Source organism: Ixodes scapularis, unplaced genomic scaffold (genome assembly GCF_016920785.2).
Source record: "Ixodes scapularis isolate PalLabHiFi unplaced genomic scaffold, ASM1692078v2 PGA_scaffold8__174_contigs__length_109621045, whole genome shotgun sequence".
NCBI lineage: Eukaryota > Metazoa > Arthropoda > Arachnida > Ixodida > Ixodidae > Ixodes > Ixodes scapularis.
In genome coordinates, this window is record NW_024609883.1 from 100,420,504 (window position 1) to 100,492,592 (window position 72,089).

The window sequence follows — 72,089 nt, forward strand, 5'->3', positions numbered from 1 at the left end:
GCTTGGCGAACGCGGCCGCTCCCACTCGTTTGGCAGTGCGGAAACATTTACGTACTATTTAACTATTGAATAATATTTTTTTTTTAATTTTGTGTTAAAAATCATATACGTATGACGTTATAATATAAGCACTACACGCGGCATTGTGTACTATCTACGAACACTTGCGGTATGGGAATTGAAACATTTCACGAAGGTAGTTGAAGCTGGTAGAAATAACTTGAAAAGGAACATCTTAAGAATCTCATGAAGGAAATCAATGGTTAGCTGACTTTCTTATCTCAACGTTGGCTGTAAATCTTAAAGAAACGATGCAACGATTTTAGTGCTTTGCGAATATTCACCGATGTTTGTTTGCAAACAAGCTCGCTGTCGCCAGCTATTGGGGGACCCTGTGCGCTTCCGGTTTTCCTCTTCTTTTTCTTTTGTCTCACATCCTTTTGTTATTCACAATAGGTTCTACAGAGCGCCCAAATTCTTACAAAGGTATTACAGGTAATTGTCATAAGAAAAATCTTCTTACCCGACACTGTGCGTTCCTGACGAACAAATAAATACACTAGCGGAAGTCTACCGGGGCACCAAATACTCTGGCGCCCCCGTGGTATTAACTCCGCTGAATGCAGTTAATACCGCTTAGAACGAATTCCTGATGTTAATTATCCATGACAGACACGTTTGCTTTTCACCACACGCTAAAAAGTCGCAGTAAAATATTAAAGAAAAACGAGCAGCGTTTCCTTAAAGCCCCCTCATGTTTTAAAAGTAACGCAAGGTGCGTCGATGCAAGAGGCACGGGCAACGTGGAGCCCTTGGGAAGGTCACGGTGACGCAGCGCAGCACTGAGCTAGATTTCAGACGACATGTTCTTCCCAGAATTGGCGCGCAGCACACATCTCGACACAACAATGAATGGCGCCACTTTACTCAAGATAGAGGGGCTTTGCGTTTACCCCCTTAATTCGCAGCCAGATCAAGCCACCACGTGATCCGGAACCGCTTATATGCGGCCAATGTTGACCATAGCAACGGGCTGAGGTTGGCAAAGCACAGGACACGCGCTGAGTTTCAGACATTGCTATGGGTCGGCTATTGTCGTCATTGCATCGACTGGACACTTGCAATGACACGGGTCACGACCCGAATGCTCGTCGTGTATTGATTATAACGAGGCCAAATCGAGTGCTCAAGCAATGCTCGGGACCAATCTATAAGCCGCATTCAAATATCGTAACTGGGGATACTGCGACCGCCTGGATACGCTATCAAGTTTTGCGAACCAGATAGAAAGAAAACGCTCACTTTTGACTTTGAAACTACACCTTAACAAAGGCGCTTCCTGGTTGGTGGCGTTGCTTGCCTCTATGCTCGGGTCCCACTAGTGCCAGTAAGCTCGTGTAAAGTGAAAAACCCCAGTGTGTCGAACCGAAAAAAATACGGATTCGGTTACGGTTCAGGTTCAGGAAATTTATTTTGTTCCGGTTCAGTTCCGGTTCGATTAATTCGATCCGCGAACCGGTTCGCGAACCGGTTCGGGGCGCTGAACCGGTTCGGAAATTATAAATGACAAATTGCAACATCAAAATAAATTACAAATACAACATCTGAAATCAGCACATACAAAACGGGATACATCGTAGTGTAAGGCTCAGGGATTTCTACCAGGAATGGTTTCTTTATGTGCACTCAAAGGTTACCTCTCCGACGTTTACGCATTCGGACTTCATCTAATTGGGTTTCGACGCAGTAGCTGTAAAATCCGCGACCGCCTTACAAACTCACTTACAAGTAGAACTCGCTAACTATCCCGCCACCTCGGCGTGTAAGCAATTGAAGGAACAGTGGGGAGAAAATACAGCTTTCTTTATTTGAACTAGCCTTCGATCGGTAACTCAAATTAGACCCTTAAAGAAGTTTTCATTAAACAAGATAGGGAATATGAGAAACACTTCACCGAACACAACGCCAGAAGGACGTAATAGGATAAATATTAAAATAGAAGAGTTCGCTGTCTCACAAATATGTTACCTTCTAAGTGCCTTTACGAAACCGGATCGCATTATTATCAAACTCCACAGCCTTTTCTTTTCTCATTCCGATGGAAGCAAGCTTCAAGAACTCGCGCGTTCTAGAAACGTGTTATGAAATGAACGCACAGCAGCATTTAGGATTTACGAGACTGTAGGAAAATGAAATCCTGTGACGCGATTTTTTTTTTCTTTTTTGCACAGCCTTCCAATTCTCTTTCTTCCGTGCAAGCCGCGACCAGCGCAATACTGGTTCCTAGTCAAGATTCATGGATGCAGCGTTTGTCAAGATTCATGAATGCAGCGTTTATATTCCTAAGACTGAGTGGAGAAGAAAAATATGTAAGCGAGGTGTGTGTGAGTTGACGGCACTTAAAAAACAAATGGCATTGATAGCACATTCATTGTCAACAGCGCGTGGCCGAACCGTTTTGACATGAGCCGGTAACCTTTATTTTTTTTTCCGGTTCAGTTCCGGCTCGGGTTCATCGCGATAACAATATAACGGTTCGGGTTCGGGTTCAGTTCCGGAAAAAATACCGGTTCGGCTCCGGTTTTCGGTTCGGTTCGGTTCGGTTCCGGTTCGACACCCTGAAAAAACCTTCCAAACAAATGCAGGTACACCGCCCATTTAAGATTGAGGGAGGTTTATTTCCAAGACTGTTCACAAAACGTGAGCATACAATCTATACTAGTGAGACAGAAAGAGAATGTTCATGAAAGGTTTATCTTGTTGGATGAACTATATAACAATGTTTTCACATGTCAGTACTTTTTAATCAAGGATAATAATCAGTCACATTTTTGTTTTCAGCAAAAAATAATTGGTCTATGTAATTAATGTTTTTCTACGGTACACAAATCTTAGCGGAATACATTTAGAGCATCAAGATATTTACACTAGTAGCCAAACTCCATATTTAATCTAATTAAACGTCGCTAGTGAAATAAGCTGGGAAAAATATTTCATTAACCTAAAAATTAATCAGATAGTTCATTCGTCGCCAACTATTTTCTCAGTCAAATATTTGGCAAAATGTGAAGCATGTCTTCCTACTAAAAGATGTTTATAAACTCAGCAAAAATTTATACCTTGTGAAATGTTTAAAACCGAAGCAACATTAAAGATGGGCAACTTCGAAATGCTGTTACTGCTTTGGAACGACGCCGTCTAAAGAACGACGAAAAAGTAACTCCTTCATTTCTAAAGTAGCGCGTTAATTTGCAATTTAGCGAAGTTCTTTAAACATCGTTAGCAAGTAAAGTACTCAGTAACGTTTTGATTAAGTAGTGAGTAACGTTTGTGGTTGCTTTTTTATAAGTAACATTTGCATACCACCATAATGCTCACAAGCAGAACGACTACACCTCTTAGTCGGCGGGTAATTTTTGGTGCCCTCTGAAGAATGACGCTTTAAACGTCAGCCTGCATTTACGTCTTTATGACTTAGAACTTTTTGTAAGGACATATTTTTAATATGAATTTTACAATTGTGAGCACCATTCCACACCCTGCAATGTCTGCACGACGTTTAGATCCCTCGCTCCGGAGAAGTTCAAGGAGTCTATCGGGACTTATAACACCAACTGTTTCCAATTACCTTTCGAGTTCAGCGATGAACAAGGTGTGTTTAAGGATTAAGACTTGAGATTCATTCCCTTTCTCTGACGAAAGTGTTAACCTCTATGGCGAGCAAATGAAATATTATGATGACGCGCATTTGAGGGCGAACATTGACTTCTTCCAGCCCCCTGCATCTACCGAACTTTTAAACTCATTGTTGCTCAATAAAGAAAATGGTGAGTTCAGCCCACAGACGCAAACCCAAAGCAGCGTCAGTGGTTTCGATATATTTTAACCTTCAAATTGAAAGGTCACTAACAACTCTGAAAGGTTATCGCCAAACGCAAGAGGGCAAAGAAAATAAATTTTGACGAAAGTATACGCTAGCGTTAAAAGTCTTCATACCGGGCAAAACGCAATTCTGTGTGCACACCGACATAAAAAATAATAATAAAAAAACGTAGAACATTTTGAGAACTTAGAACAGACTGTTCCACAACTAGAAAATGCAATTGGGGCCCAGGTACCAGAATCTAGAATCAAGTGTCTACTTTGCAGCATGGAATTTCTATTTGAAGAAAAAAAAATGTATGCTTCGTGGCTCGATCACGGGGATCCAGTGGTTTATTCGTTAGAATAAATGGCACCAAAAAAGAAATATGGGCAAAATCTGGGAAACGTTTTCAGAAGCTTGCATTCGATAAACTAGGGGTTGAAATTCAGTCACCGGAAATATAAAAGGCTCATCGTCTTGGTCGTTTCAAACCAGAAAAAAAATCGCCCCTTTATTATGAAGTTGTTTCTGATAGCAGAAAGCTGCTGTCTTATAGTCCGGCTATAAGCTTAAAAAAAACAACGCCATATTTCTCAACGATGATTTTTCTCTTGAAATAGAGTAAACATATACACAAAGAAAAGACCATACAAACCGCTGGACTAACGATTGAGTTGTCTTTTTCCTCCTCTTCCATTACGAACCCCACATGAGGGAAATATTCTCTCATCTTTTTCTTTTTCCAGTCTAATTCACCCAATATTTAACCCTTGAAAGAACATTTTTCTTTCCCGTTCAGCGAGAAAGGAAGTGGACTAACGCAGTCATAGCCGTTTTTCTCAATGGTATGGCCTCCAGGATTTCACGTGCCAGTTTTGCTCTGTCCCTTGCCACGATTTTTAAGTCGCAGAACCGAAGTGAACATTGACACGCATGGCAAAGGGTTGGAAAATGTCCCCCTGCTGACAAAGTTTCCACCGATGTAGTCTGCTCCCTCGTCCAACTGTCGATGCATCCCCCGGTTTGTCCAATCTAACTTAAGCCGCATGTCAGTGGAATGTGCTACTCCACGCCCTTTTCACAAAGGGCGTATTGAGACTTCTGAGCTGTGCCACATACCCTATCGTTGTTGCTTCGCTCCGGCTTAAACTTGCGACACATGGAAGGGTCTTTGTTCGAAGGCGAATACACCATCTGAACGCCTTTCCGTCCGGCAACGTTTTTTTAACCTGTTGGTCATACCGTGAACATAGGACGCTACCACGACAGCATGTCGAGTCTTTGTCTTTTCCTTTGTGGTTCCATCCGTGCTCCCAAATCCGCGTTTTATGATCCTGCAGAGCGGCTCGCTAATCGCTATGAGGAGCGATTTTGGATATCCAACTTAATTTTGTCTCGAGACCTGAGTTCTAGAACTTAGATCGACCTGAGTATGACAAGTCTTTTTTAGGGCGGGTAAAAGGGCTGTGGTGGCCAACCCTCGTTTTACATGCTAAAAGTGTCCCGAGTCAAAAAGTAGAAAGCCTTTGCATGACCTGGCTTAGTATCTCTAGCACACGTGGTTACCTTCGAATCCCAGTGCCAGGTCCAGGAATCTGATGGAAGTATCCAAGGGGAATTCATGGGTGAATGTGAGCCCTAAGTATCTCTGTTCAAAGCATCGCATAGACTGTTTCTCGGCACCCGTCCGTAGCGTCATTCACCTCTATGTTGCATAACATGACGAAATCATCGACTTACCTGAAAATGATTTCAATCCTTGGATCTTTCAATCTTTTTTGAATAGCACTTCGAAAAGCGGCGAGGAAAACATCGCTGAGGTACGGGGCCACACATCACTCAAAGCACATTCCACTCTTTTGTAGATATGAACAATTATCATGCGATACTACAGTTACCGTCAGGTAAACAAGCAGAAGCTCCAAAAAACTGTCCAGGTTCATGCCGGCTGTGTTTTGGAAGGCTACGACACCCTGCTATTTGATGGTCTTGAGAAGAATCGATAGCATTCTTGAATGAAATGCGGAGTAATATAACTCCTGAATATTGACGGAAAACCCGGAAACGATGTCAGACCCCATCTCCCGAAGAAAGGTGACCACACTTTTGGAGTTTAGAATCCTGAAAGGATCTTGCATCGTACACTGGGGCAATTACTTTTCCAGATAGGTCGACACCGGTTTTTGCCATGTGTTCTGTTATGAAACTATAGCCCGAAACGGAACACCGCCTTTTTGTGTTTTGGCTGGAAAAGAAACACAGCCAGATGAGTCTACTTTGTTCCTTTGAATTTCGACACGAGACTTCTTTGAATGTCGTCTTTAAATATCTTCGGGATGGCCCTTTTAACTGCAAAGCAGTGAAATAAATGTTCCTACTACTACTACTACACGTAAGCAGTCTAGAGTGTCATCTTGTAATTTTATTGTATTATCTGTACCCCTCTTCTAATATACAGCTTATCGGCGTTGTAGTATATATCACCAGATAAATCAATAAGTTCGGTCACACATACAACACAATTTATGCCATCTAGGCGGCCAAAAACCGAAAGCTACCAATATCACTGACCTCTTTTTCTCTTCTAGTCGTGGTCAATGATCGTGACATTCAAGTTTTTAAATTAGCAGAAAAAGAGACGTGTTGCTATATTTTATCAAGTTTATAAGAGAGCTAGATTGCGCGTATTTTTGGGTTTTTATTGGGCTTAAGGCGCAACGATGGAGTTATCGCTTTAGAAGACAACCTCATCAATATATGTAGTGTCACTCTATGAGGTATTTTTTGGAATAAATGTGACACTCATGAATACAGACAGCATAGCCGTCGCTATCATGTTGCCTGAAGCTTCGGATATTAAGAAGCGTATTTTAGCAAATATTGGCTTTAACAACCATACTGTGACCGCCATGATATTCACCGTAAGAACATCCTTCACGGTTGCACATTACGTACAAATGTCACGAAGAAAAAAGAATCTTATGATCAGAGCGAAACAACTTTTTTTTTTACATGCGAAAAGAAGATGTTTACATGTGATACAAAAAGTTCACGTATCTTTTTAATATCTGCTGCGCGGAAAGTTGGAGAAGATCCGGGTTCTTTCAGTACAGAGAGAAACAGAAAAAGAAGAGGAGATGAGAACGCGCGCTGACGTCACAGCGTCGAGCACCAATAGGAAGGATTAATGGGCAAATGCAAAGAATAGCTGTCTTTTCTCTTTACACACTACTCCTCTTTCCCCCTCCAATCAGTGCGATCAGGGGCGTCGTAAGCCCCTAGCACAAAGCCTGGCATTTGAGCAAAGGTTTACAAGCTATCCTTCCAATCAGAGCTTGCAACTCTGAAGTCACCGCACGCTCTAACCTCCTCAGCTCCCTCAGTTTTTCTTATTATAAAAGGAGGCCGCGATTGGTTTCAGGTTACAGTGTGACTGCAGATTAAGCAGCAAAAGCCCAGCCATGAAGACATTTTTCTGAGCGCTTCCTTTGACCGTCATCGTGGCCGCACTGCTGGCAGATGTCACCGCCGGATTCGAAGTAAGGATTTTAAGAAATGTCATCCCTGTTTTAGCCCCATGCACTTTTACGCATATTGCTGACTTTTGATACGCCTCCTGGCCTTGCTTAATTTATATAATTTTAATGCCTATCTCTCTCTATGCTCGAAATTTTCTTGGCTCGTCCGGTGCTGTTTTGGAAAGTTTTGAGTAAACTGCAGTTGAATTTTGAAGTTCTGTGAACCCTATAAAGCGACAAATAGTAAACATTTTCGAAGACAGCTTGACTATACGCATTGTTGGTGACTGCGTTGGTTCTTGATCGCTCCCCACTGGCTACAAATGTGCAGCCGTGGGAACAAGTGACCCTCCAGACTATTTCTCTAGGTACCAAACATTCTATATTATCTTGTTGACTGACGAAACGCCCGTGTTCATTACCCCAAGGCATTCAAACTTCGTTAACACGCACAAGTTCAGGACATGTCCTCGGTACCTAATGCACTCTAGTGTGTCTCATCACAATGAATCTGTTAAATGGAGATACACACTTACAACTATTACCAACGTGGTTGACACTAAGAAGTGTTGTTGTTGTTGTCGTCGGGGTCGTCGTCGTCGTTGTTTTTTTGTTTATCTTATAAACAGCAGCGACAACACAACGGCAACGTGCGTCGTTGTGGGGTCATTGTGTTGTGCCTGTTACAAAATAAGCGCCGATGTATCGGTACTCGTTAGTGCGACAAAAAAATACACATTAGATAAAGTTGTTACTTCCCCCTGAAATGTAGCAAAGTACCTTTACCGTTGTTTCTGAAAACTAAGGAACGTTGTTTTTACGTTACTTTAAATTTAAATATTTTGCAGCGAGAAGCCTCAGTCACGACCTCCGACAGCAATTAATCGTTTAAAGAGTGATTTCACGTATTTTTGTTCTTTGTCGATCAATTTTGTAGAATAGAGGGGAGTCCCAATTGTGCGTTGACCCTTGAAAGGCACCGAAAACGTGAATAATTTCTCTTAAACGTAAAGAGTAGAGGGTAACGTAATTTGATAGTAGTGCCGTAAACTTTCGGTACCGTAACGTAAATTTTGTTTTACGTTACTAATAAAAAAAGCGTAATATTTTCGCCTTGGCCTCTCTGCTGGCCGAAGTGATTTCATCTCAGGTAGGTGTAAGTTTTCTTCACCCAGTATGGTAGCTTGCCACTGAAATGGCACAGGTGACGCTCAGAAGCGATATGAGAAAATATTACTGGATTTAAAATTAATCATACGCCTAGAATGCATGCAGCAGTGTATTATTTTAGACAGTCACAGTAATCTTTAGAGGAAGCAGATATGATGACACGGCCAAAAAACTTGAAAAATTATGTTTGACTTGTAACAATAAGCATTTCGTTAGTATGCGTTTGCCCAGTGACGCAGCGAAAACTTGATAGAGTTTGGGGGAATTTCTTTCGGTCTTGTGTTTACTTAATTAAATGCTAGTGATCTATTTATTTATAAAATCTTTGTATTTATTTAAATATTTTCCGGTTCTATAGCTCATTAAACATGAGGAGAAGATACAAATTCACAATGAAAAAATCAACACAATCAAAATACACCTAATTTCAGTTTTGTTAACCACAAAATGGCATAATTCACGTATTCCGGAGATGTCCACGAGTGAATTTCAGATCATTGTGCGGTCATTTTCAGCTGTTCACAAGCTTTATTCCAGCGGAAGCCAAAAAAATCTAACGATGGGGCCGTACTTTAGATATTGTCGACCTTCACTTATTAGAGTTTGAAAATTTGGCGAAATCATCAACTACGTCGACTGACCTACTCTGGGATGGGTTTTAGGACTAAATACAAGAGGCAATAAAACGGTTTGTTCTCCTTCGTGTAAAGAAAAAGCATACAAACAATTTGTGGATAACGAGAGACGTGATACAGCTAGAAAGAAACTTAGAGAACAAAGACATTTTACCATGGCGCGAGTACTCCCGATGGGAAGGCTCAAGTGTCTGCGCTATCTCGAAAGATGAAAGATGCGGTTTGCTTGGTGAAGTCATTTTATACTACAATAAGGCTTCCAACTTTTATGAAATCAGCTACCGATAAGTTTTGGCGGTATTTATCGCCAAGAAAAAAAGACTTAACGTCAATTTTAACAGAACAATTGGAGGCTACCGATACGAACGATATTGCAAATTTGTTTAACGAATCCTTTTAATCGGTGTTTACTAGAGATAATGGTCAAATGCCAATTTTTTGTTCTAATTCGTCTTCCCCTTCAATTGACAAAAGTAAATTAAGTAACACAGGAGGGAGTATGTAACCAATTGCTGTGGTTGAACGTAAACAAATCGTGCCGACCAGACGACATCCCACCAAATTTTTGGAAAAGGTTCTCATTATCTAACGTTGATTTTTATTAAATCTCTGGAGGACTGCGCTCTTCCTGTCAACTGGAAATGTGGTCAGGTCATCCCGATTCATAAGCACGGCAATACAGCACTACTTACAAATTACCGTCCGATTTGAATAACAAGTACTTCTTGTAAACTATCAGAACATATAATTGCTAAATATTTATCAAATATTGTGGAGAGTGATCAAACGCTAAGTAAACATTAGCACGGGTTTAGTAAAGAACTTTCTACAAATACGCAGCTGATTGAGGTCTTTCACGTTTGAAGCCAGTGCATTCTTAGTACGGAACAGATAGACGTAACATTTTTGGATTTCGCCAATGCATTTCATTGGGTGTCCCATCAAAAGCTGTTATGTAAAATTGCAGGTATCATTAAACAGCTGACCGACAGCTGATCGGCTGGCTGGAAGCGTGTTTAATTAGAAGAACCGAATTTTTTTCATATCAAAAACGCGAAAGCTGAACCGTTGCCAGTGATTTCCGAAGGTCCACAAGGGTCCGCCTTAGGGTCACTGCTATTAATTATTTATATTAATGACATGTGCGTAGGACTCGAGCCGGCAGTAAAAATAAAACACTTTGCTGATGATACCATTTTTTTCACAAAGGACAACACTGAAAGCGATCAGATAAGACTAAATCAACACTTGAATAAATTTTCTATTGGTGGCAAGGTAGGCAAATGGAAATAAACAGATCGAGCACTGTAAGCACGATTATTACACGCAAGCGAAGTATTTTACTGTTTCGGTACTGTATTGACGACGTACAGCTTTGTAACATAAAGGAGTACAAATACCTATGTGTGTACATACAGTCAAACCTCTCATAGAACCTGCAAGTGGACAAAGTATGTAATAAGGCTATGTTTAGGCTGTGGACTTTAAGACGATCATTGAAGTACACAACACCGGAGTTTAAGTTAGCCGCTTTTAAAACCCTTGTTTTACATATCATATATTACGCAAGTATGCCGTGAGAACCTTTCACTCAGAGCAACATCAATAAGCTTGAACGACTCCGAAATGAGACAGTGAGGTTTATTCATTACCGTTATCATTCCACAGACTCGGCAACAATGCTCAAAGCAAGACACGCATGTATACACATCGTTTAAAATATCTTTTTTTTAATCAGTAAATGGATTGCATACTATCGATATGTCAAGATACGTGCACTCCGCCATCCCAGCTGACTCATGCAGACTTCTTACTCGTATAAAAAATAAAAAATATATTCAGGCATATCCGTATTTTACAGACACCTTTAAATTTTTTTTTCCACGATGTATAGATGATGAGAATGAGCTTGAGTCAGATTTTGTAAATGCCCCTACGATAACGAGTGTGATAAGCAGTATGGCACCACTGCAATTGTGATTGTAATCAGACATTTTGTTAGTTTTTTTTTTTTTACAAGGATATCTCCACTTTTTGTTCCGCCACCCCGCCTGGGCCCATTGTTTTGAGATGGCAGTATCTGTAAATAAATGAAAATAAAAAAAAAGTAATCAATTCTGTTAGCAAATAATTAGTCGGACGCGTTAGCAAAGGTGGTTAGTTAACGCCTTTGTAAATAGGTCCATATACCGATATCCCCAGCCAGTTTCGTTACGTCACCGCTGCCGACATGCATCGCGGGAACTGTAGCTCTGCTACACGCGCGACAACCCTGCTGCGGCACCTCGCATCTGTAAACACACTGAGTGCGATCCGGGCGATGCTCTTATCACGCGCAGAAAAGTAAAGAAAAAAGAAAGGTCTGGTGCCACGTAATGGCTACATAATGGTTTGATATATCAGCAGTCAGTGTAAATTGAAAGACACCCTCTTGAAACCTAAATCTCGCTCGTATCGGCGTTTCATCTCTTATTTTGCAGGGACAGCAGCCAGTCGTACCCCACTTCCCTTTCGGCAGTACTCGCCGTCCTACTCCTGGACGTAAGGGCCAGCCGTGTAGCCCCAACGCGCCTTGCGGGAGCGGATTGTGCTGTTTACAATCAAGTACTAGGAATGGTCCCTATGCCACCTGCCAGCCTGAAGGAAGATATGGAATGCCGTGTTCAGAAGACTCGATCAAGGGTGGCACCTATACTCTCCGCTGCCCCTGTCGAAGAGGTGATTTCTGTGTAGCTTTTCGTGCGTATTGCAGGCAAGATTTGGGAAAACGCCGCCGTGCTCAGCTGATAACGTCACTACTCGCACGCTTTTATTTGTAGTGTCACACAAGGACGCCTTGTATTTGGGTCGGTTTTCGGTTGTAAACGAGTGTTGTTTTCTGGTCGGGAAATGTAATATGAGCAGTGTTGGCGGTACCGCTGTACAAGTAATGGCCTTACGCGTGACGCGTTACTAGGGAGTTGTGGTAGAGTGTTTCCGGCAGCCCGCTAAGCACCCGGATAGCGCTCCGTAATCCGCCACAAGACCTTGAACTATGCAGACAAAGCTGGCGGCGCGCATGCGCAGCTGAGGCGTTTTCTTTGCGGATAGCGTAGCGGAGGAGAAGAACGATCTACTACAAATTCCTACTTTTCTCGGTAACGGGGTAACGTGCTCGTTACGTTTTCAAAGCTGTAATGGGTAACGTACTTACGTTACTCGTTACTACTTCTTCCCAAGATTTAGAACATTTTGTTTTGTTAAGGCATTTGGCAAAATTTACATTTCTTTTTTACGATTAACACTGAAAGGAAGGAATGTTTTTGACGAAACTTCGCTCACCAAAATTGTATGGGACTCCCTTCCCGGAGGTGCATGGGGGACAGCGGAGCTTTGGTTGCCGGCTGGACGCCGCGAAAGGGGGGAGGAGGGGGAGAAAATGGGGGTTAATAGTTTTGTAATTAGCGGCCGCATGCGGTCGCAGCGAAGCTGCGTGAAGGTGAGTTTTGCTTCCTTTTTTTGTGAAAGACTATGACTCTGACGACCTTGCTGCGGACGCTGCAAATGGCGTCATTTCTCGCAATAAGTTTTTTCTTTCGGAGATAGATAGCGAACATTGTTGTTTTAAAACAACAATGTTCCCTATCTATCTCCGAAAGAAAAAACTTATGTGTTTTACAAAATGTGTTTCATCACATTTTGTAATTGACGATTGTTACTTAATGTTGAACAGTGGAACAGAAATGGGGACAGATCTGTAACAAGAACTTATAAAGAAGCCTCCCGAAACTTTAGGGCGGCAGTGGGAGTTCTGCCACGTGACTTAGATCAGTTAGTTAGCGAGATTCCTTAGCAGAAGAATCAGAGAGCAGCTAACGTTCTGGTAAATGTCCTCTTAGCGTAATGTTCGCCGCTGCTGTGAGGCTTCGAAGAAAGTATTTAAGTGGAAAGGGAATTATTTTAATAGAATTAACATAAGAAAAAAATATATATATAATCCAAACACACAAAATTATGTCGGTTCAATTAATTCGGGTCATAATACACATTAGTCTATTAGAAAGACGTTACCTGCAACGGTCAAAAAAAAAAGTAAGCGCAAGCCGAATAAAAGTTTAGAATTTATTCACACCGAAAGCAGCAAATTAGCTCCAGACTAGGATGCACGGCCAAAAGTCTAAATATCTGGCTAGTATATAAACTCCGTGATAACCATTTTAATTTTTGTTTGGTTTTTATAAGACGCAGTAAATTTATATTCACACTTATGAGATCATGCTTTTCTTTTCCAGGTCTGCGATGTCGAGATTTTGGGCAAAACAGGCATATATGTGTGACAGAAAAGTGATTTCTTCCGTCTAATTCATATCCTGCTCACGCACGAAGCCTTGAGCGCATAATGAAACGCTCAGATGGTTAGCTTGAATAAAAACTTGATCAGAAAAATAAAGCTTTTTGACAGCAATCTTATTTCCTGGCTTATTCTCGTTACATTCCCACCAGTCGAGTTTGGTGTTTACAAAAAAAAAAAAAAAAAAGCCGTACCTTTCCTTTAAATATTTCTCTACAGTTTGAATTTCAATTAGCGAAGTAAAAGGAAAGCGATAAAAAATGAAGCCACTACAAAGCATATGACACAGATAAACAAATCAAAAACCAGAAACCAATTTGGAATGAATGTTATAAACTTACCTATTCCCAAATATTACTTTAATTTCTGCTGTTGCCTCTTTCTACTTAGAAGGTTCTTCGCTTTCTTTGAATTTGGTGTGAGGGGAAGTGAAACAATTTGAACCCTGCGAAAATCGGCAGCGTGTTGCTTTTATTCCGTTATTCTTAGGATATGTAAGAATAACACTTCGATTTTCCCTGAAATACCGCGATTCCGCCGAGTAGTTGCAACGCTAAGAACTGAACATCTCCCCAGTTGCTTATGGCGATCCTTGTTACCCCGACGTGGTGTCCACAAAGGTCGTACAGTGTATAATGAATTGGTAAGTGTCGCAATTATCTGTTTAGATTAAAGATAAGTTCCATACCATGTGCCGTCTAAGCATTCATAAATTCGTAAAAAGCTGTCAAAAATATTACAGTAACGAAAAACCGCGGTCCACTCTAAAACCGATATTAAATGCTACTACCAGCTTCTGAGCGGGCATTCAGCGGGTTGGCTGTATGTCAAGCAACATTGTGCCCCGACGTGATCTTCGTACCCAAGAAGGTTACTTGTTCACCTTCGTACTCAAAGAGGCTTGTTCGCAATGTCATAACTTTCGGCGTCTTTCTTTTCTTTTTTTTTTTTTTTGCAGCGTTTCTAGCATTTTGGGCGGACGATTACTTTTTGTTATGTTACGTTTTAATGACCTTAATTTATAAGTACTCCTCAGCAATCACGAACGAAGATAATTCAGACTCTGCTCCCTCAAGCGTCTCATGGTGCCGAAGTGCAAGAACCCCGAATGTGTGGCATATCGCTGTGCAATGCCGAACACGCTGTGCAGCCCGGACGTGCGTTTTCATTAAATCCCCAAAAACATGAATTTGAGGAAGGTGGGACGACGTCATTCGTCATGCAATTTTTAGAAGGCCGTACACTCCGAAACCCAGCTCGAAGATCTGCTCGGAACACTTCACGACGGACAGCTAGCTATACACGGGACATTCGACGGCTGGCGCTACAGCGCGTTTCTCTACGAATCATGCGAGGTTGCAAAAAGATGCTGTGCCGTCGCTGTTTGCGTACAATCCTCGCTCCGTTCTAGCAAGACAGACTTCCATCAAACGACGGCAAAACGATGCACGTATACTTACTACGTACGCATTCCTTTTGAAGAGAAGCCCTCGCTCGTATGGCGGTAACGCGCAGATCACTGCCAAACTTCCCAAAACCGGTGGTTTCTGAAAATAGTGAATTGATGTTGCTGTTGTTTGTTAGACTGTGAGCCAAGAGCTTGAAGCAGGAATGGGCGTGGCGGATTGTGTCTCTTCGGGAAATGTTTTTCTTTATTAAAACTGTGCAACCAATTGGCGCATAACAGAAGTAAGCAAGAACCAAAAGAAACCATAAAATACAACCGCACTCGCCCACATCACGCCACACACAAAAAGAACAAAAGGGAGGAAATTATGTTATTAAAACAATTACATGAACTAAAAAACCGATCATTTGAAAAGCAATTTTACTAGACTTTTTTTTTAAATGATTCTATTGTATCACAATTTTCAACAATATCAGGAAGCCTGTTCCGAGTTTTTGTTGTTTTAAAAAAAGAAAAGTACTTCTAGGCATTGTTATTAACTTGCGAAATTTGAAAAAACTTGTTCTGCAGATATCCTTAGACTTCTCGTAATACATACATGTAGGAAACGGGAAGGGTACAACTTGAGGGAGTTCCGTGAAAGCAAGAAGAGAAACTTAAGCTTGGGTAATTCGCCACCTATACACACACAGCGAAAAAGTACACCCCTGGACGTGTAAACCGTTCTCCCAGGGCGGACTCCCCAAATGGTGTTCGTTTTACACGCGAGGCTCAGTGTATTTCGTTTGCACCCGAGGTCTCGTGTAAAATGGACATCTTTGAACGTGTACTTCGTTCTGCGATCACGTCTAGGGGTGGTTTTTTACAATGGCGGCCGTTTGACGTAAGACGGGTTCTACGAGCAAGGCCCGGCGCTTCACACGGCTTTTAGCCGCAGCGAAAGCGTAGTTTGCACGTGTTCGTTCGTAATCGTCCATACGCGCTAAACTACCGCAGGCATTCACCCCCAAGCGCCGACGCCGTATCCATTACGGCGATTACGCGACAGTGGGAGCGGCCATCGACTGCATCCAGCAGCGTGTTTCTTCATCGAACAGGTCCCGTTCGCGTGGCGGCTCAGCCGATCGCCGAGACCTCATGCCGGTTGCATTGTCACCAACACCGGGTTATTTTCCACAGGAGGAATTTTTTCGCGACCACAGACATTAACTTTATTGAAAAAGCCCGTTTGCCGTGAGCGACGACGGATCGCTCTGACACCGATCAGACCCGACCGGCGTTTCCGACGTACCGGTACCGCTCACCTCTTTACCGCGAGCAAAGTTGTACGCGACGTTTCGACGCGGCTTTCCGGGTGCGAATCGGCTACTGAAGCAGCCAGCGAACGACGACGAACTGAACGCCGGCGCCATGCGCCATTTAAACACGCGGTTACTTTTGTACTAGACTCTAGCTATAGTGGTGTGGTTCCTTAGACACTAAATGGACTACGTACGAACAAAGCTAAAATAAAATTGGGCGGCTGCTTGCGCCACCTAGTGAGTATGCGGAAAACTACAAAAATGAAAGGGATTTCTGGAGTGCCACGCTCGTGCGGACGGCGGCATACAAACACATACAGCACAGACCACAACATCAATTTACAAGCATACACAGGCACGAACAACGAACAGGGGCGCTAACAACCCGACACTCCTACTGAATTCGAGCAGTGACCCGCTCGGTATATATAGCAGAGATTTTGTTTCAGACGAAGGTCCGGTGACCCCCACCGTATTTTACATGAACGTAACGACACTACAGAATTATTACTTATATAGTGCAGTGACATAAATATAATTTGGGAAGGTACACATTTCTCTTAGTCTAGATTATGGCTAAAAGACACCCTATATTAAAAACAAAATGTTTCGAGCTAGCCAAAATGTTGCAAAATCCAGTTTCGTTTTGGGAAGTTCGAGCGCTCAAGGCTGGAATGCGTAGCGAAGTGTGTGCTTGCTTCTGTCAAACTATAATCCATTGTATGACACTCTCAAAGCTGCTGGTTGCAACCCCCGTCTTGGGTTAGGGTTTGATTTACACGCGCTCCCATGGAAATGAAATTATGCGCGCTCGAGTCGATATTATTGACAGCGTGAAGTATAAACCCAATGTAAACGATTTTGCCAGCGACGAGAAAAGCGACGGCGACCCGCTTCGCTGACGCTCGGTCACTCGCGCAACGACGCAAGCCGCATGAAAGCGGAACGCTGTTTTCTAGAAATCCAAAAACCGAGTGACGCGACGAGAGATAGTAAGAAATCTTCGTAATACGTCGCTGACTCGTCGCTGTCGCCGTCGCTCGCTAAGTCGCTTTATGCAGTTCAGCCTTTATACTCACGCTAGTGCCGACCTGCATTACCCGATGAGCCCAAGCCAGCGATAAGGATATTCAAATATGTCACAAGAGTGGCGTGCATTCGCTAAGAAAACATATATCTCAAATTCCTGCAATTTGACGTCGGGATCCGTTACTTGTTCTGTTGTCACCTTGGCGACACGGTCACTAAAGAGAAATTAGTCAGTTACTTTTATCAGAAATTATAAAAACCTTATCTAGCCACTGTTATGCAAAAAAGCACTCTGGCATTTCATATAAATAGTTTAAAATAAGCTGAACACAATCGGTAACTTAATTTTCCAAGCATAAAAAAAGCTTAGAAAACAATGCATTTTTAAAGTTTGTTTCAAATAAAAAGCTGAAAAAGGAGCCTTCACTTGCACTATCACGTAAATACTTTGATAAAAAAAAATGTATTGAGAAGCAGGTTTTTGCGATCTCGAATTTGCTTCTTTCAGCTTTCCAGTTACTTTATGCTTACTTGCAGATTGTATCCTGACAAATTTAGACACAATTGTATAAAAAGTAACAGTCTATATAAAATTTATAGCTTAATTAAATTCACATTTATTTGATAATGTTCAATCCCAAATATCACAGTTTTAGATTTCACATTTATTATTACAAGTGATTGAATTACATGCTGCTTGATGCTTGCTGTGCCCCCCCCCCCCCTTTTAAATATATATATCCTGTATAGCTGCTGGTTAGTTGTAAAGCTTTTAATGTTGTGGTATTTGTTTGTCGCTGTATGTTTGAATGAATATGTTGTACCCCACTCCTGCTTGGGACTTCAATGGCCTGTAGCATCCTCTAAATAAAATTAAAAAAACAGGTGAGCAGTAAAAATCTGGAAGACAAAGGTAAACAAAGAGCCATGCAAAAAGGCATTCAGTATATGAAACAGATACAGACATGGGCCTGTGGCGGTTCATCGGTTCAGCCTCCACACCGCCTAAAGACGGCTTTGTTGCAATATTAGGATCCAGCGTACAGGTAAACAGTTACCCAAAATCCAAACACAAAAAATGCTCACATCAGCGCTGTGCGAGTGTATATTTTTGTGTATTTGGATTTTGAGTAACTGTATACTTGTGCGCTGGTTCGTAATTATACCGTACTAACTCGCCCAATCTGCCGTATTAATAGTGTTGCAAAGCACTTAGATCAACTATAATGCTAATGACTGCAGTGTATAAAAGCAAGCTACTCGTCGGAACGAGCTCGGCGGTACGAGAATACAAAAAATGTTTCCACAGTTAAACTTACAGTCCGTTGCACCATCTCTTCCGTCCTCAACATTGAAAGTGCTACAAATTGGTGACCTGGTCATGATGATCAACTCCGAGCGCCTGCTATCCAGGAGAATGTTCTTCGTGGCCAAGGGCACGGCAACGGCTCTGCCTTTTCGGACGGAAATGCAGTAGGCATATCTTCAACTTTCACAGTCTCCACATCTGCAGCGCCTCCGCCACCGCCTCTGCTCTGTCGCATCTTGCGCCGGCATCTCCCAGCAATGGGCTGCGACCACCTTGCTCGCCCCACCGGCTCGGCAAGTGAATATTCATCGACATTTCCACACTGTTCACAAGGCATGCTGCTAGCCGACTAGGGTCTCCTCATCGTTGCCACTTCAGGCATTCGCTCTCAGCTCGGTTCCTCATTTTAGGGGATGTTGCATCGGCCCCGCAGTCGGCCGGCATCCCCCTTTCAGTCCGAGGCTGTACACTTCGAACTGATCGAGCCGGACTGAAAGCACGACAGGGTCGATTTCCCCCGTCTGCTGCGTCATTTCCTGACCTCGGCGTCGATTACTATGCACCAGACTTGTGCCCCTTACTTGTACGTACGTTACTCGATTAGTTTTCAATGTACGTTACGTTACTCGATTAGTTTTCAATCACTTTAAGAAATAGATGCAAAAACGCGATTTTTCACGTATTATCCCTGTATGCGGTAATAAGGTAACGTATTAGCTATACGTAGACAAATATTACTAGAAGCAAATAATGTAAAAAGTCGTTTAAGTTTTGTGTTTAGTATTTATTGCACATCAAGAGCAGTTGGCGTTGGAAGTTGAGGTCGTTCATCTTTGCTCTCTTTCGGAAGGAAGTGGAAAAATGAACGGCCCTGAACAACCTGATTGGACTGCACGAGCGCGCGTGCTTGGAAGTGACACTGAAAGCCCGGAGCTTGCTTTTATAGCTTCTGCTACGCTCACACTTAAAGTGGAAACCGAGTATGGTACGTTTTAGAAGATCAAATATTTTACCAAATCGCACACCCATATCGCTCATGTCACAATGGTATGCGTGGAAGCAGCATTATGAGATGCCGATATGCGAAAATACAATTTGCGTAAACTCCATCAGCAACTCGCCGAGGCTCCCCTGAGCTCAAATAAATATCAATATATTTATTAACTGTTCGAAACCTACTTTAGGCCATACGTCAGCGGATACACTCGGGCTGAAAAAAATAACCAAAGGCAATGTTGCGAGTGTAAATTTGGGATGCAAACGCCACATTATGAACTACACAAAAATGTTATTTTCTAAATCACTAATTCCCACAAAAAAAAAACACAAAAAACTAAGAAGCGCTTACCTTTGCGTGTTTCAGTCGGTTCGAATTCGTGGACTTCGCAGATGAAAAAAGCTTTCTTTTGGGGAGGCAGAGTAGGCACTGAAACTCTAAATTCACAGTTCCCTTGGTGCCTTTCAGTTCACAATGTGGCGTTGTCGTCACATTATGCGTTGTCGTCACATCATGTCTCTTGCACTGTCACCATGACCCTCCAAAGAGGGCCATGGCGACAGTGCAAGAGACATGCTGAATGCTCACTGCTGGGACCTCTCGCGTATTTTTAGCCGTGGATCAGCGAACTAGAGGCGGGACCTCAGTAGAAAATATTTAACAACAGAAAAAAACAATTCATATAGATAAAACATTCCTACATGAGTAGCAAGAGAAAAAGAGAGTTTAGAGAAAGACAGGATTTGACCAGGGCTACACCCTACTAAGACGACAAAAACGCGAGGTTCTTGCAAAAAACACACACAAAAAAACAACAAAAAACAACAAAGCTAAGCAAGAGAAACAGAAAATATTCGCAGAAAACTCATCAGCGGATGTGGTGACTATTGTGAGTATCGTCCTCCAAGACGACACTAGGTTCGTTTGTAGGCTGAGCTATAGGGCTCTGGTGTTTGTCTCTACTTGACCAGAAAGCTGGAAAACTAGAGTCTCCAACACGGGAAGGAAACGACATGATTTCTTTGCCGTGTAACAAGAAAATATAAGAAAAATGTCACGTAAAAACATCAGAAGGCACTGGAGTTCTAAAATCGTCCTTGGAACTGGACGGCATCTGGCCTTTTGTCCCGTAAAGCCCCGTACTTGGAACTCACGGCGACTTCGACTTCTCCCCCGCACAAAACGCAAACAAGCAAAAATAGGAGGGGAGGCTGACTCCCCACCGCCCCCCGTGCACACGAAGTTGTAGTGGCTACTGTTTTTATTTAAAGAAAAAGACGCGAAGGAAAGCTATTAGTTGAACTTCGAGCTTATTCACAGGGTGTTGCTTATGTCTTTACTCACGTCCTTCCGCTTCTGAAATCGGAGCGCGGGCAGGGACTGGATCGCACAAACTTCCCGATAATGATCTTAGCAAAAAGAAACAGCAGACGCAGCAGACCCACCCCACAATTCCAGTTTGGGAGATCCCTGTCATGTGACATTTTTATGGGCCATTACTCTTCTATTCTTCTTTCGCCCCACTCCGAATCAAGTGCCCAAGGCTCAGAAGGGGCTTCTCTTTTAGAGAAAAAGCGACCGAAACGCGACGTTTTTGCATCGTGTAAGCGACCCTTCGGTTGCCTTAAGAAACCTCTTTAACTGTGTGAAAACTCCCGTTTTCTTTCTTTGTCTACTTTGGTCGGGGCCCTCCTCTTGTTACCGCGCTAAGGGGATAGCAGAGTCAACTCCCCCCTTTGTTTCCCTCTTTCCACCTTCTTTCTTTCTTTACCGAGATCCCGTCACAAGCTTTTGGGTTCGGTCTATGTGCCCCCCCCCCCCCCCCCCTTCCTCCTCTTTCCGCCCCAACTCGGTGGCGCTACTCAAAAATCATATTGTTACAATTATGCTTCAAATATAAAAAAAAAATCGAAATAACAAAAGAATGTAACGAGTAACTTGTGGTAATCCGTTACTAAAAAAGTAATGGAATTACGTTAGAAATTACATTTCTAGAAAAGTAACGGATTAATTACAAAGTTACTCAAAAAGTAATTAATTACAAGTAATCCCGTTACTTGTAACGGATTACTTCCAAGTCTGCTATGCACGGCTTCCGAACGCTCTCTTTCCTGGTCCCTAGTATGTCATCCTGCTTGTGGTACATGTCAACAGCAACAACACCTCTCTGGAGCCGCAATCACTTCAACAAAATCGTGCCATTCCTCACAGTGCAGAGCTGAGGGCGACAGCCCTGCGGCAGTCTATCGGTTCAGCCTCGGCACCGCCAAAGATGACAATGCTACTCATACTCGTTGCCACGAGTTCAACGACATGAAAATAAACAATGATTTTTTTGCTCGGAGTGAGTCGCAGCATCTCTTCCGTCCTCAACATCGTATACGCTATAGGTAGTAAGCAAGAGACACACTTCAGATGAAAAGAACAAATGATCAGATCACAATGCCGCATGTGTCCAAAATTATCCATCATGTCGAATATTGTTTTGGTTGTTTTTTTTTAATTCTAACAGAAGACGAACATCATTATCGCGCAATTAAAATGAATACTTACGAAACACCCAAGTCCCAGGGGAAGTGCTCATTGCTGATCCGGGGCTATGGCATATACTTACTTAAAAGTGCACCGATGATAACACCTGCAGGTTTGGCAACAATACCGAGATTACAACACTTGTTACCCTCTTAACGAAGAGTTGTCCATTATAAAATACAAAAGAAATAAAAATACCGGAAACAATGCAAGGTACAAATCTGCCCAACAGGCTTCCGAATCCAACTGCTTCGTCGTACTGGAGTCTTACAGTAATAACAGCTTTGGATGGGATGTGAGGACAGTATTCGCACTGAACTGGGTGCCTTGGTGACAATTAACAGTGTTGTGGAGTTGCCACTCCAGAGTTGGAACGATTCCGCACTTCCACGACCCTGGAACCAAATACAAATAAAATGGTGGCAGCACTGGAATGAAATGGAAATGAAATTAGTAGCTGCATTCTGCCCAGAATAGAGCAGGAATGGAATAGGCTTGTTCTGGTGCGAGGTGCGTCGATGCGGTCAAAGGGGCTTTTTAAACGGCATCATTTCACATAGGTAACTGACGGCTTGGTTATCCGACTGCTTATGCTTCGAGGATGAAAGTGGCAACCGCAGTGAAGCAACCCAAACTGTAGAGTTGTAGTCGGACAAGGTGTCGTTCCTGGCGCTGTGAGATGCAACCACAACGCTGTTGGGACCTTGTGTGATTACAGCACCAGTCGCAAGCCACCAGGCAGGGACAATGTTACAGCGCCCGCATTTCGTTAATACACGTGACTCCTCACTTACTATGCATCTCGTAAAAGTAAAGGACATATACGGTTCTTTTGTGGAGAAGATGGGCGACTTCAAGTTTTCCTCTCTGTTATGAGGCTTTTAAATTGGTGGTGCGATCGATGTCTGCAGTGCCCCCATACCAATTGCCACTAGCGCTATCAGCGACCACCGCTCAACTTAGTAAAATCAATGATTTCGGGTCGGGTTTTGCATAATTTTGCAGTTGTCTACGCGTTTCACAACGCCAGCTTTATGCTGACGTTATTTTCCGGTAACTTAGTACTAGCTGGCAAGTGCCACTTTTCACAATTGGGATGGATTGAGAGGAATATAATGGAGCAGTTCAGCCATTCCAGGAGTGGGGATGGGCCCAGTTTTTCCTTACCAGGAGTTCGAAGGAATAGAATTAGTACTAGAAAATCCAATTCTCTGGAATGGAGTTGGGTAGAATGGGGAATCTTTCTTTTGTTTGCATGCCTAGAATGTCTGAGATGACTCGAGAATCTTGATTGTTCGAGCTCGGAACCTTCTAGATACCTACGCGCTTACAAAAAGAGCTGCGCATGGCTGCTCGAGTCAGTCGTCCTTCCGTCGCCGTAAAAGTATGTGCGGTCTTTGTTACTTTATGTTTCTCGGCACAAGTTCGCTGCATTAAACATTGATTTTAAGTTTTATTAATCAAGTTTGTTTTTGTTCATGACATATTGGTGGATGTGCAGGGTACGCAATCTATGCCCATGAAGCGTACCATCTGTGAACACGATAACTCTGAAGACGACGATCGTGAAGGCGACGTCCTTGAAATCATCCGAGGACGACTCCAACTGTGAACTCAACGACGACCTCAACTATGGCCTAGGAAACGACCCGGACAATGAACTTTACAAAGCCCCTGGCTACCACACTTCGACGAAAACTTGACGACTTCTACGCCGATGATAAAACGGACAACGACTCCAAACACCAACCCCGGCTACAATGTAAACAACCAACCTGACTACGGCCTCAACGACAAACAGTCTTCAACCTTGATGACGAGACTGATAACGACACTGATGATGACTCAGGCGACGACTCGAAATATTACATGGAAGACGATCCCGACTACGGCTTTAACAGCGACCCAAGGACAATCCAGACGATGACTTTAACGACAACCATAACTACAACCTTGACGACGACCTTGATGATGAACCCAATGACGATACCTACGACAAGTGTGGTATCGACCACGAAAACGAAGAGGACGACGACGCTAGGTTTGTCACTCAACGAACGGAGGAAGTTTGCCAGCTCGGTCGCATTTTGATGCAAGCCACATCTTCCTGACGATGACTGGTACAATCTTTGTCGCCACGACGCCCAGTTTCAGCCTGGCTAGCAAGTGTGAATCTAAACACCAATTCATCGTAGCAGCAAGGAACTGTTAAAGTGGTGCTTCGACCTCAAGGTTATTCGCTACATGAGAGCTAAGTTGCAAGTCATTGGCGAATGGCACATCAACATTGTCACGCCACCCTTTGCAACCCGAAGGCGATTCACGTCTTCCGACTCAACTGAACTAGGACTGTGAAAATCTGCTATTTACGTGACTCTGTATTTTTACTTAGTCTTGTTTAAGCTGTTAATTTCATTTTGTGTTGCATAGAGACGATGAGTCTTTCACAAGAGGGAAGTAATGCTGCGTGCAAATAGCTGAGTCAGCAGCGTGATCGACTCTCATGCCGCTGACCCCGCCAGCGCATGTCCTTTTTATCTTTCTTTTGTTTACGTGACTGGAATGATGAGATGACTCGAGAATTTTTTTTGTTTGAGCTCGGAAACTTCTAGATACCAACGCGCTTAGAAAAGGACCTTCGCACGGCTGCTTGAGGCAGTTGTCCTTCCGTCACCGTCAAAGGTCTTTGTTACTTTGTTTCTCAGCACAAATTCGGCGCATTACACATTGATTTTAAGTTTTGTTAATAAGCATGTTTTTACTCGTGACAATAGTGAGATGAATTTTGATAATTCAATCTTCTGATATTTCAAACTAAAGTGTGTGGCTTGCAGGGCCCGTTTGCTCGAAGCGCTAACCGCGGCTAAAGTTAGCCGCAGTACCTAGGAGAGGGATGCGGGGGAACATGGCGGTGCCCCGGTGAGTGAGAGCCGCTCGCTTTGAAACTAATATGTAGTTGTAGCTGCAATATTGGGCGCGTTAGTGAGCAATGAATGGTGCAGGAGGCTTTCGCTTTGCCTTACCTCACTTAAATCGCAAAGCATGAGCAATGACCTTGCCGCATTTTTTAGGTAGTCTTTCGATTCTTGCCATTCCTAAGCCTAAATGAACGCGATAATTGTCGGCATGGCAACGTCTTTTGGAAAGTGGATTGCCTTGACTCAATCGGCCGGGTATTGATAGCACACAAAAGTAGAGAGAGTCCCAATAGACCACAATAAACCTTTCTCTAAATTTCCCAAGCACCAAGGTGCATGCTACAAGTGTAGTTACACGCGTTGCACGTGCTGGCGTCTGCAGTAGTAATTGTTCAAAGGCAAAAAGTCTAAAACAAACTTTGTCTTGCACGCGCGTTCGTCAAATTTTTATTATGATTATTTACTTCGAATCTTTTATAAGAGGAAGGCTAGTGCGCGCGGGCCGTAGAATTACACTTCCAGCGTTCTTCTCGATGCTTGGGTAATTTAGAAAAAGGTATATTGGGATGGCTGTCTGCTTTTGTGTGCTATCAATACCTGACCGATTGAGTCAAGACAATCCGCTTTCCAAAGACGTTGCCAAGCCGACAATTACCACGTTCATTTAGGCTTAGGAATGGCCAGAATCGAAAGTCTATGTAAAAAATGCGGCGAGGTCATTGCTCATGCTTAGCAATTCAAGCGAGGTAAGGCAAAGTGAAAGCCTCCTGTACCACTCGTTGGTGACTAACGCACCCGATATTGCAGCTACAACGACATATTCCAAAGGGAGCGGCGCTCGCTCACCGGGGCACCGCCATGTTTCCCTGCATCCCTACCGGGCCAGTCACGTAATTTCAAAATCCCTCTCCTAGGTACTGCGGCTAACTTTAGCCGCGGTTAGCGCTTCGAGCAAACGGGCCCTGGAGTTTGAAATAATGAAAGTCCACTGTAAAACACCGTTTTCACTACCCCAAGTAGGAATTTATTTTAGTGTGTATTTTCAGAAATTATTTGTTCAGACCGAACACTTCTTTTTCAATATGCTTGTCGGATTTAAGTTGCACTGGTTTTGAATGCTCAGAAAATTTAGACTATTTAGCCTAAACGTAGCAACCGTTCAAAACAAATACAACCTAGTGCATCAGATACACTGAGAACACAATATTAGCAAATGCTACTTTTATTGAACACATCTGGAGTTTCTGTTGCATACATACAGCGCTGTGAAGAAGTACACTATCCTTTTATGAAAATAGCTTCCCACCAGTGAAATTTCTCAATTTGGACAGCCTTGTTGTAAGTCAGGCAGGCATTAAAGAGAACCCTGCCAAAGTTTTGATAGACACTTTCATAAAGTTGTTTCATCCGTACAATAACGACTTCAAGGTATATGTGTAGAAACTTCCCAAAATACAAACATGTGAAGAAACTGCATTTCAAAGTTGAAGCCCTTGAAACCCCACTATCGCTAGCTGCTCTACCGGCAACAATAAGAAGAACTATACAAAGACCGCTGAGGACACATAACGCAAGACATGGTGTCCGAGATTCGCCATGGACGGCATTGTTGGTAGTTGGACTTGTTTGTGCTCACTTTTTTATCTAGTCTGTCAATTGACAGCTATTTACAGTGTATGATAGGAACAATTTGTGCTGTAAAGATTAAAGCATGGTACATGTTGCCCCCCTCTTTGCATCTGGCAGGCGAGACCACTCCAAAATGTTTGAGAGTAGCTGTGTAGAACTGATATGTTCAAACATTCTGTTGACACAATTATTCATACTAAAATGTATGCTTAACTGAAATTTGAAGCTCGCAAAACAAGACTGGAGCGATAGACGGGACGCTGCAAAACCCCCAAAACATAACTCATAGAGCATTATTTCTGACGAATGGCCGTATTTCTGGAAACCTGTGGGATTCAAGAAGGCCGACGAGACATGTGATGTCGCGATTCTCGTTCACTCTCCTCTAGGCTTCATCCCCTCAAGCAGGTGAACCGAAGCGAGAATGAGAGAAGCGAGGCTGTTTCCCCTCATTCTAAAGTGTTCCAGGAGAAGTACGACGTCACATTTCTTGTTTGATTGCGCCATTTTCTTCCAACAATACCGCCATCCATTTGAGATATTAGTGTATGAGTGATGCTTCGGAGTTTGTAGAGCTCCATTCAAAGCTTACGCGGCCTTATTTTATGAAATCAAAATTTTGGTCCAGCATCCTTTTAAAGGGACAATGAAAACGATTTTATTTAATTTTCTTTAAATGGTGTTTTTATGCTTCTTGGGAACATAGCATGCTGCCCAATTTTTCGCAGACATTTGTGACGGGTATTTCTGTGCCTACGAAAGAAGTAAAGGAACCGAAACGTAACAATCTCCATTCTCGTTTCTGGGCCTCCGAAAACGGAGGTGACGTAGGGAGTGACGTCAAGTGTGAATTGTCGGTAACAGTAGTATTTAGGAGATCGAGACTCTGGTTACCGCGGTGGGTTATAGCAGCGCGGTGGCGCGGTCGTTTCGTCGAATCTGTCAACATGGACGGCAATGCCGCTCTCGCGAGCGAGTTCGAGCTTCTGTTCAGTGACCCAACACAAACGGAACGGGAGTACGTGTGTGGCGGCCTCCTCCATCACCCGATGGAGACCGCCCAGCCGGTAACGAGCGGCCCGCATGCCGAAGTGCCCATAGTTGCTCGTTGGCCGTTTCGCGTCCAGCCTAGCAAAGAAACAAATAATTATGCTGCTTTATTTACGGTTCAGTAATCATTTCCGGTCCGATTTATACTTTTCATTGTTATTCAAGCGGAAATTAGAATAGTATTTTTAAAAATCGCGAACCAAAACGTGACCAAGGGCACGTCTCTCGTTTCGACCAATCGCTGACGAGTCTCTTGTGACGTCGCGCTTCTTGGCCCCGCATCGGTCACGTGAGCTCCGCTTCTCTTAGCCTCTCCCGCAACTCTCGGGGCGTTGCCCCAGTCGATCCCGGTATGATTATTACCGCGACTGTCTAATTGATTTGCGCGACACACAAGCGCCGGTTTCGGCTGAAATTTGGGCAACGTGGCCTGAGACGTGCCTGGAACCCAGTTCAATCGCCAGAAAGATGTCCGCAATTGCCTTTATTGTCCCTTTAAACAAGATTTTTCAAACTTTAGTATAATGAACATACAATTGGGCAACTTGCTAACTTACAACGGTGTCCTCCCGATGATGCCGTACAAAGGTTCTGTCACACGCACCAACCGAGAGGATTGCTGCAAGTCCATCCACCCTCAACGTTTAGTCACCTATGAGCCTGAAGCCTCTGGGTGGAAAGCCCTCCATGCCAAATGAGCACTGTTGGGTTACGGCAACGGCGTAGTACACAGGTTGCGCTTCTTCGATGCCTTCACCGCTGCGGTGGGTGGTCGTAGCTAGTCGTAGCAGATTGTGTCACGTCTGTTGCTCGTACCAAAACACCAGAGCCGCGTAGTATTCTTGTTGCCGAAGTTTATAAGCCTATGTTCCCGGTCTACACACACTACACAAAGCCAGCCATCAGCAAAGCTAGCTAAACCTGTTTCTGCTTCGGCGACAAGCTGCAAGGGCGGTGACACCGCCGCTGAAACTTCTGCCTCAGCTCTTCAAACCAGGACCCCTCAGTGCACAAGCGTGACACTTGCTAGGCTTCTCTGCCTGTACCGAGTGACACGCGCGCACATGTTCACTCTCATAATTCTTTTCACTGCACGTGCCCCGTATTGTACACGGTCATACTGTGCATACGGCGAAAGTTCCCCTTTGAAAGTGCTCCACGGTCGGCCTACAATGCCGCGAACACATAGCACATGACCATTATAGGTGACGACACTTGGAATACTTGCCATCCGTCATTGTAGCACAAAGTCGCTTTCTCAGTCGTCCTCACAAGGGGCAAGGAAAGGCACGCACTGCATAAAAAATCAATACATATTATAACACTGGCTGTGGCAAACTAGTTCCAAAGATGATACAGTCATGTCTTCTTAATATGGACACCTCCGTACTGTAGAAATGTTTTTTTTTTTAAATATAATGTAAGGTGTCTATATGAGAAAATGAAATTTAAAACATTAAGATTGGTTAACAAGCATGGCCAAACAAACAGTTTATTCGGCTAAAAGATAATGAGATGTGAGTTTGCTCCACCGCTTTAGAGCCGTTTAACATGTAGCACTACTGTCGTTTACAAGAACGGTTACCCAGGCTGTAAAGCGATGATCGGTTAAATAGCAAAAGATGTTGCACTGTATGCAACATCTTTTGCTACTTGCCGGACGTAATTGACACTTTGCTGCCGGCCAGTTAGGATTCTATAATCTTATGATCGCAGACGGGGAATGACGTCTGGTGCCTACGGCTGGAATAATGTCTTGCTTCGTAATAAAAAAAAAAGCACAAAATAAACACAGGATGAAGAATCCGGGTGTCACAAATTCCGTTTTTTTTTTTAAATATTTTTATTATCTTTTTTTTGGACCACCTTAACTGTCGGTACAGTCAGCAAGGGGGAGTGCGGTGCCGCTTTTAATCTCAGTTCGTCCCGTCGTAGTTCCTTTCTAAGTCCCTAACGGGTTTGCTCGTTCGCGGGGTGGGTTTTTGTTGACGGGCGACGCGGATCATCCCAGGTCACAGTTTGTGGTTTTGACCTCGCGGACGGAGGGGTGCGTATGCTGGCTCGCATATGGTGCCGATTTGTCACGCTGGGGCGCTGCCGGGATACAAAGATGTTTACGCTGGCTAGCGCACTTTTTGAATGCGGCGGCTTTGCTCAGTCTGCCGCCTGTCGTGTTCTACGTATCGGCGATATTTGATGTTTTTGGACTCGTACGGGGGAATGGATGGACACATATGTTTGGTTGTCGGAAAATGTAATAGGTTTTGCCCTGTGGGTCGATGCCGGGTAGCTTTGTTTTTCTGGGAAGTTGACTGACCCGAAAGGCAGGGAAACGGGAGGTTGGTCGGTAAACGAGCCTATAAAAGGGCGTTTGGGAACATAGGAGGTAGTCGAACCCCGGAGCTGGCCAGGTCGCTGCTCGACGCGGTTACTCCCTGCAGGTGAGTCTTGGAACGTGTAATTTTTGGCTTCTGCCCTGTCTGTCGGGCGAGTGTTCGAGTTTGTTGTGCTGAACGCGCGTGGCTGTGTGGCGCGCGGCGTCGACCTCATCAAGCTTCTAACCGGACCGCCAGACTCCAACACGTCGTTCTTCGGCCCACAACTCCAGATTACGGACTGCTCTGGGCTCAGCACCCACCGGAAAGCTAAGCCTGGCTTTCCACGACTTGTCTGCTTCATCCTCTGGCTCTGAAGTACGAACTGTTGAACGTTGGGACGATTTTTACGCAGTGCTACTTTCAGTCACGACGGTTCTGGGGGATTATCCCACGGGTGTAACGGCAACGTTCAAGTTCCATCTCGGTTTTCTCTCGTTGTTAGTTAGTGTCGGGTTTTCGTCACTGTTTTGTTGGCTTGTTCCTGTTTTATGAGCGTCGAGTCTTTTTATTATTAGTCTCTGGCTCGCAGGGCTCCATAGCGTTGAGCTGGAGTGTGGTTCGTGTTGAGTGCTCTATTGCCATGTACAGATTAGTTTTTCAATTTATTAAATCTAATCTTTTGTTTGCTTATCCTCCCGGTGTCATCGTCTTTCTCTACTGATTATACACCAGGCGTGGACCTAGCGCTAGTCACTGGTCGAGCTTAGCTCTTTTGTTCTTTTCCCGTAATTTCTCGGTTATCCTCAAAGTGGATCATTGATTTATTTTTATTAATTTGACCCCCACTCCGTGACACCGAAACAGATGGGAAAGCATCACAAAGTATTAAACTCGTCGAACATTAAATTTTCTTGAATTACACCTGACCCATGCTTGGTGATGAAGCCCAAAGCTTAGTTCAATGCCAATCAATATTAAATGTCTTTAGATGGGCACCTGCTGCCCGATCATGGCCTTTATTGCAAGGCACTGTTCACACATTTGCGAGTCCTGCAGTGCCTTGCGGAATGGTGGGCGATACTTGCCGTTCCGCAAGGCACTGCAAGACAGATAAGGCTCAACTTTCGAATGTCGACGTGCTTACGGAATGCTGCAGCAAACCAATCATACGCCGAGGGGAAAAGAAAGGAAGTTGCATGCCTCCGTGTGCTCGTTGCCAGTGTTTTCTGCTCTGCTATGTACCCTGCTTGTGTTCTGTGATTTGCAAGCCAGCGCAGGATATGTGTTCCCCCGATTTGTTTGAGTGTTCAGCTGTGCGAGGTTGTGATTGAAACAACCAAGAAGTATAGGCCGCCATTCTTTCCATCAAGCTAAGGCTTCGCTCAGCCGAACCGGGGACAATGACTGCTGTTGTTTACACGATTTTCGACAGCTTTGTGGAGTGGCTGTGTGTTTAAAATTGCAACACCAAGTGCAAAAACACGTTACCGCAGACTATACTGTTAAAGGCTGCTGTTTAGAAATTTCAACTGGCAGGCTCTGGCTACGACCACCTTAATATTCATTCAACATTGCATTTCTACTTACTTTGTGATCGCTTCATTTGCCAGACACGTAAGTGGCAGGTCACCTTACCAATGAAATTAATGTGCTGGTGTATCCGGCGAAGAATTCCCTCAGGGCTACATGCAATGCACAACATAGTTTGTAGCCCGTTTTGACTGAAAGCTTTCACACTGGGGAAACGTTGTTGTCACAAACGCAGTGAATGAATGCGATAGGATTGAGGAACAACAGAGGGATTGTCCAAGTTGCCTGACTGCATGAGCATATGTCTGTATCGCCACCATGTTTCCTTCACGCAGGCGACGGAGAAAACGATATAAAGACTCCTCGCGCTTGCCAAGTTTCTCTAAAACGTCGAAATACGAGACACCCAGCATCGAAGTGTCGATAGTGTCGGTGAGAGCCGCGGGACAACGACCAGCGCAGGATTGCGGCTTCGCCACTTTTATGCGACGGTGTCTTCAGTTTCCGCTCTATGCAGCTTCCCCCGGGACGATAGCCGTGCCTAATTGTGCTAGCTTTGCGCACCACACTTCACAGGGTTCGCAGCGCCCGAGCGAAAGCTCGCGCAAAAGGATCGGCGAGCAGTCGAGTCGTTTCCAATCGACGGGGTGGCTAAACGCCGGTTGTGTGAATCGGGCCTAACGCCTGAGCCCGCCTGCTCAAAGCGAATCCAACGTTCTTGAACGGCACGTAATAAAAATTTGAGACGTGCTACATTCTATACAAACTTGATAAAAAAAAATCACTCACCTTCGACTCCTACGTCCGCCGTACCGCGTCGAGGCAAAAGCAGCAGGGCGCTCGACGCTCGACGTTTTGAGGTGTTGGGCTGGAGTGTTTTCAGTGTTGCTTACACGCCTAGTCGTATAAACCGAAACGAAAACACTAATTTTTACTACCTCAAGTAATTTTTGACGATTTATCACTAGCAGAGCGTGTAAGACTATGCTAATGAGTGAAAATGGTGTGTAAACAGGGTGTAATATTACATTTTCGGCTAACAGTGTATATCTACAGCCTCGACATCGGCAGCAGCGTCTACCGTCTACAGTCCGTTTTGCAGTTCACAAAGTTTTACCCCATTGTCTGCCCAGTGCTGTAAACGTTCTCTTAGCACATGTGTGAACATTCGATTCATCACCGAGGTCACTGTTATCGGACGATAGTTTTCAAAGATCAGCCTGACTCTCTTTCCTTTGTACAGCAATCTGACACGGGACTTCAACCAGTACTACAGTACCTAACTTGTATTCATCACTTGTGAGAGTCCCTCCCGCAATTGTTCCCTGGACTTGTTCCCCGGTTTTCCAGCAATGTTGCTGGGATTCCATCGAGACCCATTGCTATGGCCCCAACCTGCTTGTCGTATAATGTTGCCAAGCGTTCCTTGCTAAAGAGAAATATATAACAATAATAATAATAATAACAATTTTAATAATTTTAATAATATTTATTTGCATGCAAAAATGTAACCCTGGGTGGCGTGCAAGGCTGTGAAGAAAAGTTAAAACCTGTACGCAAATGCGCCTGACAGAACTGAAAAAAAAATGGAGATGAACCTTTCTTTGTTTTTGGAAACGATTTTAGCGCGTGCTACGGGCTATTTCTATCCCATTTCAAACCAAAAAAAAAAAAATATATAAACGTTTCCAAACGAATGCTAAGGACCGTCAGAAGCAGCATAGCCATTGCATCAGCAATGGCTGCCGCCTGGCTGCGCTCGCGGCAGCGCTGGCTTCCACGACGTGCTGGAACGGAGGCTGCGTTCGTTGTAAAGTCAGCTCCAACCCTTTAACATGCCCCCTCTTACAATATTTGATCCTAAGATTGTGTGTTGAACACTCCCCGCGCGTTTCAAAACAGGAAGTACGTCACTAACGCTTACGATAGCTGATGCAGGAGACGCCGCCATCTTGTCCGCGCCTCTAAAGTAAAACTAGGTGTCACAAAAAAAAAATACACGCTAAATCGTTTGCAAATATCAGAAACTTGACAGATCTTGTGGCAAAGTTTCTCAAAAATGTCTTTAACTGGTCACATTGTTGTGGCGAAAATTTCAAGTCGGGCCTCCGAGTACAAACGAAACAAAAATAAATAAAAAACTGATTTTTCTCAACGGCGGAGAAGCAGCTGTCGGGGAGACACCGAATGACGGCCATGTTTCTTTGTCTTATCCAGAGATGGCGTTCCACATCCACTGGACGTAGAGTTCCTGCATAGGCTCCCTACAGGGGCCAGAGTTGCGTGTCCATCCCTGTAGCGCCATCTTTCCTGCACAGCATGTTGATCCTGCTCTTCACGTGACTGAATTCGGCAAATAGCGGCGCCGCGCGTTCGAGGCGCGCGGCGCGCTCAAAAGCAGGGGTCCGTACGGCGGGGCGCGTGCAACGTCTACTTTCCTGCACGGCACTTGATCCGGCTCCTCACGTGATCGGATCTCGGCGAATAGCGGCGCGGCGGCGCGTGGAAAACAGACGCGCAACTCTGGCTTCCGTAGGGAGCCTATACAGGAACTCTAACTGGACGTAAAGCCCCTCGATGTGTTTGCGCTTGTCTTGAGCACTGCAATGAGCGGCGCTTGAGCACTGCAATGAGCGGCCCTTGGAAGCGAATGGCGGCGAAGCACCCGCTCGTGGCACGTGTCTTGTTCGTTCCCATCACAATGGTTGACGGTACTTGTAAAAAACACCTTTATCAAGGGGCTTTAACTAGACGCACAGCCGTGTATAAGAGTTTGGCCAATGGGAGGAGCTTGTTACCCGTTAGAACTAGCGGATTTCGCGATAACACAAATGGCGTTACTTCTTAGTCTTGTTTATTCCTGAGAAATCGCATAGAGTTCCTATGAGTCAGAGCCACAAAAATGGCGGGCGAAAGTAGTCATCCCCCGGGTTGTCAGACTACCCGAGATTTTGGTTCCGCGGGATATTTTCCAAAATAAAGTTGTTTAGGTTTTCCAGTTCAGTTTCACAATGCATAAAGTGTCACGGCATGATTTTTTTATAAATAAAAAAGCGCCAAATCCTGCTCCAGAAATAACGTACCTTCGTCTGTGACGGTTCTGTTTAGTGCATCGTCCGCGTTCTCAGTTTGACGTTGAAGCTTTTGCCACAGTGCGTTAACTTCATTTCTTATCGCTGTTTCTTTTTATATTCTTTTGTTCAACGCCTCAGCATGCGACAACTGAGCTCCAAGGAGAGGTTCCGGGTGGTTTTTTGGAGTACACAAAGAGGAAGCTTCAAAGAAGTGCGAACCAAGTGCTTCAACAGAAGACCGCCCTATCGCTAAGATTAAACAGCGCACAAGACGGCGGAGGAAGACAAAAGTAGTAGAACGAAAGAGCAATGTTCAAACTAGTTCAAATTATCACTTTACCACCCTATCGTCCCAGTGTCATCAAGTGGTTGACAAGGGTTGCTCAAGACAGACACGTGAAAAGCAAACCTCCAAACCGTGCACAAACGCCGCCGAAACGAAGACAGCAGCAAGCCGTTCTCGGCGCTTTCGAAGGGGAGCCCCACCCCTCGATCAAGCATGCTGCTCGTCAGCTCAGTGTAAGCCGGGTCTTCGTGTGGCAGGCGCTTCGCCGGCGAATGCACCCGTTCCAACCGCAGCTTCGGCAGGAACTGAAGCCGGAGGGCTACGCACGGCGAGCGCAGTTTTGTGAGAAAGCGCGTGCGGATTCAGGCCAACCCCAGCCACCTGCAGTTTCTCTTGTTAACGGACAAATCTGTTTTTTTTTGTTTTTTTTATCTCGACGGCCGCGTCAACAAGCAGAACTGCAGGTTCTGGTCTGGCACGAGCCCGCACTGGCCGACTGAAAATGCTGTTCAGTCGCCGAAAGTCGTCTGGTGCGGCATATGGCGAAAGAGTGCCATCGGGCGGCTCTTTTTCGACTCTATGGTGACGAGTGACTAGAACCTCAAGATGCTGGAGGAAGATATCTTACGAGAGCTGGCATCTGCGCATATGCAACGTGCAGTTTGCACATTAAAACAGGGTTCGGCCTCGGGAGATAAATGGGCTAGAAACAGCGTCTCAGCTGAGACTTGGTGAAAGAAAGCACTGCCGAAGACAGCGCACAAGCTGAGTGGGACTCAAGGCTGTCTTCCAGGACTACGAGAGGAGGCTGGGAAGATGTGTCGAAGTTCGCGGCGAGCACGTCGAGCTGGGAGACTACTTGTTGTTCTTCTTGCCAGTGTATGTGTGTGTGAATGAGGCATTTGACCGCAGCTACGAAGACAGTAGTTCAGATTTCAACGGCTCTTTTCAGAGCCACCAGATTGCTGCTTTTTCGGGCACACTCCTCTCTGCCTTTCGTGTCTCATTCAAAAGTCAAACTGGGAAAGCAGACGACGCACGAAACACGAAGCGTCGCAGACGAAGATACGTTATTTCAGGAGCAGCATTTGGCAGTTTTATTTATTAATATTTTTGGCGTGACGTTTTCTGTATTGTGAAACTGAACTGAAAACCCAAACAACTTTATTTTGCCAAATATCCTGAGGAAAAAAAAATCTGGGATGAGACGCGTTTTATCGCTCCGCGCATCCACTCAGCATCTAGTGAATCTGCAGCGCCATCTCTGGATAGGGCAAAGAAACATGGCCGCCGTTCGCTGTCTCTCCGGCGGCCGCCGCACCGCCGTTGAAAAAACAATCCGTTTTTATTTCCTTATTTTCTTTGCACTCGGAATTCCGATTTGAACTTTGAGCACAACAATGTGACCAGGTGAAGACATTTTCGAGAAAACTTGCTACAAGAGCCATCCGGTTTTCTTTTTCTTTGGAAATTATTTTAGCGTGTAAATTGTTTTTTGACAGCCCTGTAGATGGCCAATAAAAAGAAAGTAGCGGTCAGAAAATGGAGATAACGGCTGCATTTACAAGCCTTTTACTAGCTTTTTTTCTAAGAGTGTATTATAGCCACAGAAGGAGCGGGCCACCGAAGAGTCCCAAAAGACGAGGGGGGGGGGGGGGGTTTAGATTCCACTTGTGAGTTTGGCCCCATGCTCCAGCGAAGAAGGCTATACTTCGTGGGCTGAACCTACGAACCCCGGCGCCACTAAAATATCATCCACAAATGCGGGGAGACGACGGGAAACGAGTGATGATCATGAAAACGCGGTGGCTCCCGTGCGCTCCTTGGCTGTGATGCGAGCTGCGCAGAGTTCCTCTATTACCCGTGCAGGGGGAACATCACCCACTGAGAGGTCCGGCAATGAGTGTCTCAGTTTTTCAGCGAGCCCCACCGCCACCCAGTAAAGCGGGGAAGTCGTCTCTGCACTCAGGTGGAAGTAAACCAGAGCGTGGGGAACGATCAACCGACGCGGGGGCCCCAAGAAATAGAGCGCCAGGGAGCGAGCTGGGTGTTCCGACTTGTTTAGCACCCTCAGAATACTGCAGAGGTCAAGAAGAACGGACGCAGTCTCGACACACGGCATACCTCTGCCACCAAGACACGTTGGGAGGCGAACCACGGCCCGTGTCACCAGCTCTGTGCTCCCCCCCCCCCCCCCCCCGAACACGCACACACACACACACACTTCCAGTGGAACCGGAAGTGACCGGAGCTGATGCGCCGGGCGAGCAGCGGCGGAAGGAGAGCAGCGCGGTGTTGCGTTCCACACCCCAACGAGGTCGTGCTCCTTCTAGGGCACACTTACAGGAACGGTACGCAACACCATCGCTCGGCAGAGACCCTCTCGAAGACCCGGAACCAAGGCTTTCGAACATCAGCTAAAGTAACAACATCAACGGGTCTTCTTTTTCCTCTTTCTCCAACATCAAGAGAAGCTGTCGCTGCAGCGACATAAACCTCCGGGCCCATGAGAGTGGCTGTTGGACCTCATCTTCACCGAAGCCAGCTGCCGCCCGCAATCACAGCAGTATCCCGCCGGTGACGCAACATCGTCACGTCGCCGGGGCCATAAAAGGGGAATCCGTGGACACTCGCGGTGGAGACGGAATGGGACCTACCATCGAACGCAACCATCATCTCATGTCCCATTAAACCTAGTCACCGTATAGCCCAAACCCGGTCACCAGCCTGTCCGTCCAAGTATGATCTGTCGCAAGAGTGATCTGTCGCGGAGAAAGCAACCTGACACTGCAAAGTGGTGAGAACAACTTGCCACTTGTGGGACGCCACTTCAAAATAGTCGAAGACGACGCCTAGGTAACGAACTTGGGACATGACCTGAAGGCCCGTATCAGAGTTGCAGGGTTGCCTCCGAACAATAGGGCTGGACTCTTCGAAGCGTTTAAAAGAGCCCGGGTGAGGGCACCGTAATCATGGAAAAGCTGCGCTGCAGCATCAAAGCTTCCGGAGTCCGGAAGCAACAAGCTCACGTCATCAGCTTACGCGGCAACAGCGACCTTGTGCCGGCCATGCACCAGAAAGTCACGTATCTGGGGGCAAGTCACAAGATGTCGAAACAACGGGTCCAGGCTGCGAACCTACAGAAGGTGGAAAATATGGCAGCCCTGCCGGACTCCCCAGGCGACAGGACTTGTAGGTCGCTGGTCAGATCAATGTACAGTGACTGATGCAAGGATACGAAAGTTTCTGGGAAACCTAAGGCCCGTAAAATCTGGAAAACAAAGGAGTGTTTGACCCAGTCGAAAGCCTTGGCCTTGTCCAGGGAGACAAAAGTACCCGACAAGGCGGTGAAGTTCGCGCACGCAAAAAGGTTTCTAGTTAGGGGCAACGAATGTAATATATTTTTCCTGGGTACAGAGCTCGCCTGCAACAGACTAACGACCTCTGGTAGGACGCGGCGAAGGCGCTTGACGAGCAGGGACGCCACCACCTTGTGAGTGACATTCAACAAGGAAATGGGTAGCCACGTCGCCGGTTTAGAGGGGACGCCTACTTCCTATGGTAGGTTAACCACTCGACGGCGTTTTTGAAAACGGTGGGACAGCGCCAGTTTCCAAGAAATTATTGAACAGGTGGACGAGATGGTCTGCAAGAATGTCTCTGAAAGGGACATCAAACTCGGCGAATAAACCATCCGGCCCTGGGCCTTCATGCCTAAAAGTATTTCAAAAAGCTCCGTACGTGTGGTAAAGCGAACGAGGACAGGGTCAAGATCGTTAAGGCAGGCTGGAAGATTGCCACAGAATAGGTGCACCTCCGGGTCGGGACGTGTTTTCATGAGGGATGAACTGTTGGTGGTGTCCGAGCTGCTGTTAGCCGCAGAGCTAGAAGCCTGGTTTGACATCGGAACGGTCGTGTGACATGGCAGCGTCTTCAGAGGGCGTCGAGTCCGTCGACGATTTGGGAGATGTCGTACTACGCAGTCGCGTCCCGGCCGGGAAACAAAAAGCCGCGTATCGGGGGGGCAGGGCGCAAGATGTCGAAACAACGGGTCCAGGCTGAGCAAAAGTGGGGAAAGAGAGCAACCCTGGGCCGGACTCGCCGAGTGACTGGAAAGGGCGCCAGGATTACTCCGTTCACTTGTAGGTCGCTGGTTAGATCAATGTACAGTGTTTGGAGCAAAGATATGAAAGACTCTAGGAAACCAAATGGCTCGCAAAATCTCGAAAGTAAAAGAGTGTTCGACCCGGTCGAAGGCCTTTGTCTGGTCGAGGGAGACAAATGTCTCTGACAAGCTGGTGAAGTTTGCGTACGCGTCTATAGTTAGGGACAACGAAGAACATATATTCCTCCCGGATACAGAGCACACCTGCACCGTACTTACGACCTCTGGGAGGACGAGGCGAAGGCGCTTGACGGAAAAGGACGGGACCATCGTATAGTCGACGTTTAACAAGAAAATGCGTAGCCACGACGCAGGGTAAGAATGGACGATCTCTTCCTTCGGTAGCAAGGGAAAGTCCACGTCCACGTTTGAAGGACGGTGGGACACCGCCATTCTCCAAGAAGTGATTGACAAGGTGGACGAGAGAGTCTGCAAGAATGTCCGAGAAATAAATAAATCTCCGCGGGCAAAGCGTTTGGCCCTGGGGCAGACCCCGCCTTGAAGCCTCGAAGGATTTCAGAACGCTCCTAACGAGAGGTAGGACGAACGAGGGCACACACTAAACTTCAAAACACCTGTATAGGTGTAATCGGCAATTTACCCAATATGTCTACGTCACGCCTTTTGATAGGTGTTACACCTCACGAAGCAATGCTGTCTTTCTTTCTTATAGCTCCCTACGTTTCTCTGTTGTGTCAAGGTTTTTAAAAAGCAAGTTCACACGGCCTTGGAGAGCGCTTGAGCTACACTTGCTACTTATTTTTTCCAATGTTAGAAAGCGCTCTAACGATAGAAGTCACATTCAAAGAATCGTGTGCCGCGGACTTGCTCTACAAGGTTGTTTGTGTTTGCTTTCTAAAAGAAAAGGGTTGATACAATAGATAAATATATGCTCCTATAAAGTAAAGTACAACATCCAAAGCGCTCGTAAGAACTTGCAAAAGTTTTGGCGAAATCATCAACGGGAGATTGTAGAATTTGTTTTATTATTTTAACGACAATACTTTATTTTTTATTTTATTTAGCATACTTATATCTATTTGAAACTGTCAAAAAACAGTCCTAGTGCAGCTGCTTAAAAAGTGACAAAACAGTGAGCGGTCGAAATTGCGATCTCCGACAGGTGGGAGAAACGTCCGTTCTGACCTCGGCTCTGCAGTGGTAAATAACATTAAAAAACAAAAACCGTGAGGCTTGCCATTTCTGTTCTTTTTAATTTCAGGAACAATCCCAAAAATTATATTTTGTTTGTAAAAATGTAATTGTTGACCCCAATACCGCGCCTGAATTGAGATGAAAACACCCAGATACTTTTGCACTTTACTACGATATGGTAGGCATGCGCAAAGGCATGGCGAAGTGTCGAGTATAGTTATCAGAGCTATCGGGACGATCCACTAAAACTATCTTAATCGGCACCTCAAGAAACATCATTGTCTGTAGGGACATCTTTTATCTAGGCGCTTTAATATAATAAATAGGCAGCGCCTTCCTGCAAAAGGAGAAAACAGCGAAGGACAGCACAACCCAAAGTCCCTCGTTTTTTCTCCAGTCTAAGGTTTTATCTTAAAATATGTTCAATCATCGCAGGCTAGTTTGAGCCCTTACGTTTTGTTAATTGAAACAATATTCAATGACATGTATACTGATAAAGGCTGCCGACAGGGAATGCCGCTCAAACCTGAGGAGAACGTGTTCGCCAGGAACTTCCGCCAGGTTATGCCCTGGGTGCCTGCTCGAGTCGTCGGCGCCAGAAGTCGATCTTCAGCGTAAGTCTGCATTGAAGATGGCACACTGTGGCGTCGGAACGGTGACCACCTGCGTTCCAGACCGACCGACGCCCCTACAGCAGCTATGGCCGAGGCAGAGACGTGTCAACCTGTTGGTGCTGCAGTTCAGTTGGAACCGCAAGTATTAAATACGAGTCAATCTGCTGGTGTTCCCGGCTTTCTGTTCGAGCCAGGCGAAACAAGCGTGGGTGCAAGCGACAGTGTCGCGACCCGCAAGCACTGGAGTAACTCCTCATCCTACAAGCATCAGTCCACCCCAGCTGCGCCGTAGAACAAGGACTAGGAGGGCCGTGCAGTGGTACTCCCCTTAGCTGTTGCTTGTCTTTGTACCTTAGAGGGGAGGACTGTTATATTCCTGGCCAGCATGTAGCGCTACAAGGTCCCCTGGTGGCCTAGTGTGACGATGTCTGGAAGTGCGGCGCTCTATATTAAACAGGGGGCCACACGGCTCCCTAAGTTAGTGTTGTGTTGGAACCGTATACTACGTGTGTCATGCTTCCGCTTCTTGCCGCCGACGAACGTTGGCCGGTGGGAAGCGAGTTCGGTTTACACTTGTAACAGTGGATGCCTTGATGATCATACAAACTGTCAATTTTTGAACACGCAAAGGTCGCACAAAGCCGCTTTTTTTTATTACCGCTGCTAGAGAACCAGAAGCTCGTTCGCGAGTGATAATGGGCAGATCTGGAGTTCATACAAAGAGACGGCGGCAGTCTTCGAAGTACGAAAACTCCCACTAGTACATCACATCGTGCCGATGATAACGGTCATCTCTTCGCGTCACCTGCCCCAGCCTGCCCCAATACAGCGCTGAACAAATCTCGCACTCTAGTAGTTACGATTTGTCGTCGCCACGAATGAAAGATATAAAGCAAAATATTCTTAAAGTGATCTATCACCAAAAACATTACGGTTATGGAACGATACAGTTTTCTGAAGTCAAGATTCTACTCGCGAGGCAAGGAAAATGCACAAAAAAAAAGAAATTATATTTTATCTGTTTTATTATTTAAAAGCTCCGCAATTTGATACAAACGGCAGAACTGTCGACATTCAGGTGATCACCGAGATCATGTTCTGCCACTATTCAACGGGCTGATCAGATTGAAGGATATGCGTTGCATGTAGAAATAAACAAGGTGGTAAATAACAATACGTTACAGTTATGCGAAAATCAGTAAGTACATACGAATAAGCTCGTTGACAGAAAAACCAACGGGGAGACAGGCGTGAGCCCCACAGCTCCTTACGTATCTCGGTTAGGGCTAACACGCAATGAGAGTGGAGAGCCAACTTGAAAACAGGGGTCTATAAACACTTTACAAGACAATATTTTGCATCCTTGTCACAATCGAAAGTAACGTTTTCGAGACTCTCCCGCTGTAGCCTAAAACACTTTGTACAACCAATTTCGTCCATCGCGTTGACCGCCGCAAACCAGCCTCCATGTTTTAAATCCAGGATTAAGGAAGAACCAAAAGCTAAGCGCCCAATGTTGAGCGCTCACAATAAGCGTAGTTTAGTGCTAAGTTTAGCGATAAGCGATTTTGCTGCAACTGAGTGAAATCGAAACTGAGCTTAGGTTCTCGGCCAAGCTCCAAATTGCGCTAAGCGGCAGTGGTGCAACCGGCCCTTAATGTCACAACTCCGACTGCGTTTTTTGGTGAAAACATATGTTTCGGCATCGTCATTCGCTGAGCTGCCTCCGCAAGTTGCGGTGATTGACTCTCCGAGTGTGGTGCGGGAAAGTAGTCGCACGGACTTTTTTTATAGTGTAGAATACGGTCTACTAAAGGTCTCTACTGGCTTGACGCAGATATCGAGTTCCTGCTCGCAGCCAATGAAAAGCGCACGTCCTGCGCTACGCTGCGCTACGCTGCGCACATCGTCGGAGTATAGCAGAGCCATAACAATGAGCGGTACTCAAAGCGAACCCCGTACTTTGTCAACCTCAGCGCGTGGCTATGATAAACACCGTGCAATGACTGCATGACATTTAGATCAACCGCTCCGGAGAAGTTCAAAGGGTCTACGGGACTTCTAACACCAACTGTTTTCAATTGCATTTCAAGTTCAGCGATGAACATTGTGTGTTTACGGACAGGACTTGAGATTCGTTCCCTTTCTTTGGTGAACATGTTAACGTCTGTGGCGAGCAAATAAAATATTATGACGCACATTTCAGGGCGAACTTTGCTTATTTCATTCAGCCCCATGGATCACCGAACTTTTAAACTCAATGTTGCTCACTAAAGAAAATGCCGAGTTCAGCCCACATGACGCAAACACTAAGCAGGATCAGTGATTTCGTTTTTTTTTTTGTTTTTTTTACCTTCCGATTGAAAGGCCACTAATGTAGTCTCAAAGATCATCCCCAAAGACAAGAGTGCGCGGGGAAGAATTTTTGACAAATGTATGCGGTAGTGTTTAAAGTCAACTTACCGGGCAAAACATAATTATGTGAGAAAACTGAAATAAAAAAAAAGAACAAATAACAATTTTAGAACTTAGAGCAGGCTGTTTCACAACTAGAAATTGCAATTCGGGCCCAGGTAGTACCAACATCTGGAATCAAGCACCTACTTTTCATCATGAAATTTCTGGCTTGAAGAAAAAATATGTAGGCTCCGAGGCTCCATATCGGGGATCAAATATTTTATTCGTCGGAATAAATGACGCCGAAAAATAAATATGGGCAAAATCCGAGAAATTTGTGCCCCCTTACGAAAATGGCAGATCTGGACTTATATAAAAAAAGACAAATATGGATATATAAAAAATTGGGCAGATCTGGCCATATCAAGCACATCAGTTTATATAAGCGTTATATAGCCAGATCTGCCCAATTTTTTATATATCCATATCTGGGTCTGCCAAATAGGGGTATATCTGCCTCCCATATCAGGGTGTTTTTTTTATTTTTTTATTCTTGCAGATTTGTCTAAAAAAAAAGTCATGAAAGCTACACTTTTGCGGTTTCTGCGAGTGAGTTCAACGCCCAGGGGGACATTACTTGGGCGCTAAGCTTTGCGATTACTCGGCTGATTAATTAAAATTCACTAATGAACTTTTCAATTAGTGAAAATAGACATACGGTTCCAATAATCAGCTAGCGGGGCGCCGTCCAAAATCCCTAAATCAGTCATTTTCAAAAAGTCTTTCAGCGCGTGAGAAGCGCACTAAAGTTACCACTCGTGGATCAGGTACAAGGCTAGCGGTTTCGGTAAGGCGCCCGCGCCATTTTTCTGTCTGTTATCTAGCCCCAGCCATGTACCTGGTCCACGAGTGGTAACTTCAGCGCACTACTGCGCTTCACACGCGCTCAGTCTTTTTAAAAATTACTGGTCTAGGGGTTTTAGACGATGCTCAGCAAGTTTCTAATTGAAACCACATGTCTATTTTCGCTAATTAAAAGTTAATTAATGAATTTTAATTAATGAGCCGACCTATCGCGAACATTAGAAAACTACATTACGTCCCCCTGGGCGTATTACTCTCGCACAAAACGCGTAAGTGTAGCGTTCTATTAGAGGAAGGAGTTATTTTATCCCTCTGCGCTATCGAAATTGTCACCATTGGTGAGGATGGAAATTTGTGGTAATGAATTGTCGCCTCACATTGATGTTTTTTTTATATATTTTAGTCTTTGAACGAGAGCTTGATTCATACCTTTTTGGCTATTGACCCATGTCGTATTTTGTAACAGCGGCAGACATCGTTATAGATTTTTCTTTTTGTATTATATTTTATGTGCCGCCACATTATAACCTATTGGTTGTTCTGGGGCACGAATCAAATAAAGCATTATTATATTATTAATATTATTATTATTATTATTATTATCATCATCTTAGGTGTCTGAGGTCTTCTTGCAAGGAAGTGATGAGGCGTGATCGTCAACATATTAATTCTGTTGATCTGCATTTAACTCAGAATCTCATGGAATTTTGGAAATATGTTCGGTCTCGATCAAAGACAAAATGTGGGAGGGAGATCACATTGCTGAACTCACAGGGAAACTCGACCACAGATGTTTGCGAAATTTGTGTCCACTACTTTCAGTCCGTTTTTGGTCATCAACGGAATTCTCCCATTAACGCCGCGCCAGCTGCCTCTAGTAATGCAACCTGTATTGCGTTTTTTGATGAGGAGCTATTACATGAGTGTGTAAAGAAGATGAAGCCGTCTTTGTCCTCTGGCCATGACTGCCTTCCGTCGGCGCTATTGAAGGCCTATTGTGCAATATTTATCCCTCGTTTGGTACACATTTTTAACAACTGCGTAAAAACTGAAGTGTCTCCCTTCTTGTGGAAAATAGCACTTGTTGTACCCGTACATAAGTCCGGTTCAAAAACAATCGTCTCAAATTACAGGCCCATATCTCATCGTTGTACATTTTGAAAACTCTTCGAAACAGCTTTGCACAAAATAATATCGTTTAAGCTCAAACATTCTCTCATCCCTAGCCAACATGGCTTTATGGCGCTTCGCTCGATCACGACTAACCTCACTTGTTTCATGTCAAGTGCTGCTCATGTCTTCCCTAATAGAGGCCAACTTGATGTAACTTACTTTGACTTAAGCAAAGCGTTTGATCTTGTGAATCACGACATGTTGCTAACATACTTTAATTTTTTTCTGGAACTTTTATTGGCCTGGGGTGAAAAAAGTCAAATTGGGGGTTTTACGTGCCAAACCTACGACGGGCATCTGGCACGCCCCAGCGGAGGACTGAGGATTAATTTCGACCACCTGGGGATCTTTTGACGTGCAAATAAAGCTCGGTTACACGGCGCCTTCTCCGCAATAAGCCTCCGTCATATTGCGTGCACCTCGGTCGGGATTCGAACCCGCCACCTGGGGATCCGTAGGCCGGCGCTATCGCCTCGGAGCCACCGAGGCGGCTGCGGCGTGGGGTGAAAAACGAACGCGTGTTTCATAGGTCATTAATGTCAGGGATCCGTTTTAAGCGGTATTTGCGCAAAGTACAAACATTGTTGCATCGCCCTTTTAAGGCGCGCATCCGCTTGAGACGGCGCGAGCTGCGATTGAACGGGGATTATCGCAATATATTTACAAAGGACGCAGGCGGACGCAACGCAGTCAAACGCTAATGCCTGAACCGGCCTTTAGCCACATTTCGCGTGTCTTGCGCTAGCACAGTTGTTTCACACTAGCACATTGCGTCTCTCGATATCCTAAGTGGAGATTGTGTGGATATCTATACAGCGTGTATTTGGTCAGCCCTTTCAAAAGTTGCGACGAGTCACTCGCTGCAGATGAGCAATTTAGCCAGTGCAGTGCAACCGCTAGCCTGGGGTCTTTAAGATGCACCACGCAGTAGTGATACAGGACCGCACTCCGGTATAGATGATCATCCAGATCGAAACGGGCCGGGGTGGGGCTTGAACCCAGCATCCCTCGGTTCTCCTGGCCTCAAAACACACTCACTTATGATATGCGTGAAATCGCGACCCCTCCCAGGTGCCTCGTGACGAGATTTCAAGCTCGCAACCCCACGTGCAGTTTTAGCTAAATGCGATAAACAAATAGCTGAGTGGTTCTAACGTCGCATATTCAATCGGATGGGACGCAGAAGAAAAATCGAGTATCTGCGTTTTCTCCAGCTCGCGCTTGTCACGGAAAGTGACAAGCGCGAGCTGGTGGCGTAGCTTCTACTGCTGGCCTTCTCGGTGTGGTTCAACCCTTGGTACCACTGGGTGCCTTCTGTACCGCCTAATGCCGATTATTCACCGGGTGCTCGGCATGTGTTGATATTATCAAAGCGGCAGATCGCTTCATGCGCCACTGGGCTTCCGTTGATTTCTTTATTTGTTCATATTCAATGCAAAGCGTGCTTCGCGTTACGTATTTTACCTTTATATGAACGTGCGTGCGTTTCGAGCCCTACAGGAAACGAAAGGACGCGAAAAACATGAGAAAATGAAAACCGGAAGCGCGCAGGGGTTCGCCAATAGTGCGCGGTAGTGAGCTTGTTTACAAGCAGACAAATATATAGCTGACTCGATTATGCCACCGTTTCACGGCTAAAGCTATACTTCGCCTCATCTTAGCATGAAAAAAATATTGGGGTGTGTGTATGTTTATACAGCTTAGAACTCGGTCTACCTCAAAGAGAGACGAGTCTCACACCTGTAGATGAGAAATTTAGCCAGTGCAGTACAACCGCTAGCCTGTTTCTTTTGTTTTTTTTCTTTTAACGTGCATCACGCAGTAGTCATACACAACAGCACGCCGGTATGATGTTTATCCAGATCAAAACGCGAACGGGTGGGGGAAAAAAAATTGGGTTGTGTTTATGTTTATACAGCCTAGAACTTGGTCTGCCTCACAGGGGCGACGAGTCTCCCCAGCTGTAGATGGGCAATTTAGCCAGTGCGGTACAACCGCTAGCCTGGGGTCTTTAACGTGCACCACGCAGTAGTGATACACGACCGCACGCCGGTACGATGCTCATCCAGATCGAAACGGGCAGGGGTGGGGCTCGAACCCAGGATCCCTGGGTTCTGCAGCGCGAGCTTTCGCTCCACGCGCGTCGAGCTGGGTGTGCGCTTCAGCCCACTCGGCTACCGATCCTTTTTTTTTTCTTTATTGCCAGGTTCGGCTACCGATCCCCCGAACGGGTGGGGATTAACCCAGAAGCCTGGGGGGTCCATATCATAAGAGCGAATGACATTTTAGCGAACGGCGACATTAGAGCGAATGGTCGTTTTAGCGAATAACGGGGGCGCGCGTTAACCCATCCGTCGCGATGCGCTTTACGCCGCTTCGCGGCGACAGTCTGCGGCAACTCATTACAAAAATATTAACTCACTTAGCCCAACCGAAAACGCCGCTTCGCAGCGTCCGACTATTCGCTAAAGTGTCGTTCGATGAAACGTGGGCGTTCGCTAAAACGTCATTCGATCAAGTGAGTGCCTCCCAAGCCTGGGTTCTGCAGCGCGAGCTTTCGCTCCACGTGCTCCAAGCTGGTGTGCGCGAGCACAGTCGTCCATCAATCCCCCCCCCCCCTTTTTTTTTTTTTTTCTTTATTACATGGGACAGGAAGTCGGCCACCAAACCCCCCAATCTTAGCATGAACTAACTTTAAAGGCTGTGCAAGTGTGCGCGGGTAACCTTGGCCGCCTCGACTGGCCCTCGCTGTACTCGCTGCATGATCGCTCGCGCAGCTGCCGAGGAGTGACCCAGAGCAATTAGCTCGCGCCTTTACCATGCATGGCTAACGAAAGTCAATGCTAAGGTGAACGAACTTCTGCTCGATTCAGAATACCCTGTCTAACACATTCTAAAGATAACAATCAGAAAACCCAGCCTCAAACAAACGTCTGCACATTAAAGCACCCTTAGCATCGTTTTACAACAGTGTACTACACTGTTAGCAAAAATAACACGCCCAGACGTGTAAACCGTTGTCCCATAGCGGACACGTCGAAACGTGTTCGTTTTACACGGAGCCATCTGTGTTTTTCGTCTACACATGAGGTGCTGTGTAAAGTTGACACGCTACACCGTGTTTGCCTTCCGAGAAGCACGGTTCAACGTGTTCCTTACGAAACATGGCGGCCAGCAGCCGAGAACAGGCGAGGGACGAGCCCAGCCAGCCGCGCCTTTCAGCCGAACTGAAAGCACACAGGACGCGTTCGTTCTCGTTCGATGTCTTTTATGCACAGTAAACAGTCTCCGAGCGGAGGATGTAGCTACGTGCAAATGTACGTACGTGCGCCGTCGGCGGTCGGTGGCGTCGGCAGCTACGACAAAACCGCTAGACAAAAAAAAAAAAAAAAAAAAAAAAGCGAATATTGAACTTACATGGATAAATAGCTCAAGCAAACTCTTGGAATCGGGCGGTAACTTGTGCCACCTAGTGCGATTTCTAGCAACCAATGAAAAAAAAAAAGCAGGAGTCGGTTAATACGCTGGGAACTATCACGAGTAATCTTTAATTCTACATACATCACAGACAACACGAGCACCACGTAGGACACAGCAGCTATACATACACAAACACAACACCGACACTACGCCCGACACTTCCTACTAACAACGGACTCTCCCCGCGGCGTATATAAGCTTGACATGTGCGGTTGACAAGTTCAAATTTTTGTTATTTTCATGCTCGACCAGTGTTATGAGCAATCCGACTCGCTTGAATCAGATAGAAAAACAAATGATTGGGATTTTATCAGTACTTATTCAATAATCAATGGAAATTATACTTGCGCAAGGCATTTTTTATATATATTATTGTGAAGGACATCCGCCCAACACTTCACTTCCGCTAGTTGTAGTACGCGCACGGGAGCAGACGCCTTCACTTTTGGGGCGTTTTGATGCAGATTGTTGTCGTATGTCGTGTTGGTGTCGAGCGAAGCGGTGAGGCTTGGGAGTTTGTGACCGAAGTTATTCGTGATCATTAATGTGGCGCTGATGCGTTTTTTTTTAAATATTTCTTTATAGCCACATTGAAAATTCACGAGCCCGTGGCAATGCATTATGCTAAAATCGCGAGCTCCTTTTCTGTTGACGTGGTTTTTCTGGTACCACTCGTGGATACTGCAAGCGTTTAAACAGTGCACAGTCTCGCCTACATCTGCGGTGACGTACTCGACCTGTTGAAACTTATTGCTTGCGTCATTTTGGAGTACGCAAGGCAATTATCTCGCTGCTCTGGTTTCGGTTATAAAAGCAAGTCAAAACTCTCGTAGTTCCCGCCCTCAGTACACGTTGGACATCTTCCACACTTTGACACTGGATAACTGGATGAACGAGGATTTACATTTACTTCAGAGGTCACACTCTCCGCTTCCTCACCGTCGAGCAGCAGGATCAGCTGGCGACAAGCCGCGTATGAAAGGCTTGAGCATCAACAGCCCAAGTGCACTCGGTGCCGATGCGGGCGATGCGGGTTTCTGTCAACCGGTAGCCCAGCACAGACCGTGACCGTTCCAGCTCTTCGTCATGACACGGTGTTGCAGAAAGCAGGGTATAATACCACTACACGGACCACCGAAGCGAACGCACTGTTATCGTAAATCTTGGCTTGTGATTGCGCCTAAATTTGTAAATAATATTATTCTTTTTTCTGGAGACGCAAACGAAGGGCATAACAAAATCGTTTGCATATTCCGCATACCTCGCAAAAGCATCAGTCACCTTGCGAGAAGCGCAAAACACGGTGTCCGCACCGTCCTGACTTCCCAGTCTTTTACCTGCTTTAGAGCAGTTTGTACCTGTTAGTAGGTATGTCTACTGAAACTGCAACCTGAAAGTTGGGGCAGTGCCAGAGGGAAAAGAGACAAATTCGGGCCTCTTCCCAATGTAAAGAAAAACCACTATGTTCACTACGTAAAAAATTGGTCTCAGAATTCATGCATCTGTGGGCAGGTAGAAAATCTTGCCCTAGTTTATTCACACCGCATGATGAGCGCAACAAACTCACACGAGTCACACGAGATTTACAGGAAAACATCGGTGGTGACTTAAGTTTCCCTGAAATTCTGTATAACCGGTCGTTTGCGGGACCGAATCATCTACTCGAGCGGTGTGCGTCGCTGTGCGAACACGTCGCTGTGCAAATGCAGTCCAACGACACGAAGCATAGAAACGGCAGATTTAGGGCAACTATCCGAAGTCCCTTGTTCAATTAAAACGACGTAATTTTGTTGAAAACGCCCGCAGCATTTTACTCACGGTATGCGTCGGGAATCTTCCACATTTTGAAACGGAACGAAGGAAGATTTACTTTTAAGAACGCTCGCTGCGTCCTCCCGGACCACAGCTGGACCGGTCCTCCCGGACCACAGCTGCGTCCTCCCGGACCACAGCTGGACCGGATCAGCTGACGACGACGGGGTTGAACCCGTCAAACGCAACCCCCCAACAACCAATATGAGCTCCGCGTTAGTGCGGGTTTCTACCTACAAGCACCGCACCACACACCACGAACGTTTCGGCCCTTTCTCGCATCACCGTGTTGCCCCAAACAGAACGAGATCGCCGAAGAACGCAGCGTTGTCGTGAACCTTGGCTTGTGGTTGCGCACTCGTGGACCCTGTGACTCCCCTCGCTTTCAAAGCACACACGACGAATGGTACTTTCCGTCTTCCGGGAACATCACAGGGGCACTTCTCCGGTCACGTTTTCACTATATATGTGCTCGCAAACTGCGAAGCTCTATGCGAAGCTTTTCGCGTCCCGTCAAGCCAAAACAATTGCGGCTGCTAGAATTTTCTCTGTTCAAACAAAAACAACGAAAGCCAACCGGCTCTTGCTTCCACCGTACATCGACGTTGCGCTTGCGCCGTGGCCAGATCGCTTGCAGTTGACGCAGTTCAAGGTTGAAGCAAAAACGAAACCAACTGCAATGTCACGTGTTCACATCGAAGACACGCTTTTTATATCCATTTTAACTGTTTGGAACGAATAATTAGACCCATGACTTTATTTGTGGTGTGTAAGAAACTATTATCAAGACCCCTAAACTAAATGCAAACATGGGCGACATGAGGGAAGCCGCATTGCCATCGACCAGGAAATGGCGGCGAGCACGGTAAGCGTGGGTTTCGCCAACGTCCCGCGACATGGCGTAATTGCTTTTGGTGCATATCTGTTTCCGAGACATGTTTCTTTCCGCGGCATTTGTCTCGACGGTCCTTTCTAAGTGTGTCCCCAAGCATTCCGGTGCTTCGATAGCCGGCAATGCCGCGGTCGTCGCCGGGGGCGATGCGTGTTATCGATGTCGGCTACACGGTTATGCGTGTATGACCGAACCAAAACACGTTTTTTACAACCTCGCATGATTTCTGAACGTATTATCCGTTACTCATCGTGTAAATTTATGGTAATTTGTGTAAATAGCGTGTTTTTCACCCCAAATATTCACCAAATACACGGCACTTGCTAACAGTGTAGAATACGAGGTAGCGTTTGGACCGGCGCGGCTCGGCAATGGGAGCATGGGGGGATGCGCGTGTAGACAGCCACCGCGGCGCTGCAGTCGATAGGGCTGCAGAAAGTCGCTGCAGTCCTCACGTTCCGCAGCACGTGCAGGTGCACGCAATGCACGCGCACAACCACCACCATAGTGACCTTACTGTCGATGCGCCGGTGTCAACACCTATCGCGATCTACACCACACGCCTCACGCGAGCCGCTCCGGTCCCAAAACTACCTCGCATAGGAAGTAATCACTGGCGGCCGTAGCTGTGTGCACGACTGCTGAGCGCGTGCTGATGGCGACCTTCCACAGTTCTTTTGTAACGTGCATTTCGCCCCCTCAAGATTGCCGGTCTTAGCAGCCTATTGATGTGGGCTCGTACAGAGCATGCGCTCTAGACATCACCCACAAATATGGCGCCCACTGAATACTCCTTATAGGGAGTATTCACAGGCGGCAACAGCTGTGTGCGCGAATGCTGAGCGCGTGCTGATGCCGAGCTTCCACTGTTGTTTTGCAACGTGCATTCTTCACCATCAAAGGTGCCGGTCTTAGCAGCCTACTATCGTGGGCTCGTTCTGAGCATGCGCTCTAGACAGCACCCACAAATACGGCGTCCAGTGAACACTCCTAATAGGGGCTATTCATTGCATGCCATATTTCAGGGCGATGTCGAGAGCGCATGCTCGGAACGAGCTCACATTACTAGCCTGCTAAGACCGGCAATCTTGATGGTGCAGAATGCACGTTGCAAAAGAACTGCGGAACCTCGCCATCAGCGTGCGCTCAGCAGTCGCGCACACAAATATGGCCGACAGTGAATACTCCCTATTCTAGTATACTCTGTAGTTTTTACCTTATGCGCGAGTGAAGCCACAGGCGCAATCATACTTCCTGGAACAATTCCTGCACGATCGGGCGTGCAAGGTAGGAACACCCAGCGCGTTCGGCTCGCGCTTCTTGCTTCAACGTCGCTCGTACATATATAGAAGACGAAATTCACTATGGTGTATATTTCTTGCTTTAAAATGCGCATTGGCCGCAGGAGCGAATTCACATTTGAAGAGCGCGAAGCACGTGAACGTTTAGCCCTTCTGCGCTATGCGCGCTCAGCTGTGGCCTTGTAAGTTCCCGGGGTCCCAAGCAGTCTTGAGTATAGCACACTATGCCGCATTGCAAGATGCCTCCTCTTCGGGTCCGAAGATAGGATTGGCGGAGCCGTGGAGGAGGCGGAAAGAAAGGGCAGATACGAAATTGAAAACGTATTCCGCATAAAGCCCCATAGTTTTAAAAGTAGCGCACAGTGCGTCGATGAAGGAAGCACGTGCAACGTGCAGCCCTTTGAAGATCATTGTGGCACAGCGCACCATGCTCTGAGCCAGATTTCAGACCTCATGTTCTTCCCAGAGGTGGCGCGCGGCACGTGCCTCGAGCATTTCTACAATAATAAATGGCGCCACTTTTCTCAGGATAGAGGTATGGTGGCCATAAGGGGCTCTAATTCCGCTGCTCGGGCTTGGACGCCACCTGTCGTCACGCAATGGGAGTAAAGCGATTGTCTCGGATTCCTGGCCATGCGATCAATGATCGTGACATTCCTTGTTTTTTTTTTTTAATAGCAGAAGAAAACCGGGTTGCTACCTTTTATCGTGTTTGTAAGACAACTGCATCGCGCATAATTTTGAGACTTCATTGCGCTTAAGTCGCAAAGATGGACTTATCGCTGTAAAAGACAACCCCATCAATATCTCTAGTGTCACTCTATGAGATACTTTTTACAAAAACTGTGACTCTTATGTGGCACTCACTAACCGTCGCTATCATATTGCTTGAGGCTTCGGAGTTTAAGAAGCCTTTTTTTACGAAATTTTGACAGTGTCAACCATACCGCGTCCGTATTGACAATCAACGTAGGAACATCGTTCACGGTCACACAATAAATGTCACGAAAAAAACGCATCCTACGCTCAAAACAACGCGACGATAATTTTTTTTTTTTTTTGTGCGCGAAGGCAACTTTTTTGTGTAATACAAAAAGGCCACATGCGTTTTTAATATCTGCTGTGAGGAAAGAGAGAGGAGAGGCTGTTTCTATACAGATAGAAACCGAAGAGGAGGAGGAGATGAGAACGTGGGGTCACGCCATAGCGCCGTGCGCTAATACGAAGGATTAATTGGTAGGTGCAAAGACTAGCTTCTTTGTCTCTACCATACTACTCTCCTTCCCCTTCCAATCATAGCGAAAAAGGGCTTTGGATGCCTTTGCATCTAAAAGCTATCCTTCCAATCGGAGCTTGAAGCTCTGAAGTCACCGCACGCTCACAGTTCCTCCCTCTCCTTCAGTTTCTCTTCGTATAAAAAGAGGCCGGGATTGGTTTTAGGGTAAAGGGTGACTGTATATTAAGCAGTAAAAGCCCATCCATGAAGACAATTTGCATAGCGCTTGCTTTGACCGCCATCCGAGTCGGAGCCGTACTGCTGGAAGATGCGACTACCGAATATGTAGTAAGGTTTTATTTCTGTTCTTGTTTTTGTGGGTATTTGAAGAAACTTCATCCCTAGCCACGTTCACTTTTATGCACATTGTTGACTTTTGATACGCCCTCTGGCATTGTTTAATTTATATAATTTTAATTCCGATCTCTCTCGATGCATGAAATTTCTTTAGCTCGCCCGGTCCTGTTTTGCAAATGTTTGAGTCAACTGTGTTCGAATTTTGAAGTTGTGAGAACCCTATAAAGCGACAAACAGCAAACCTTTTTGGAGACGGGTTGAATATACGCATTGTTGGTAACTGCGTTGGTTCCTGATCGCCCCCCACTAGCTGCAAATGTGCAACCTTGGGAACAAGTGACCCGCCAGACTATTTTTCGAGATGCCAAACATACTATGTCATTTTGCCGACGGACAAAACGCCGGTATTTTTTACCAAAAGGCATTCAAACTTTCACACACATGTTTACGACACCTGCTCGGTAGCTAATGCATTGGCGTGTGTCTCATCACAATCCGTCTGTTCAATGAAGATACACTAATACAACTATTACTAGCGTTTTCGATATGAAGAAATGGTGTTGTTGTTGTCGTCGTCGTGGTTCATCGTTGTTGTTGTTGTTGTTTATTTTATTAACAACAACGACAACACAATGACAACGTGAGTTGTTCTGTGGTCGTTGTGCTGTGGCCGTTACAAAATAACTAACGAAGTATCGCTAGTTGGTATTTCGTCAAAAAATTAACGCGTTAGATTATCTTTTTTACCTTCCTGGCAGAATGTAAGGAAGTACCGTCACAGTTGCTTCTGAAAACTAAGGAACGTTGTCTTTGCGTTACTTTAGATTGAAGTATTTTGCAGCGAGAAACCTCAGTTACGAACTTAGACAGCAATTACTGTTTTAAAGAGCGATTTCACGAATTTGTATTTTTTTGTCCATCAAATTTGTAGAATAGAATGGTCCCGATTTTGCGTTGACACTTTCAAAACGAGAATATTTTCTCCAAAAGTAAAAAGTAGCGGCTAATGTAATTTGATAGTAATACCGTAAACTATTATCGCAGTTACTTTACTCGTTAGTCGATCCGGGTTCTAACGATTAAGTTAGTACCTTATTGATAAAAAATGAAAGCCGTTTACAATTCCCTGTAACGCCGGTTAGAGCGCAGCTCTTGAGGAGGAAGATGGAAGCGTACTGAGGGATAGGTGACTCCTTGAGGTCACGTGACCTCAAGGGGGTCACGTGACTTCAGGCGGTTACGTGACCTCATGGGGTCACGTGACCTCAGGGGCCCACGTGACCTCAGGGGCCCACGTGACCTTTGGGGGTCACGTGACCTGAAGGGGTCACATGAACTTAGGGGTGTCACGTGACCTCGGGGGTCCGTGATTTTTGGGGGTCACGTGACCTCGGGGGGTCACGTGACCTCGGGGGGTCACGTGACCTCGGGGGGTCACGTGACCTATATATAGGGGGGTCACGTGAACCCCCTAAATAATGTGACCTCGGGGGTCACGTGACCTAGGGGTGTCACGTGACCTGGGTAAATCACGTGACCTTGGGGGGGTCACGTGACCTCGCGGTTACGCCGACGCCGCTCAAGCGGGAAACGGGCCCCTAAGAGCTGCGCTCTAAAAAGAACGCGTTTCGAGCAGCATCGATACCTGAAACGCGTTACTCCTACACTGCTCACTTGAACATGAACCGTGTTACTGCACATTCTGAAGCCTCAAGTGGAAAGTGTACCTAGAGCCCGCCTGCCCTATAACTTTGTTAAGGCCAACTTTAAACATAAATCTCTCTGGAATCGTTTTCTTTTCTTCAATATTTTAAATTTTGCAGGAACAGGTCTCAAAGTTGCCCCTTGCCACTGATCCACCTCCAGGAGATGTGTGTGAATTCTGCAACGAGTACCACAAATGTAAAAATGGCACGTGCTGTTTGCGACCAAGATCACGATCAGGTGTCGGTTATTCAGCCATTTGTAAGCCTCTGGGGCAACGGGGAGACCTGTGCTCGGAGGCTCCAACCAAGGATGACATCTACTTAGGCAGCTGTCCGTGCATGCCAGGTGACTTTTGCTTCCTTTTTTTGTGCAAGATTATCATTCCGACGACCTTCTGGCCGGCGCTCCCCCCAAATGGCGTCATTTCTCATAAGAAGTTTGTTTAGCTTTTTTTTTTCTTTTTTAGAGCGCAGCTCTTACGCGCCTGTTTCCGCTTTGAGCGGCGTAGCCGTAGCCGTCGGCGTCGGCGTAACCGCGTGGTTCATTATAAGTAAATTTCCCCGCTAAATTTAGCGGAAAAAATTTACCGGCTAAATTTAGCGGAAAAAATTTTCCCGCTGAATTCAGCGCGAAAAATTCCCCGCTAACTTAAGCAGAAAAATTTCCCCGCTAAATTTAGCAGAAAAATTTCCCCGCTATATTTAGCGGAAAAATTTCCCCGCTAAATTTAGCGCAAACGTTTCCCTCTAAATTTAGCGGAAAAAGTTCTCCTAAATGGGAGACGAGCAGGAGAGAAGAGGGGCATAGCCTCTTCTCCGTACCTTCCCCTCCTCCTCCTCAAGAGCTGCGCTCTAATTCGGCGTTACAGGGAGTTGTAAACGGCTTTCATTTTTTTTTTTCGGTAATAAATATGGAACATTGTGGTTTTCGTCTGTCTTTCGGTGACAAAAACATTTTGTAATCGACGATGTTGTTTAATGTTGAACAGCTCAACAATACGTGCAACACTGTCGGAAGAATCCCCTAAAGTTGTCCAGCATATATATGATGGTTTCGCCACGACGGATATGAAATATTTGAGAGACGTTCTATTGCCATCTATAGTCATACAGAAGTCGACAATAACTCATAAAGAAGCCTCCCGAAACCTTAGGGCGGCAGTGGTAGCTTTATGAAGTGACTTAGATAAGTTACTTAGCGAGGTCCCTTAGCAGAAGAAACAGAGGGCAGCCAACGTTCTGCTAGATGTCCTTCTCTCACGGAAAGTTCGCCGCTGCTGTGAGGCTTCGAAGAAATAATTTAAGTCAAAAGGAAACTATATTAATAGAAATAACATAATAAAAAGGAACACTATAATCCAAACTCATAAAATTATGTCGGTTCAATTAATTAGGGTCCTAATACACATTGGTCTATTAGGGGGCAATTACTTGCAATGTTCAAAAAAAGTAAGTGTAAGCCGAATAAAGGTTCAGGAATAATTCACAACGAAAGCTACGAATTTCCTCCAGACTACAATGCACGGCCATAAGTCTAAATATTTGACAAGTATAAAAACATCCTGATGACCAGTTTCATTTTTGTTCAGTTTTTATAAGACGCACTAAATTTATACTCACACTAATGAGATCATGAATTTCTTTTCAGGTCTGCGATGTCGACATGTTAAAAGCGACATAAATATATGCGTGTCAGGAAACTGATTTCTTCAGTTGAATTCATATCCCACCCACGCATGAAGCATTTACCGCATAATGAGACGGCTTTGTTGTAATAAAAACTTGAACAGAAAAATAAAGCTTCTTGGCAGCAATCTTATTTCCTGGCTTATTATAGTTGCATTCTTACCAGTCGGGTTTGGCGTTTACAAGAAAAAATAAAAAGCCGTACCTTCACTTTCAATGTTTCTCTACAGTTTGACTTTCAATTAGCGAAGTAAAAGGAAAGCGATAACAAATGAAGCCACTACGCGGCATATGACACAAATAAACAAAATAAAAACCAGAAACCAATTTGAAACGAACGTTTGAGTCTTACCTATTGGCCAAAATTATTTTCATTTCTGCTATTGTCTCTGTCTACTTAGACGGTCCTTCGCTTTCTTTGAATTTAGTGAGAGGGGCAGTGAAACGATTGGAGCGCTTCAGAAATCGGCATCGTGTTGCTTTCATTTCGTTTATCTTAACACATGTACGAAAAACACATCGTTTTTTTTTTTTTTCCGAAATACCCCGATTCCGCCGAATAATTGCAACGCTAAAAACCAAGAACTGAACATTTCCCCTCCTACAGTCGCTTATGACGATCACTGTTACCCCGACGTGAGGTCCACAAGGGTCGTACAGTCTATTATTAATTGGTAAGTTGTGCAATTATCTGTTTAGTTTAAAGCTAAGTTTTATACCTTGCTCCGTCTAAATATCATTAAATGCGTCAAAAAGTGTCAAAATACTACACTAAAGGAAAACAGCGATCCACTCTAAAACCGATATTAAAATGCAACCACCAGCTTCTCAGCGGGCATTCAGCGGGTTAGCTGCTTGTCCAGCAACATTGTGCCCCGGCGTGACGTTCGTACAGAAGAAGGTTACTTGTTCGAACCCAAAGAGGATTCTTGTTCGCACTGCCATTTCTTCCGCCGTGTCCTTCTGCTGCATCTTCAGCAGTCCGAGTGGGCGATTACTTTTTGTTATCTTACGTTTTAATGGCCTTAATTTATAAGTGCACCTCAGCAATCACGCACGAAGATTATTCAGTTTCTGCTCGCTCAAGGGCGTCATGGTGCCGAAGTGCAAGAACCCCGAGTGAGTGGCATATCGCTGTGCAGTGCCGAACACGCTGCGCAAACCTGACGTGCGTTTTCATTAGTCCCCCAAGAACATGAATTTGAGGAAGGTGGGTCTACGCCATTCGTCATATAGTTTTCAGAAGGCCGTACACTTCAAAACCCAGCTCGAAGATCTGCTCGGAACACTTCATGACGGACTTCACACGCGACGTTCGACGGCTGGCGCTACAGCGCGTTTATCTACGAATCATGCGAGGTTGAGAAAGGATGCTGTGCCTTCGCAGTTTGCGTACAATCCTCGCTCTGTTCTAGCAAGATAGACTTACATCAAACGGCGGCGAATCCATGCACGTAGGCATTCTTTTTTCAAGAGAAGCCCTCGCTCGTACTGCGGTAACGCGCGGATCACACCCAAACTTCCCAAACCGACGGTTTCTGAAAATAATAAATTGATGTTGCAGTTCTTTTCTTTTTAAGTATAGTTCGTGAGCCAATCTCTTGAAGCCAGAATGAGCCTTGCGGCTTGTGCCTGTTCGGGAAATTCTTTTATTTATTAATACTGTGTACTCAATTCGCGCATTTCAGGAGTAAATAAGCATCAAGATAGAGCATGAAGTACAAACGCAGTGGCTCATATCACGCTACACGCAAAAGCAACAAAACTAGGAGATTATGTTATAAGAATTACATAAAGTGAGAAACCAAATATTATAAACGCAATTTAGTTATACATTTTTCTAAATGATACTAATGTGTACCACAATATTCGACAATTTCACGAAGCCTATTCCGAGTTTTTGCTGTTCTAAAAAAAGAAGATTACCTGTAGGTATTCTTATTGATTCGCGAAATTTGAAAAAAAAAAACTTCATTGTGCACACCCCTTAGACTTCTCGTAATTCGTCGAGGTAGAAAACGGGAGGTCTCCAAATTAAGGGGGTTCCATCAAAGCATGAGCAGAAATATTAGCTTCGCTAATTCGCGGCCTATATACAGGGGTGGGCGCTTGAACTGTTCAAGCATACATATTGTCACCAATGACCATTGATGAAGCGGGGAAAACTGAAACAAATTAATCGTTTAATGGGGTAAACTTTTGCCGAAAACAAAAAGGAAACAAGATAACAGTAGAGCGTCGCGGGCGTCTTTTGCGGCGTGGCTGCAGGATCGAACTCTGGGGCGAGACTGTCCATGGCTTGCCGCGCAGGACCCCTTATGTACAGGGTGTCAGAAAATAAAATTTACATGGTTTTTTTACCGCAAAATTAAACTAGGCATCGACGAACGCTCATTCTCCGCCCAAAGTTAGCGCTAGAGGTCACGAGCAGATGCCAAAGTTTTAGCCCAATATGATACCTTATTCAAATGTTATGCGTGATTTTCTGGAAATTTCGATGGGAAAATGGCGGCCGACGGAGTTTTCGAATGCATGGTCACGACCAGATGCCAAAGTTTTAGCCCGATATGATATCTTATTCAAAAGTTATAAGTGATTTTCTGGAAATTTCAATGGGAAAATGGCGGCAACGGAGTTTTCGAATACATGGGGCTCTATGGGCACCAGAAACCGAAAACGGGCAAAAATGGGCTCCATTTTTCCCATTGAAATTTCAGAAAGTCACTTATAACTTTTGATTAAGGTATCGGATCGGGCTGAAACTTTGGCATCTGGTTGTGACCTCTAGCGCTACCTTCGGGCGGGGAATGAGCGTTCGGCGATGCCTAGTTTATTTTGCGGTAAAGAAAACCCTTTAAATTTTCTTTTGTGACACCCTGTACACGCGTGGGCTTCTCGAACAATCGACGTAGACTGGTCGGCGCGCAGAACATTCGGACCTTGAACAAGCACCAGGGTTCTCGAATTTACCAGAACATGAACTCAAAGAATAAAAAGACGCGGAACTCCCAGGAATGGAACCCTGGGCATCCGCATAAGTGTCAAGCGTGTAACAACTCGGCCACACACGCGCTCGCCGACGCGCGTGCACAGAACGAGTAGCAATTGTCTCTAAATATGTTTCAATAGATCTATTTAGTGTTAGCAGTACGGGTCACATTCCCTGCAGGAATACACACGAGTTGGTCTTATAAGAGTTGCGTAAGCTTTTAGGTTCACCTGACTCTTCGCGTGTTTTAAATTTCACTGTATAAGAACCGTAACTTGTTTTCTAGCCGTATTGCACAAGTTATCAATCTTTTCTACGGTAAATGCGCTGATACAGAGGAGGATCGGTGGCCGAGTGGTCTAGGGCACACCATCTCGGAGCACGTTGAGTGAAAGCTCCCGCTGCAGAACCCACGGATCCTGGGTTCAATCCCTACCCCTTCCCGTTTCTATTAGGGTGAGCATTGTGCCGGCGTGCGGTCCTGTATCACTGCTGCGTGGTGCACGTTAAAGACCCCAGGCTATCGGTTGTACCGCACTGGCTAATTTGCACGTCTACAGCTGAGACACCAGACGCCCACTGAGGCAGACTAAATTCCGGCTGTATAAACATACACACAACAATTTGCTTTGTTGCTGACACAGATTTAAGTACTTAAAGTGGTCACCTGATGCTACGAGGTCATTCCTACTTTTATAGGCAGACGTTCGTGTGTTTGTTTCTTTGGTTGTGATTCTAAAGGACGTGCTTTTGTCGCAGAATATTTTAATTTCCCATCCCTATCATCTTTTTAGCCAGTCAATCAACAAATTCAAGTTGTCCTGATGTGGAGGGCACTCTACTTTAGTGTACAGCAATATCTTATCTGCGAAAATTCTCTCTGTATCATCGGAGCTTACTTCGTCCCCAATATCGTTAATATAACATAAAAACAAAACAGGGTACAAGATCGACCCTTCTGGAATTCCTTACGGAACCCCGTCCGTAGCTGAAACGTTAACATTGATAGTCACAAACTGTGATCTTTTATTTAGGAATGCTTGAATCAATTTTAATAGGTGCTTATTAACGCCGTATGCTGTTAGTTCAGAAGTTCATTGTGAAATACACGATAAAATGCATTAGATAAGTCTAGGCGAACGAAATCAATTTGCCTACTTTCACAGAGTAAGGGAAATCGCCATGCGTTCCTAATAATTGCGGCAATGCACTACCTCGTACCCTTGCCCGTGTCCTACTAACCTTCATCATTCGGCAGGGCTTGACCTAAAAAAAGAACTTCGGGGCCAGCATTCTAGCACTGCTTCGGGTGACTTTAAAAAATCTCAGTGAAGAAACCTTTTAAGAACGCCATGATAACCCGACAGCTGGACACACAGGCTACAGTAGGACACTGGCCAGAAATCGCGAAAACTACTACTGGGCGAAGCTCCCGAAAACTGTCCACAAAAACACGATATAGTGCCATGAATGGGAACGACGCAAGAAATCGCCGACAAAGCCGGCAGGACTTTTGTAGCCGATCAGTCCCCCGACTGCGCCGTTGCAGCTGACTCGAATAGAATTGCTTCGACCGTTCCCACCATCGACGCAAGGAAACCGGTGGATCATCGTCGCGACAGATTACGTCACATGGTATGCCGAGTTCAAAGCTCTTCCATCGGGAGTGGCATTGTAAGTCGCCAATTTCTTCGTTCAATCTCTTTGTACTCAAGTACTGAAGTAGTGATTACAAACCAAGGGTCGTCGTTTTTGGAACTGCTAATTGAAAAGCCCCAGGTTTAAGAGTGTTTTTTTTTTGTGTGTTTTTTGTGAACCCCAGGTGTATTTGTTGTACGACGGATAATGTAGATGCCATGTTTCCAATGCGCTTGAAGGAAGACGAGTGCAGATCAAGCTATTCTTGAACACTTGTCGCCATCTGTATTTGACATTAGAAAACTGCAAGTTACCATAACTGAATGGGAAAGGTTTGAGATTGAATACTGAACTTCGCGTGTAATTTATCGATATGCAGTGTTTGTAAAAGGTCACATCAAAGGTGCTTCGTATTTTAATGACTCGTTACTTTCGTTATTTGACGTTATTCCATTATTAATGCACGAGGTAGCAACACTATCTTAAGCCTAATTTTTTTTGTTTAAAACTGTACATTCTCTGTACAGTTCATTGCTTACTTTTAATTCATCATATCTAACAGACTGCTGACGCCTATTATTGTGAACGTTGGGACGTTATAAATTGAGAATAAATTGTTTATTATCAAAGACTATGGTCTTTTAATTGCTAAATTGTAAACTGACAAATAAGAATAAACGTAATATCCAGATATTGAATTCTAGTCAAAAATCTGTTCTTTTATTTAACTTAATTAATGTAGGATACATAAAGAGAAAGTTATAAACCGCCAAAAAAGAAGCTAAACATGCTGCACTGTGGTGTTGCACTTAAGGAACTGCTTGAGAAACTCTGTTGTGCTTGTGCTTACATCGACCAGGTTTTTTAAAATACCCATTTCGGATTTCTGTATATCTGTACCCAGAACCTATAGGTTGGTCGAGGAATATTATATTCATATTTATTATTAAAGTGTGTGCTTTCGAGAGAAGGTCTGTCCTGGCCGTCAGTGGCGAGAAGTTCGTTTTCCAGGAACTGTCCGAACAGAAACGACAGTCCACGTTCGCTTTGTAGCCATAGTAAAAGTGGTGCATTGGAAGGATTGCCGTGGAACAAGTGACTTTGTATCTGAAGTTGTAAAACCTGATACAATGTAGCAGTACAATGTAGCAAGTAGCATTACCGGGAGTTACAGCAAGATACGAAGATTTGTGTACCATATCTCAAAGGACGCTTTCAACTCTTCTCTAGATTGATCTCAACGAGAAAAATTGTTTCTTCTACTACTTTCCAAGAGGGCAAAGTTGCATGACTCTCCTCTCATGCATTGCCTGCCGCTCTACCTATTCATTTTCGGCGGCAGCGTCTCATAGCGATCTGCCAGGCTTTGTCAGTATAGAGGAAGCTTACTGCTCATTTACAGTGGAAGGGGATCCGCGTTCGCAAAGCGCGGTTGCGAACGCGGTTGTATAAAGATCCAGTACAATTGCACGCGCACCCGATGACATCATGTGCGCGTGCAATTGTACTGGATCTTTATACAACCGCGTTCGCAACCGCTTTGCGAACGTGGATCCGTTTCCAGTGTGAATGAGCGATTAGTATTTCTGCACGTGCGACAACCTATAGCTGTAGCTCTGCGCATGCACAACGTGAGGCTGCACGAGCCGTCTCCTGCGATTTAAAGTTATGGCCGCATCATGCATGCGCAGAACGCTTGGTGAGATCGGTGTATTGTGTGTAGTGAAAGAAGAACGCGTGTTTTAAAGGGCGTTAACGTCTGGGATTCGTTCAAAGCTGAATTTGCACCAATTAAAAAAATCATTGCATCGTTTCCTTAAATTTTGCACTAAAAAATGCACTTTTTTTCTTTCTTGGACACGCTACATAACATTTTATTGACCTATGGGATGTTTACCATTTTCGTATCATCTCGATTGACCTATAGGTTGTTTACAACTTTCCTATTATTTCCATTGGCCTATACGCTGTTTACAAGTTGTACATTACTTCTGTTGACCTACGCCCTGTTTGCAAGTTGTACATCACTTCTGCTGACCTACGCCCTGTTTACAAGTTATATAATATGTCTTGACCTACACGCTGATTATGAGTGTACATTATTTCTATTGGCCTACACGCTGTTTACAAGTTGTATATTATTTCTATAGGCCAACACGCTGCTCAAAGGCAAGGTGGTATTTGCCGACCCCACGTGTGGGCACTGCGCCCACGCAAGAACGCGATCCGTGTGACACATTTGCGCCTGCGCCGCGTCGAGAGCACCGCCATCTTGGCTGTGTGACGTCAGAGCCGTCTGTTGGTGTATAGTATGCACTTCCCTTCTCCTTGGCTAAGCTACTGGCAGGCAGTGCATTTTAAGTTATATATATATAAACTTTAAAAGTTTTACCATGTCTTAACTCATGCATTCATATATATATATATATATATATATATATATATATTTTTTTTTAATTTGCATCAAGTACTATAGTTAGTGACAGGTAAATAAAAACGTTGCGGCTCCACCCACAAGCGTAATGCGCCCGCTTGAAGTGCCTCCGCCGTCGAGAACATAGTCCCCAAGCAACGCAGGTTCTTCGCTCCTGAGAAAACGTTTTCTAGGCTACTGCATTATTCAATTGATTCATTCAATACACCTTGTGGTCGGTTTGCCTTACTGCATACCCGACCCGGAGGAATAACACGGAGCCAACGGTTTCAATAACAAGAAACTACATTTAATGGGACATGGAAGAGGCGATTAACATTGCTACCGGTGGTGCCGGAGTCCAGGCAGTGACTCTCCGTGCGCCGCCTCTGATGAGCCTTATCAATGCGGCGCACGCGATGTGCGCGTGGCTGGCGTGACGTCGCCGCCACGAGAGAAAAGCTCGGCACCTTTGCCTCGCAGTCGGGCAACTGGGCTGTGGAAGCCGCCAGGGTGCCCACAACCTAGAGGAGCTAAAGTGCTTTATTTTCAACGGAAGGGATCATTATTAATAAAAAGAAGTCATGTTGAATGACCGTCTTCGAACTAACCTTCCTTTCCAAAGTGCTGTCTACAACTCCTGTCTTCCAACGCTTCCAGCTGATGGAGAAACAACAAAAAAAAAAGCATTTTTCTGGAGAAAAAAAAAAGAGAAAAGGCTATTTCAGTTTTTGTGATTAATAAACAATTCGTGTTTCTTCTTCGTGTGATCGGCTTTTTACACGCATAGTATGCGTTTTTTTTTTTAATTATAATTTGACATGGGTTCTCATAAAATACCAAAGTTGTTACTTTGATATTCCGAGCTAAGCTTTCTTTCAGTTGCCTTCCTCTCAGTAGGCTTTCAGCGTCCGTATTCTCAATATTCAAGAACAAAATTATTTGTGTGTTATAAACTACCATTATACAAAGGTTGCTCACACCTATCCCATCTAAACTGATTAAGCACATAGGTGGAAGTTGTATTGAAGAGTAGTTAGTTATTACAAAAATCTAGCATAGCGTCTGAAGAAGCCCATCAACTGACTCTCAAAGAGACAGCAATGTTGACAATTTTAGTTCAGTAGTTTTCAGGACAAGGCAGGTCGACAGGGTTTTACGGCGAAGTTTATTAAATGCTTTCATAGTGTGCGCCAGTTCTTCTTGATCTGCGAACCGACTGACCTACCTTACAAGCTGATTCAATAAATTGACGCATAGTGCCGTTGACATTGAAACGTCGACATAAATACGTTGACGAAAATTACACAAATTCAGACACCTTTCATGTTGATTACGGAGTACCACAGTGTAGTAGTAAGTGGTGAGGGTAGCAGGAAACCGGAAAATGTTGGCCACTCCTTCGATGTTGGCGAGTTAGTTCCGGGGAAGGGGATGAAAGGATTGATCAAAAAGCAGCTTAAAAGAGATGAGGAAGAAAAAAGACCGCTTGGTCAACAGTTTTTATGACTGATTTGTAGATGTGTTGCCATCGCTTAGTTTATTTGAGACACCGTGGTTAGAGGCGGTCAAATAAACTGGTGTCTTCGAGGAACTTGAGGAATCCGGCGAATGGTCTGGAGACATCGCGTGCAGAACCCGGGGGAAAAATAATGTCCTGTGTTGTAGCACGTGCTACGTCTGCTTGCTGCAGACCGTCGAGAAACGATTTTCTTTCGTTTGTTAGTGTAGGGCCGGTCTAGAGTAGATGGTCTTGGTCCTCAGGAACATCCCAGCACGGACAGCTTGAGTTGATTGTTGGGTCCGTACGATGAAGGGCTTTTGCAGTGGAGGCACAGCCAGTGCGAAGTCTATGCAGTAGAAAAGCTGAGGATCGGGACAGCTTTGGAGGCACGCGTGCGCTTGGCTTTCCGTTACAGACGCGCGTGTCCGGATGTAGTTTCTCTATCTTTTTGTGAATAATAAGTTTGACCTCATCTTTGGCATGACAAGTGTTGGCTCATTGATACGGTATCCTGCATTAGCGAGACGATTGGCTGTTTTATTGCACGATAAACCACAGAGAACGCTCAGTCCATGTCTTCTAGATGGTGAGTCAGATGATTTTGACACTGGTAAGCATAACAAAGGTCTGCTTTTGGGGGGACCATTTTTATTCGCTGTCCAAACAGTGCTGTTTAGGCAAACGAGAACGCTAAAACCGCGGGTCAAGATCACTTCATAGGGTCCAGGAAAAAAATATATATATTTTACAAATTTAAGGCAATGTGCCTTCTTGATTTCATATTTTAATGCAGAAGAGTGGAGCATTAATCTGGAATATAAGAGGTGTTTTAGGCTTTGCAGGTTCGGTTTAAAAAGAGGCGAAGGCTAGACTAATCCCGTCTGTGTACGTGAGTAACACTCACACGGCCTTGCATTGGCCTGAATGGCTTCTAGCATCGGCTTCGGTAGGACGTAGAGTTTATTTATTATGTAAGATTTATTTTATTTAATTCAGATTTTCTGTTAAATCAAATTTGTTTTAGATCAGCTTCACGTGGTTTCAATCACTTTATCTACAAAATATTGTTGTTGTTTATTTAATACGATACCATTTATTTGCCACGTACTTCAGCCGGTTTTCGCGATACGGGGTCTGGCCTCAAACGCGCCGCGCTTATGCGCCTCGCATACGTAGGACGTCCGCGTATGACCGACGTCCGCATACGCAGGCGCCATAGGTGAGCGGACGTCGTCCTCGGCGTCGTTCAACAGGTCGTCCAAGAAGACGTCCTTTTGGTTGCCCTAGAGGTCGTCCTTGAGGTCGCTCTAGGCGTGGTCTTTGATTTCGTCCTCCAGGACGTCGCCTTCGACGTCGTCCTAGACGTCGTCCTTCAGGTCATCCTAGAAGTCGTTCTAGACGTTATCCTCTAGAATATCGTCGTCGCGCCCTCCTAACAAGCAGATAAACACGCGCCCTGCAATGTGAATGTCTGCGTACTGCCGCTTCGGCAGTACGGACACATTCACATTTGCGCTACGAAGCAATTAACGTTTTGAGTTGAGCTAGTTGGTGCATGGTGAATGAAGGTGGTGAAAGAGCTTGAAAATTAAACGATTACACAGAGACAGGACAAGACACACACGAAGCTACAATGATAGTGGGGAAACAGCTTGGGCATTGAACAATTACACAAAGACCGAAGATTAATCAATTATTCAGAGATAAAACAACCACTCAATTTTGAAGTGGCGCACTGCAGTCGCACTGACGTCAATGATTCCATTTTAAAGCATTACTACCATAAATTGTTTGCTCCGATTTCGCGTGGTCGCATTCACCATAAGATTCGTCGTGAGTCTCATGACGCACTTTATCGCATTTCATAAACAACCAACAATAGTGGTTTGGGCAGCCTCTGCTAAACAGAATTGAGTCTATTTAGCCTGACGTCAATGACGGTTAACAAGGTTTGAGTAACCTTTAGCTGCACTGTAAGATCCGTTATTTTTTAGGAGTGATTTTATGTCCTTTCAATATGTCTTCAAGCATCTGCAGAGCAGTAAGATCCGGGTTCAGTTCGACATCGTCGAAAACAAGCAACCAAAGCAACATGTATTTGAAAACTACTGAATATACACTGCAATTGACCTTTGGACAGATGGCGGTAGCTTAGTATCAGGGCAGTGCTATAAGAGGGATCTTATGTAGACGTCGCGCAACAGCTTTAATACACGCCCCTTAAGATCCCATCAAGCAGCATAAGCGGTCTTCATTTTATTTATGTTTTTCTTTTTAACATGGAAGATTTATAGTTTATTGCTCCGACTCACCGAAAACAGATGGAAGAAAAGTCAAGTGTAAATGCAATTATACCGTAGAGAGAGCACAGTTTCATTACACATTTTCTATTTTTCACGTAAACGCCGCCATATGACCTCTTGGATTTAGTGACAACATTATTTGAATTTTAATCATTTGAATTTAGTTTGAAATAGAATTATTTCAATTTTAAACATGATCCAAACAGCTTTTAACCATCTTTTTTTCGTAACTTCCCTTGAAAGCTCAAAGCCGAAGTGTTGTACGTCGGTTTGCGACAGATTGCGCAGCTATCTGTTGGGAAAAAATGTGATCAGACTCGTCGAAAGAAAGTATTCAACAATTTATGATTGTGGCATTTGAGCTCGAACTCAGTTAGCGAGTCGCTTCTTGGCAATGGTTTGTTCTTTTTGCTGTAAAGTTTGCAAAAGAGTAATATGGTCTCATAAACCAAGTGGGACGATTGAGGAAAACAAAACGGCTCTACTAGCTGAAGTAAGGTCAAGCTGACGTAAATGACTCAGTCTGTCTTTGTCAGAGTTTCTGTCTCTGACCCTGGCGTTGTGGATTTGCGTGTATCTGCATAAAATTATAATTTTCCTGTTTTCTTTTTTTGGCTTCTGTATTGCTTGCAGTGGGACGCTAAGTAGCTGAAAAACAAAGCGAAAAGTAAAAATAAAATTGAACGCTCCGGTTCAGTCAGAAGAGCACCATTTATGCTCATATTTAGGGTTACTCGTTTTCGGGTAAAACACAACATTACTCGATTTATGCTCCCCGACCTCTTTTTATAAAAATCGGGTTAAACCTGATTTCTCTTCGAAACTAAGCGTTGAAATGAGCTGAATTAATGAAGAAGAAAAAACAACTGTGGATCTGTTTCAAATGTGTTTTCTCGGTGACTCGTTTATTGTCAAGAGCTTCTTCAATCTGCGTTACCTCGGTATAGATTCGCTTCAGAATGGGTCAAAGGGCGAAACGATTATGTGCGGTTGAGAATCATTCGTGCAATATAGACTTTGTCGACGCTTCTTTGAGTAGAAAACTGTTTAATGTATTTCCCCTTAATAAATAGGACCCGATAAAACCCGAATTTCGAATCGGTCCCAGGTAAAAATCCAAAGTGATCCCAGGCGAACACAAGTGTATCCACTTGCCGGCAAGTGGTTTCAGTTGAGGACTACTTTGGTTTAAGTGGTTCCAGTGTGAACTACAAGTGGTCATGGTCAGACAACCACTTTGAAGTAAGCGGTTACACTTGCTTTCCAAGAGGTCATGGTCAAAAAACCGTAAGTCACTGCATTCCAAGTGCTCTCGAACATAATCAGCACTTACATTCCAAGTGCTGATTATAAAAAAAACACTTTGAAGTAAGTGGTTCCAGTGCCTTCCAGGTGGTTCTACTCGCCTTCCAACTGGCCATTGTAACGGGAAGAATTTTGATTCCGATTCTTAAATGAAATGGGTTGCCCTTTGGCATCTCTAATGAATTTCAAACGGTAAGAAATTTTATTAGGAATCAACGCAATAATTACACATACTATTTTAAATAAAAATAAGGACACATGACATTAAAAATAGAGGGATTTTTTTCGGTTTTGTGTTAAAACCAATTACTGAAATATCACGTGTAAAAAATATGGTGGTACTAATAATCAAAAAATACTTTACGAAGGAGCTTTTTCTTTTTTGCTAAAATTAGCGGGAATCGTATGGAAGCATTATTGCAACTGGGCAAAGATGGCGGCCGCGAGGAAGCTCGCACATGGCACCAGTCCCATCAATGACACGCACGGCAACAGTGGCATGGCTACGGCAGAATCAAGAAAATTATGTTGTTTTATTGCTGCGAGTGCTGCATAGCGCAGTGATAATTATTTATTTGGACCTGCCACCTCGTTGGAGCCCGGAGGATGGATAACGAACGGTTTATGGGGGCAAGGTAAGGAAACTTCTTTGTTTTCTCCGTGCTTACTCCATTGCAAAGAGGCGATTTCAAATTATTGAATATGTCGAAACATTTGTAGCTTTATGGTCATTGTGCGATAGAAACCTGAACGAAGAAAAGCTTTACAGAAGCACATTTTCTGAGCTGTCAGTTCGAACGATATTGGGGGTTTCACTGCAAAAAGAAAAGCGTTGTTGGCATCCCAAAAATAATTTTTTCTTCTGGGACTGAAACTGTGTGGAGAAAAAAATTAACGCGTCGTTTATAGGTTATGATTGCCAAAGAATAATTATAAACCATATTTACGGAAAGTAAAAAATTTATATCGCCCCTTTATTGACGCGCCGAACGAGCATAGCGCAGCTGACCTAATATGAGCCAAGTGTTTACTCATCTGTTGTAGGTCAAGACATTGTTACATTTCTTCAAAATGCTTCTTAGATATGCAAATTAACTCGTATGCGTGTTCCACACTCAGGATACAGTGTTGTAAATAAATGGCAGATGGTGATCCTGTCGCCGACTGCATTCAAGTTCTATGAAATGTTGGAATCAACGTCCAGTCTGTACTATTTAGGTATCCTGCTAAAGTCAAAATAAAGTTTTCGTTTCACATATTCATGTGAAACACATTTCACATTTCATCGTTGTGCAACCTTTGCATATAATTAATGTCCAATTAAACGAATTGCTCGATAAGCATGCCAATGAATAGAATATGAAAAAAATGTAGGCTCATTTTGTATTTTGTGTTTCCGAGGCCTTTTGGTTTAACCGAATATCATATATGTAGGTAGCATGCTTATTGTTTTGTTTGAAGAACATAAAGCTGACATATCTTCTATACCCTCAGGGCAGTAAACAGGAGGTGCCTCGGTTGGTTGCTAGTTAGCGCAATTGGTATTGAAAAAGAGCAACATTGCGGAAGTCATGCTAGCAAGTAATTAGACACAAGCGCGGCGTCACAGTTTGAAGGGACACTCAAATGCATGAACACAGATCCAATGACTGCGGCTGCAGTCCGTCTCAGAGTTGAGAAAATTCCGCATAAGACTTGTAGAACCAAATTCCATTGTCCTTACGCCACAGCTTTTCTTAACGGAAGATCCTATTGTCAACGATATGTCATGGCAGATGGCACCAGATTATATTGAAAACTAAGCTCTAATTGTTATCAAGCCCCTCCTAGAAAACAACACGCGAACTCTTAAGGACACTTTAGTTATAAGAGAAACAAGTGTTCGAGTACATGAAACCCTTAATTTCTCCCCCATTAGGAAGCTGATTATTCACAACCTAACGAGCACTTTCTTTGTACAAATAAGATATGAACGTAACCAGCATGCATATTGTGTTTTAATATTTCGTTGTTTTTAATCACTGTGCCACCTGTTACCAAAAGTCAATTCCAACTGGGTCCACTTGCAAGTGGGATCATATGCAACTGGAACCCCTTGAAGTGGAACCATTTCAAAGCAGTTTATGGAACTGGAACCACTTGCAAGTGGAACCACTGCAAAGTAATTTATAGAACTGCTACCACTTACAAGTGGAACCACTTGCAAGTGGTTCCAGTTCC

General features: G+C 44.8%; 1 protein-coding gene and 1 pseudogene across 1 annotated transcript; both read left to right on the forward strand.

The window, feature by feature from the left end:
- The first annotated feature begins 7,326 nt into the window (after positions 1-7,326).
- Positions 7,327-13,515, forward strand: LOC115324274 (annotated as a pseudogene).
- A 40,717-nt stretch (positions 13,516-54,232) lies between these two features.
- LOC120836530 (venom protein 164-like) lies at positions 54,233-57,735 on the forward strand. Its single transcript, XM_040205483.1, has 3 exons — positions 54,233-54,316; positions 56,149-56,377; positions 57,680-57,735. The coding sequence occupies exons 1-3, from the start codon at positions 54,233-54,235 to the stop codon at positions 57,733-57,735; spliced, it is 369 nt and encodes a 122-aa protein (XP_040061417.1).
- Positions 57,736-72,089: the final 14,354 nt, after the last annotated feature.

Excerpts from the sequence above, each read along its gene's own strand:
- LOC120836530 (XM_040205483.1), top strand. The coding sequence starts at position 54,233 with ATGAAGACAATTTGCATAGCGCTTGCTTTGACCGCCATCCGAGTCGGA. Across the intron at positions 54,317-56,148 it reads ATGCGACTACCGAATATGTA|GAACAGGTCTCAAAGTTGCC; the intron begins GTAAGGTTTTAT and ends TAAATTTTGCAG. Across the intron at positions 56,378-57,679 it reads CAGCTGTCCGTGCATGCCAG|GTCTGCGATGTCGACATGTT; the intron begins GTGACTTTTGCT and ends ATTTCTTTTCAG.